We start from the raw sequence: 69,464 nt of genomic DNA on the forward strand, positions 1-69,464 counted from the left end.
CTGACAGAGGCAGAGCCCTGTTTCAGCTGCCCAGAAGCTGCTGCATCCCCAGCTCAGAGTCAAAAAGCACTTGGAGATCTTTTTTGGGTAAAGGCATGGAGTGTTTGAGCCGGAGGGGAATGGCTGAGCTTCTTCTGGAATTAATTGCAGGCCCTTGGTGTGTGGAAGCAGCAGGACAGATGGAGGCTGGGAATGACAGATCAGAGCCCAGCCTGAGCAGGACTTCTACTGAGTGACACTAAAACTGCAAATGTCCCCAACTCACTGCAGCTCCTCTCTGGGTTTTCCCAAGGCAGATGTGAACCACAATATGAAATGCCTTTAAAACACAAACATGGCCTAACACTTGTCCTGACATTTCCTACCCTACTTTTGATGAGAGAAGAACCACCAGACCAGGCTGGATGACACCAGCAACCACCAAGGAGCAAATCTGTGCTGAAGCTGTGGGGTTAAAGAGCTTCTCCTTAGTCAGCTCCCACCCACGGGCACAGAAGCTACTCAGGAATTACAGCTGAGCAACCCACCAGTGCCAGCATCCACACTCTCCTGAAATTACAAAGGTTTTTATCTTATAAAAGTATATTACAGGCACATCTATAATGAATATCTTGAGATATCTGTATATGAAAATCTATATGGGTAAATACCTATAGATAGATAGCTCTATAAATATAGTTTTTCATCTGCAGGTAGTCAGATCTGCAGATATCTTGAATATCTGCAAATGAAAAACTATACTCCTAGAATTTAAGGCTGAAAAATCCAATTCCACATGGGAAGAGAGAGAAGAGTTTGCCTGTGTGCTGAGCTGTACTCAGTGATACTTGTGGGTCTCCTCCAACTCAGAATATTCTCTGATCCTGTGTGATTCTGTGTGGCACCAGCCACCACCAAGGCTCAGTCTTGGGGTGCTCACAGCACAGGAGGTTCCCTGCAGCCCCATGGCAGGTGCTCATCCTGGATAGGATCTGAACTTTGCCTCCAAGGAAGTATGACATGGGCAGCTACCAAGAAGCTGGGGTATATATCAATGGCTTGAATAGTGGTTATCTTAAAAATATTTTTATTTTTTTCTGGTGTTCCTGGGTATTGGGAGCATGGCAGATGGGTGCTCAGGACCAGTGAGGGTGATCCAGGGTGAGGGCTCCCCCTCTCCCAGCCCAGGCCAGGCAGCAGCACAGGACAGCCACTGCCTGTGTCATGCACAAATCTGCATTTTATGCCACAGCAGATGAAGAGCTGCTGTTCTCACAGCTGTCTGACACAGAAATCATGCTTTGGGAAGTTCCTGGAGGAGGCAAAGTAAAAATCCACCCAAATAGAGGCAGAACACTGCAGAAGCCCAGTTTCCTGGGCAGCTTCCACTGCCCAGGCAGGACCTCTCTCCCTGACCCCCTTTTCCCCCCAGGATTTCAGCACCCACTCCCACCCCCACACTACTGGTTTGTAACCAAAGGCCACTGCAAACTAGACTGAGATCACCAGATCATTTTATGTTAGACACTAAACAGACGTGAGATGATCACTTCAACTTAATTATATCATAATTAAGCCTTCATATTCCTGTCATCTGGAACTGTCAGCGGCAGCCTGAGTGGAGCTGCTGCTCCTCTCCAAGAGCCATCACTCAGTGCTTCTGAGAGGTGTCAAAATAGGGGTAATTTTGCCTGCAGAGCCAGCTCGTGGCTGTAAACAAGCGGCCGTGCTTCACTTCAGAGCTCTGCAGTGCAGCAGGGGGGCTCTGGCATCCCCTTGCAAGTGGTGTGGGCTAATGATTGCCCAGGGAATGTGGCAGCCTCGGTGCCCATGTCCCAGCTCTGGCACCAGCATTGCACCCCCACATGAAATCCTCCCTGCCTTGCGTGAGCCAGCTGTGTAAAACGTGTATTTAATCACGTTATTGGGAAAAGTTAAATTTAACTCGGCATGTACGTTTCCCTCCAGGATCAGAAAATGAGGCTGGGGATATAAATGTGGGGAAGATGCCTTTCCCTGAGGTTCAGCTGAGCACAGCCCCCAGTCCAGCACATGCAGCAAGCTGGATGGGCTCTGTCTCTGCTAAGGAGAACCATGTTCCCTCCCAGCCTCTCTGCTCACCAGCCTGATCCTGCTCCCTCACAGCCTCAAGACATCCATCCACAAACCCAGGCTTTCTTCTTCTCCTTTGGATGCCTCCCCTCCAGGCCAAGTCACAGAGCTCCCTGCGCATGTAGGCACTACTGTAACTATAATTTTATTATTATTTAATCTTATAAGCACCCTGTAAAGCTTGCAAGGTTTTATTTAGGATTGTCTGTCAAAATTCCTGTCACCTTTGTGGTTTCCAAATGAGTCATTACCACTGTTCCAGCAACACCCCATCAGCTACTGGGCAGGTGGAAAAGAATGTCTCCTTCAATTGAAGCAGTGATTAATTAGAAGTATAATAACTTCTGTGGAGGGTTTCCTTCGCCCTTGGCCAGTGCACCTGCTGCTGACCTTTTCTTTCTCCATGCTTTAACAAAGTCCCAATTAATCACCCTGTGAGGTGGCTGTGACTCAGTGCCTCCTCCAAGCAAGCCATGCCTCCTTCTGGGGAGCCCTCTGACCTCCAGCCCTGCCTCCAGCCCACGTGGCTTTTGGTCCTTGTCAACACGGTCTGATTTGTTTGTGGAGCCTGGCAGGACACACATGGGAGCAAAAGGCAAGCCACAGCCAGCCACTGGAGTGTGCTTGGCACGTGGCAGCCAGGATGTGCTGAGCAGCTCGAGCAGGGGCTCACAACCTAAAATTAATGTGAGGACAGCCAGTGATGCTGGTCTTCTTCCTCCGCCTGCTCCATCCTCAGAAGGAGCTGGGGTGGGAGGCTGGAGGAGGGCTGGCTCACAGCCCTGCCCAGCCCAGGACAGCCAGTGAGATGCTGTGGCAGGTGGGGGCATCAGGGTGGAGATCCCAGCCCTGGAGATCCTGAGCAGCCTCTGGAGCAGCTAGCCCTGGGTTAGATTGTATTCCATGTGCTGCAGCAGCAGGAGCAGCCACTCTGCCCCTTGCTGTCCCTGTGTCCCCAGCATGCAGAGCTGGCCCTGCCACCCCACTGACCCAGGCAGCACCACGGCAGAGAGAGGAGAGATCCAGCTGCAGGCAGAGGCACACAGAGAAAATTAGAGCAGAGCTGCTAAAATCCACAGCACAGCTTTTTGCATCCGCGCACTTTTGCAGGGGAAAGCTGTTAACCACATTTGTCTTCCTGAGCTGCTTATCTGATGAAACTGCTGCCCTGTGCAAGGGTAGGCTGGCCCCAAACAGGCGCCTGTTTGCCCTTTCTTGCTCCCGAGTTTGACTTTCTGCTGTTTGTCTTCACAATTCAGCAATTCAGTAAACAGCTGCAAAGGACGTTTCATTCCTTGAAAAGAATCCATTCCTCTTAGCCCAGCTCTGTGCACAGCAGTTCTGGAGATGGTTGCACAACTCCCTGAGCTCTTAAAAAACATCAGTGTTGAGAGGTTAAAGATTTTAAAGCCTGCTGCCACCTATGGATGGAAGGAAAGCAGTGAGAGCAGGAATCCTCCCGGGAGCATGCCTGACTGGAAGGACACCTGGACTGTGGATGAAGTCCTTGGCACTGGGGAGATGCCAGCAGCCCACAAAGACAGGAGCTCCCTCTTTCTTCAGACAAACCCAACAAAGTGTAGGGCACAAAGGGCTCAGGAAAGCTATTGGGAAATTTGCTATCCATCATGTGATACAAATAGTACAGGGAGGAAATAAGCCTGGTTTTTGGCCTGCTGTGTTAATCTGATTATGGTGTTTTCACTGACAGACTGTAGCTTGCCTTTCCCGTTGCTTATTTGTTCTGTTGTAATTAAATCCTTAAAAAAAAGGTACATATTTGCATTCAGATTTCTAAGGTGATAATTTCTGCAATAGTACTTAAAAAACCACCTGGAATGGGTATTTTTGGGGCCATGAAAACTACAGAGCAGCATATTCTACCTTCACTGGAGGAAACAGGGATATGTCTAATACAGATAATGTTACAGATAACACATCTGTAATATGGATGTGCTGTTTTTATAGCACTGTCCCTAGCAGAGCCCTTAGCTCATGAAGAAGCTCTTTGGGCCATGGCAGGGGACATCTCCCATCCCAAGAGAATCCCACCAGACCTCACAGGGAGCCCTGCTGACCCCTGCCCAGCAGGACCAACCTTCACCTCACACTGGGCAAAGAGGAGAAGGCAGGGACTGTGGTGCAGACAAAGACCACACTTCATTGTTAAATGAGATGTTGTTTGGCACATGGTGCTCATACACTTTTTTTTTATTAATTTTTTTTTTTGCTCTGGTTATCCCCACACATGCTCTGGAAGTAGAAAATGAGCTGAAAGCAGGCACAACCTGATCTCCTGATTTCAGGCACCCACCACCTTACCCTTTAGAAACAGATTTACTTTCAGCACAGGGTTCAAGATGTCCTACTGTTTTATTAGGTTTTTGTTGGTTTTTTTTTCTTTTTTTTTTTTTTTTGTAATTTCATCAGCTTCTTAAAAAACCTGTTTTTCTTTTATCCTGAGTCATTTCACATGAAGAAACTATTGTTCTAAAGTGTGACTCATCAGTTTGCATCACCACTTTCCAAACCCCTCGGGGGCACGTGGGCTTCAAAGCAGGGAATGGGAGCCAGCCTTTATTTACCAATAAATAGGCACTTCATTTCTGCATTGACTCACGGCTGGTTAAGCCTTGGTTTGCTCCTGTTCCTCAGTGAACCTGGAGTGATCATTCTGTTTGCTTTTGTAATCGTTTTTATGAGGAGCATTCACATGCACCACATCTCACTGCCAATCTGTCTGCTGTTTAAGTACAAATGCTTGCAAGGAAAGTCAAGTATCTAAGTGACAGAGCTGAAATACCTGGAAATATCAAGTTCATAGAAACTGCCACAAGGCAGAAAACACAACTGTTGGTTAATGAGACACCTCTAATTACAAAAATTCATGGGGAAAAGGAGGCCAACATCCAAATTATCCACTTCACTGAGGCTGTTACACAGATCCTAACTATATATTTTGAAATCTGAATCAAAGGAGCTCCTTTGGAGCTAGAATCCCCTCTGTCACTCAGAGATACATCACCCCAGTCCAGCAAATGCAGCACCAGCAGCATGTGAGGGATGAACAAATTTTGCATGGGCAAAACTGAGCCTTGAGAGTTTAAAGGTGCAAAAATGAAAGGCTTGATCCTGCTTTTCCTATGCACCAAAACCTGAATAATTCTCCTCCTGTCCTTCTGCATCTAAGTACCAATAAAGAAAAGAAACTAAGACTTTTGGCAGCATTTGTCCTTCTAACCCCATAGTTGTCAAGACTGAATTACACTCAGCATCTTTTCCTAAATACCTGATGCTGCACTTCCTGTGGGACATAAATCAAATCATGGCTCAGATCTCTTGCAGCTGTAGTACTGAGTGCTCCAGCAAACCTTGCCATGGTCCACGATAAATCCCTGCCATGGGCTGGGATTCATCTCCAAGGCAGGAGGAATGCACAGGGCACAGAGCAGCCTTAACACTAATAATTGTGTGAATGGTTGCACTTGATCTTAGAGGGTTTTTCCAGCCTAAACAGTTCTATGATTCTATGTGTCCAAGACAAAGAAAAGCATGAAAATATAACTTGAAAGTGGGAATAAAATTAATATTTCAACTACAACTGAGATGATTTTTGTAGAGTACCCCAAAAGTGGGTTGCACAACATGACAAGCTTAAACTGGGGCATAAATTTCTGATTTTCCCTAACAGCAAGTAGGCAGTTAATGTGAAATTTTAACACTTTTTTTTTCTTACCATCCTACTCTTTTATGCTGTCCTTTGTACACAATTGGGAAGCTCATAGTAAAACCATTTAAAAGTAATTTCTAGTCAAAATTTTGGCAGTAGTCACCAACACCTCACTGCTGGCAGAGCTGCCTAGCCAGACAATATGGGGTATGGGTGCATTTGCAGGGGGGAATGAGCTGAATTTGGGGTTTAGGGTTTTCTTTGGCTCTTATGCAGCAGTAAGATGCCAGCCCAGGCTCCTCACTGAACCCTTCCCACCAGGCACAGCTTTCCACTGAGAACATCTCCAGTACTGGGGAAGGTTTGTGGGCTAGAAGGCCTGCTCTTTCCACTTCACCTGATTTTTTCCTCAACTCAAAAACCCCACAAACTTTCTAAAGGTCAGGACTGGGAGCAGGCTATTCCCCAGGGAGACACAGCAGCACACATGTGACAGGGGTCAGATGCAGTGCTGCAACACACGTCCCATAGGCTGCATTGCACAGGAGGGAGAGGAAGGCACATGCTGCTCCAGGAGCTTGGGGGATGTTGTGTGTGAATGGAGGGGCACCATCTGTTTCTGAAAGGACTGTGCTCAAGCATTTGCTGAAAATGAGGTGGGAGTTTGATTGCCTCTTCTGCAAAATGAGAAAATCAGAAATGGAGTAAATAAAAAGGACAGAGATTTGTTGGGGCAACTCCAGGGGAGGCCACAAAGATGCTCTGAGAGCTGGAGCATCTCTGCTCTGGAGCCAGGCTGAGAGAGCTGGGGTTGTTCATTCTGGAGCCCAGAAGGCTCCAGGGAGACCTTACAGGCCCTTCCAGCACCTAATGGGGCTCCAAGAGACTTGGAGAGGGGCTTCAGACCAGGGCCTGGAGTGACAGGGTGGGGGGAATGGCTTCACACTGACAGAGGGCAGGGTTAGACTGGATATTAGGGACAAATTTTTCCCTGTGAGGGTGGTGAAGCCCTAGCACAGGCTGGCCAGAGAAGCTGTCCAGGACAGGCTGTTCAGGGCCAGGTTGGATGGAGTTTTGCTCTCCCTCCTTGCATGATTTTTTCACCCAGTTCCCAGGGCAGGCTTTGGGTCTCCTCCCACTGGCAGGACTCCTGTGCCTGCACAGACAGGCTGCTCCTTGTCCCAGCAAGCACCTGCCCAGTGCCACCCTCCCACTCACTCCCTCTGGCAATGGGCTGGATCCCAGAAGGCTCCAGCCAGGGACTCGGGGTAGGAGCAGCTCCTTCCCCACCACAGCCTCGTACTGTGCAGGTCACCACTGGTACCATCTAACGAGTGCAAAAGCAAAGCTTCCATGACCCATTTCTCTCACATCTTTTTTCCTTCTTTTGCAATCTTGAGATTTGCACTTTTTTATATTTTGCAGAAAAGATCCAAGTCTCAGCCACACATCTGTTTATTTCAGATCTGGAACATAGAAAAATTATTGGTTTTTTTTTTTCTAGATGCTGTCTTTGTGAAGTGCTCTTATGCCCACAAGGTGTCTGAGATATTATTACAGAAACTCACAGCATTTTCCCTCTTATCTGGTAACACACAGGATGCTTTTTTTGCTTTATTGCATGAACCTGCTTCCCTTTCAATAACCATCTTCCAGCAGCACAATGTTCTGCAGCAAGTTTAAATTCCACTCTGGACTCCCAGAGAGGTGCAAGCCAAATGACAGTTGACCAGGTCAGCCAAGGACTTCACCAGCCCCATCTCCATGGTGTGCATTTCATAATTTCATGTTTACAGAGACATAAATAGACTCATCCCACAGTCACATGTGTGAGGATCTGTTACACATTCTTCACTGCAGTCAGACTTGCAGCAGCTCAGTTAACTTCAACTACCCACCGAGGAACTTTTGGGGTTTTCTTTGTTTTTCACAAAATAATAATGGCAAACAATGTGTAAACTTCATACTTCTCTCTTGCATTGTGCCTGACAATGGCTCTGAAAACACAAGCAGAATTTCCTCTGTTATAGAGGTCTCTCTTTCTCAGAATTTTAAGCATCAAAGTGTTGGAATAAAGCTCCCCCCAAAACAGCCCAGTGTGCCACTAATTTATTTTGTGAGGTATCTCCAGTAGCTTTCATGTGAGGGAGGCTTTGTCATGCTGCTACAGACATGGGCAAACAGTGCCCACATTAGGGAGGCACCACTTCCTTCAAGGCTGCTGTGAGAGCTCTTCTTGTTCAGGCAGAGACCAAGCATGACCCAATCCCTCCAGCCACCGCTGTCACCAGAGGTAAAACAAGGACAGGAGCCCTTCCACTCACCAGCATGATGAGGCAACATTAGCAGATTGAAAGCTCTGAGGCCCTGAAATGAAAGGCATCAAAGGCTCCCAAATATTACTGTGAGATTTCTTACTATGATGCAACATGTGCAATAAGAAACAGGCTCATAAGAAAAACAAGGGATATATGTTTTAATTATTATTTTACCATACTTGCTCATCAAATTTTTAATTGTGATTCAAAAGTAGACAAAAAAATAACTTGAAAAATGTAAACTAAGGAGAATGTATTCTTAGGGTTGGAAAATAGTTCTCCAAGAAGAGGTTAACACACTCTCCTGTGGGCTAGGCTCGGTTTGATGTTTGAACTCAGTGACAACCCCCAGTCCATAGTCCCACCAACAGGGCTAATCCGAGGGGGCAGCTGGAGTCTCAGGAAGTACCAGTCACCTCTAAGATCCTCTCTTTCCATCTTATTTTAGAACTGCAACAAAGGAAAGGCAATTTTTCCATGTTCAAAGAGTTTTCCAGATAGAGGATTTTTTCCATACACTCATGAACAGAAGTTGAGCAAAAATGAGACAGAGCTATTACTATACCCACCCAAGAAAACCCAAACTCACTCCTAGACCATATACTGAGCACACTTTTTTCCTGATTTTGATAATTTGTCAAGAACTATCTGTTTAAAACTCCTTCAAATTTCAAGCAAAATTTTATTTTCTATTCCCAATACTTGTATTTCCAGCGTAGGATGGGACAACATAATAACAAATGCATCGACAACACGTTAAAGAACACTTTCATCTTTAGCTTTTCTTCTGCAGTTTATTATATAAATTACGACTTCCAACATTGAGCGCACTCACATTTCAGAACAGAAGCACCAGTGCAAAGAGTGGTTTGTCCAAGTGCAAGGAAGTTACACGTCTCCACTGACCCCAGTGGATGAAGCTCAAATGTAACTCCTCAGTCCACAACTAACAATAGTGTGACCTAAATGTGAGCACGGTGTAGTCAACAGAAACAATGGACTTTGGTTGGGAACAACCAAATACTCTGACAGGACAAACAAGAGAAGAACAATTTGACCTCCAGTAAACCTGTGAATTCACTGGGATTGGAGACCACCCCCATCATTTTTCTGAACTGACATTATTATAAATAAGTGAATGCCACATGTTCTGTTTGATGCTCAGAGCCAATTATCAAACCACAATAAAGCTCCCATGCATGCAGGTACTGTACTCCAGTGAATGCCACAGGCCACCTTTGGCACATCATAGTCAGGACCTGAACACAGAAATAATCCTGATCTGGCGCAGGATAAATGAGAAAGCTTGGAGAGCTTTCCCATCTCCAATGCCAATAATTGTTGCTGAAAATGTATTAAACCAAGACTGAAATACAGCAATCACCTCTCAGTTATACAATACATACCAGACCCCAATTTTAATTACATCCAAGCAAAAGAAATCTTATTCAACCCAGAGACATTAGTAAATGGGGTCACTGCTGTGAAATACAGACCACTGTCAGAAGTAGATATTAGGATCTTAGAAATCTGCATTAATTTCTCTCAAGGAAGTGTTGCAATGTAAAAACAAAATGAGACAATTCATAAATAACATCTTTATTAATGAGTTTTCTTTTTCACATTCTTTAAAGTGATGATCAATTAAAATCTGCATAGTCAAGAGTGCAAAAAAAAATAAATCATATAAGTCAGACCCAAATGTGAACACTACTTTTTTGAAGCAAGACTGGCCACAGTAATAGGAATAAAATAGAAATAAATGGCCAGGGGGATATGGAGGGGGTGGGGATGAGAACCACCAGGAAAATTCTCATCAGTATATTTGTCTATTAATAAAGTCTTCACACAAAGACACACAACACTCATTCACATTCATGTGCACAACAGAATGTAAACTACAGAAGAAAGGTCCTTCCTCTGCTGAATGAAATGAAATAGAGCAAGATTATTTATGTATTTCACTGAGCATTGATCACCTATTCCAACAACATACCCAGCTGGATAACACAAGGTCCAGGTTTCTTCATGCCCTTGTTACAAAAACATTTCAGCCACCATCCCAGAGCCGGAACCAGGAAATCAAGAGTGTTTCCACAACACTGGGAACTATTCTTAACACACACTTTTAAGCACCATCACCTCCCTTCCTTTTTCATTTTTAATAGGATTACCCCTTTCTTTAGTGCTGTTGTTCACAGTTGGTTGGAAGAGCAGGTGAAGAGGAGCCCTCCAAGCCCATGCAATGGCTCAGCCTGTGGAAGTGCAGCACATCTCCACTTCCAGCTTCATTTCCATAAGCACGGGCAACACAGTCCCAAATCCCTCACATCAACAGCACAATGTGACTCTGCAAGTAGAACTTTTAATATTTACACCATCTAGTGATTTAGCTGTGGCTCTCTGCATTACAACCATCATCAGAAAAAGCTAGAGAAAAAACCAAGAGGCACATCCCCTACATAATGGCTGTAGGTAGTAAAGACACACACTGTCCACACAGTGGTGAGAGGCCATTCTTGCCTCCAGTTTGGATTTATGCAGCAGAGACACACTCCACAGCTGAGCATGAGTTTAATTGCAGAATTCTCTATGTTGGTCATTTGGAAAAGCCCTCCAATGCCCTTACACTGAACTGCATCACACACAAACTGGGCTTAATGTTTTGCATGTGATTCTGCAGTAATAAACTTCATTTACAATTTATATTAGTTAGGTTCTGAATTATTCAGATGCACAATCTAGGACTGTGGGGAACTGATCATCAATATTCAATCATACCAGTTCAGGTTTGGGCAAGGAATAAGTCTCATTTATTTGCTTTGTGCCTACAGCCTTTAGATCTGAGATTCAGCCCAGAGGTCAAAAGAAAGTCATTTGTGAAATCAAATCAGTCAGAAATACACTTGCTGCCATGGATATTGGAAACATAAGGCCTAAAGTATTTTAGAGAAGATATACAACAGGAAGAAAAAGGGATTCAGTACAACTGGCAGCAGTTTGTATTTGTACAAGGACAAAACAAACTACACAGTGAAACTCAAACCCATCATAGAGAAATGGTGACTCCAGGGCTGAAACCCCACATTCATTGGCAAATTAGGAGTAAAACTTGCCCAGCACAAGAAAGCACCCACCACAGCTCCCAGCCAGCATCAATGAAACGTGCTGCAACACCCTTTCTTCAAAGATAACCTGCTTTCTCCTTGGGGAGCTAACACTCAAAAGCAGGGAAAAGCATCAGAAACTGGAAAGAGGAACTGGATTTTACCCCAGAAAAAAGTACCCTGGGCAGCCAGCAGCTGCCACACTGGCCAGGTTTCAGGGCAAAACCACATAAAAGAATCCATCTTGTCCTGAAAATAAAACTGGCCAATGAGTGTGAGTGGTAAACTTGCAAAAGCAGCAATGGCAATCCCTTTTTTTACCTGGAAATTTCATGGGCAATTCTTCTGGTAAACCCAAAAAATAATTAAATTGAAAACGGGATATTTAGTGCAGTGGTATTCTTATTTCTTCAGAAAGAAACTGTATTTCTTGTGTCACATCAGGGGTTTAATTCAAGAGACCAGTAGATTAAGACCACTTTTGTCATTAATTCAAGACTTACTTTGGCACAGCTAATTTAGAGTTTTTGTATTTGTGGTAATTATAAGGGCATCACAGTAGATTTTTCCTTTACAATGGAAAATCCTAAAATAAATACAATTTAGTCTTCTGAAAAAACCCACCTTACTCTGATCTACAACAAAACTACATTGCGGCCTGCTTGTGTTTCAGGAAAATATCCCACATATTCAGATCAGCCTCACTAGTTAAGACACATTAAAATGAAACATTTCCCATTAAAGATGCCAAAAACTGGATTTAAATTTATTGCATGACGTTGCATAAGAAAGTGTATTATTGAAAACTGTAAGGCATCATGCAATTATCCATCAGCTAATTATTTATTATTCCTTGAAAGATGGTTATATACTCTAAAGTTATAAAACCAGTTTCAAAAAAGTACATAAAAAATTTAACATAAGCATTAAATATTTTTCACATGTTCATCATTTTCAGCTGTTAAAAAGTGCATTCAAACATACTGTACTGGAAAGTTGCTCTGACCAAAAATGGTGCTGGAGACTCATTAAATTAAAAGCTGCAAAAGGATGTTGCATGGAATTAGAAAGCTCACAGGTTGTGGTATTTAAACTTACAAACTTGCTTGAAATAATTTTGCAATCCTCACACTTACAATTTAGCATCAATGATATAATTAGCTAAAAATGTGTATTTTTAAAATTGAACAGTCAACTGAATTCAAGTTACGTACACTGAGTGATCAGACAAGGAGCAGCCAGGCTGAGCCGTGCTGCCGTGGCTGTGGCAGGGTCAGTTGATGTACTGGGCCATCCAGCGGAACCCCTCCCCGTAGCCTTGTCTCTTCAGCACACTGCACATGAACACCTCCAGGGGCCTGGCATTCAGCTCCTTCAGGGGTGTGCTGCCCTGCAGAGAGACACAAACATCCCTTACAGCTCCCTTATGAGCAACACCTATTCCACACGGACGTTTGCTTCTATGGAACGCCCCTCTTTAACTCGTGTTTGACACTGGAATTTGGAAAATAAATTAATCTAAAATCATAGAATGGGTTGGGTTTAAGGGACCTTAAAGCTAATCTCATTCCAAACCCCTGTCATGGGCAGGGACACCTTCCACTAGGCCAGGTTGCTCCAAGCCCTGTCCAAACTGGCACAAACACACTTCCAGGAATGGGCCATCCCCAGCTTCTCTGGGCCTGACACCTCCACAGAGAGACCTGAACATGCAACCCTCACCTCAGTAACTCGTGTACAAGAACATTATGCATCTTCTCACATGCATCCACACTGGAAAGGGGAAAGTATGTGAAACCAGAATGGTACAGCAAACATGCAAAGAGAATTTTAGAGCTTGTATTTGGTGTTCAGTCACAGTTCCCTGCTCTGTTTGCAACAGTTTTCCAACCAGATTAAAAAAACAAAACATTTGCTACAAATTTTAGGATTGACCAAAGCAAGAGTGCCATGTGCTTGCTTGCCAAAATCAGCACAGTGCAATAAAGCTGCTGTTCAACTGGAGATTCACAGTGGTGTCCATGCTTCATCAAATACATGTGGTGTAAAGACCAGAAAACAAGAGGGCAAAATGCAACAAACAAGAAAGTAAAGATTTGTTCCTGCCTGACCTAAACTATGACTGGCACTGAACTTAAAGGGAGGCACCTAAGAGTGAATAAGCCCAGAGGAATTGCAAGGCAGTGTCCTCAGCAGAGCTGGTCAGCTAATGGGAGCTGTGATTGGAAGCCACAGTGGAACGACTCTGTCAGCTGCAGGAGGTTTCTTTCCAAGGGCCAAGGACATCAAACACCATTTCCAATGCTCACAAGCAGAGCACTGTATTAACTTTACATTAACAGGAGCTGAAGTATCACGAAGACCCTTACTAGAAATCTGCCTTGTTGCTAAGAATGCCAGTAGGAACTTTCTCCTTCCCATCACATACAAACTTAAGACTTCTACAATGGTGTAAATCTATCTCTAAGCTTTAGGTAAATATGTTAGGTAGAAAATTATTAAAGCTTGCACTTGAAATGAGAAAGATTCTATTCAGTTTTCACTCATAATTCACTCTACAACTATAGCCTCTGAAAACTGTTTAAAAATAGTGCATAAGAAAGTCGAAGTACTAAAAACTTATTCCAGATACAAATACATTTTCTCTGAAAAAATGTAGCATTAAATATGACATAAGAAGTTGTAGCAGACATACATTTAACACACACAAAGAGACTCCAGGATTCATTCTATATACTGTTAGTATGGACTAAGTACTTTATAAATTAGAAAAACATTTATTTTGTATAACAGAGCAAACCAGAGTCAACACATAAATAAAGCAAACGAACTCTCTAAGCAAAAAATGTCATTAAAAAAAAAAAAAGCAATACCTTTCCTGTTGTCTGGCCATACAGACCAAAGGTCTCTCGTAACCTCTCTTCACTGATGGCTTCAGGTCTGTCAATCTTGTTACCAAGAATCAGGATAGGCACATTAGCAATAGTTTCATCTGTCATTAGTGACTGCAAAGGAATGGACAAAGGAGGACTGATTAATTTAAAACACACAAGATCAAATCACGACTACTCATTTGCAGGTGACCGTAGAGGTCTGTTGGGTATTTGAGCTTAGTTCTTAGAAATTCAAACTTTCAAAAGCTTATTTAAACTTACATCAAGTTCTTCTTTTGATTCAAGCAATCTTTCATGATCTGCACAGTCCACCAAGAACACAACACCATTAATTGCAGGCAGGTAGTTTTTCCACACTCTGCGAGCTACAGGGAAAATAAGAAATAAAAATAAAGGAAATTATCTCCAAATACAGAGCGATGCACATTGGTAATTAAAAAGCAAGCAACAGGTGTGTGTGGGTTTACTAATTTGATTTTTTTTTTAATTCTTAGCTTATGTTACCAGTCTTTGGAATCCAATTTCATGTTTTACAAAGCTTGAAATAACAGAAAAAAATTATAACTTGCTCTAATGTTATCACTGTTCTATCCCACATGAATGCTGATGTGTGGAAATGTTTTTTTCCCCCCAGGAATTATGTCAACAAAGGTAAGTTTGAAGGTAAATGCAAGGAATTCAAAGTACAGAACTCCTCCTCACAGTCAAAAGTTTCTCCTCCACTGCAGCTCTTGCTTAATCATATTTGTGATTTGTGACAAATGGTGGAGATGGGCAAAAGAGCAGTCAGTGTCTTTTCTGCTGTCCCAGAAGAGTTTGGGAAGTCAGTCTCTGCAGCAGGGCCGTGTTTCTGATTGGAAGCAAACTCCAGCCCAGTTCAGTGAGCTTAAGGGAGTCAAAACACACTCCTACCTTGAGCATGTCCACCCAGATCGAAGGTAGTGAAAGTCATGCCAGCAATTGTCAGCTCTTCTGAAGCTGGAAATACACAGAATTACTCTAGGTGAAGATTATGCAGTGCTTAAGTCTGGCCTTCTAGCACATAGATTTTACTTGCTTTTGGTTCTTTCCAGTATTTTTTATTCAAGGAGAACATAAGAGTAATACATTCTCTCAAAATCAATGGCACATTCATGTATCACCAAAATGTTATTAACCATTAAAGCATGTGTGAAATATCTACAATGCTAAGAAGAGCAGAGTATTCCTACATTATTTATCCCTACATGTTACACAAACAACAGTTGGCTCTGACATCTGGTTTGCAAAAAACATTTTGCATTTGGCATTTAGTTTTCAATACTGTTCAAGGCTTCTCCTCTTCACATCCTTTTCCAGTTTCTGACTTCCTTACTAGACTTCCCCAATTCACATTTTCAACCTGTGTTGAACTTTTTCTCCTGCAGGGTTACCAGGATAACAATTACACAGCAACCTCTGAGACACAAACACTGATTTTCTAATTACACAGAGAAGCTGTTCCCAAAAATTGCAAGCCTCTATCTCTTGCAGCTTCTATAGTACAAACTCTGTGCTTCATTGTTCTGCTTGTTATTCACCTCCTAATTTTAAATATAACACTCTGAACTATCCTACACACATTGTTTTTTTAAGATTACTTGAACTACACATGGATCGCAACCCCAAAAATCCCTTTGTATCTCCCCAGTTACACTGGTGGTCTTATAATCAGATCTGGCATGATCAGATCCTGCTTTTCTTGCAATCCCTCAAACACTTTCTAGCTAAGGAACAGCTCTGTTAACTTACTGGGGTGTAACGTGGGGACGTGTTGGCCCAGTCTGTCATCTTTGAGCATGTGCAGCAGTGTCGTTTTTCCAGCATTGTCCAGTCCAAGAAACACTAGTTTGCCTGATTTCTTGTACAGTCCTAGAAGGAAAAAGGACCTGGTGATAAAACAGTTCAACAGGAGTTCATTTCCAGCCCTAGAGATGATTTTGTTCCTAGGAACAACGTGTTACAGTCACGGTACAAAATACAGACCAGGCAAACTCCACCACACCTTTATCAGTGCCCTTTATCCACGTTGTACAAATGACATTCCCACTTAGCACAAGCCTGCTGCACCAGGTAACATGCAGCTGAGAGGATGCTTGGCAGGAGAGGCACAAATTGCTGTGAATGTGTCAATCATGGAAATGCATTCTGTTATCTTAGGAAAAGCTTATGAGAGAACAGGACTAAATGCTCCCAATGTAGTTTACTCTGCCCCAGCAAAAGGACAGTTCTGCCCACAGGTGCTGGACAGGTGGGCACAGACCCAGCACTAACAGCAGGCTCTGGACCATGGACCATTCTGAACCTGAACTCTGTTTACCTACCTCCAATTGCAGCAAAACACTCATCTGAGACAAAAAAAAGAAAATTCAGACCTCAATCACCATAATACAGAGAAACTGGATTCAACATTTGTGTATAAATTCTTTAATATTGGTTAACATATTATTTGGACAAAAAGTAACTTTCACCCACACCCCCAGGAAAACTGTTGGCTACATCCTGAATGGCATCATCAGGACACTTCTGACACACTTTGTCCCATGTGACAATGCTTTCCTAACAGGCATAAGAAATTTTATTTTCATTGGTTGTCATCTTTACAAAAATGTCTTCTGCCCTTCTTCTCCCCCTCCACTTGCAGCCCCAGAAATGCAACAGTTGCTGTGAAGGAGAGGAATGATGTTTAAAACACGAACACCATATTTTCTTAAATTGGAGATTATCAAAGGGCAATTCTCTTACAACTTGTCAACACTGAATCCTCTGCCAGAATTAGTTTTCACTGCTTTAAACTCATTGATATTCAAAGAAAAACATTAAGATAAATTAAATTTAAAACCAAAAAATCAATCCTGTTCTGTACTGAAAAAAAACCCTCTCTTTTGTAATGTGCTATCCTCGTGTGTGTGTGTTGGGATGTTCAGCCAGCCTTCTGAGGCTGCAGCACTGCAGGGGCAGAGGTGCCTCTGCCCAGCAGACCTTTACACCACTGCTGTTTGCTCACCTCTCCCTCTGCCTCTGAGCTAATCTCAGGGACCACATTCCAGCTGGACATGTTTTGTAACTTGCAGGAATGGAGAATATTCATTATATCTTATTTCATTAATGATCTTTATTACTCCAGGTCCTGCAGAGTGTCTTCACAGTTCTTTCAAATACAACTCTTACTTCCCAAACTCACCTTCTGACATGCCCAAATATATACTAACTATTAAACTATGGAGTGGAGGAGAAAGTGTTAACGTTTACAGAGAAAGAAGTGGACAAACATTGTCATAAACTAACTTACATCACAGGAGAAACTCCAGTTCACACTCACCTTATGAGTTAAATAAAACTCTATTAACTATAGGAAAACAAGAATATTTTCCCCACTCTCAGCCTGCAGATCCAGGAATCTTTGCTCCCCAGTCAGATGTTGCTGGTTGCACCACAACATTCAAGCTTCCCAGGTGTCTTTCAGAGAAACACAAGACTAACAAGCAGCCATACTTCAGCTACTGGCTACACCAAGACCTGGGTTTTTATATATACATACAAATTAAAAAATGCCTCCCAGAAGTATACTTGTGCAAAGGTGTTCTTCCTAAAGTGATCCCATTAGCCTTCTGACAGGACAGCACAGGCAACTGTGGGCAGTTTCCCAAATGTTATGATCTGCCTTCTTCAACTCTAACTATAACTGAGAATGCAAGGAGAAAGTGTTTCTTTTAGAAAAAGAGGGACATAAAAGAGGGAGCTGCTTCAAACTCCTCTGTCTTTCAGCAGAATTAGCCTTTGCTTGCACAGGAATGGAAGAGCAGGCCAGTGTGCAGTAATCACTGTGCAGCTAAGGAAGAAGAGATAAGAAAGATTAGTCAACTTAGTTAAAATTTCACTGGCTAACATTTTGATAGCGGGCCAAGGGTCTGACATTCAGTGCAAAACTTTAAACTTTCAACTGATAAAAGGTAGGTGGCACAGCTTGCTATGACTTCTTAGCTTCAAATGCTTTTTGACCACTTCAATAAAATCCTTTGAACTTGAAAATTGTGTCTTTTACCTATGTGATCTGCAACTTCTGATCCTTTTTTTAGTATCCTAACATTAATTGTATCCTAACATTAATTTTCCTCATGGTTGTGGGGTTTTTTTCACCTTGGACTAATATGGATTGCAGACTTTTTGAACAGGGAATCATTTTCTGAGGCTCTTGAGCAGATGCCAGTGAAGTTTCACATTAATTTCTGAGGCACAGAACAAAAAAATCACAGAACAACGCGCTGCTGAACATGAGAAAGGGTTTCCATATCTGACACTAATTTTTTGCAGACAGCCCCTCCTATTTGGATTCTGAAATGATAGCCTCACATGCAAAAGAACTGAATTAAAATAACTGAGTTCAGTTCTTTATAGCAGAGAAAAATCAGGAGAAGACCCATAAAAGCCAACTGAATTACTCCAGCTTAAATAGAGTATGATTAGAAAAGTTTGACTTATTATGATCATGAAATAAAATGTATTTTTTTTTTCAAGAAGGATTAATGTAAGATGGAGTGGAGAGCACATTCTGGAAATGCTCAGTATTGATAAGTGAAACTTTTGTTTGAGTATTGCTGAATATACACCAAATTAAATATTATTATTTACCCAGCAGTCTTATTTGAAGATAACAGAGGTGAACAGATATTTTACACAAGAATAGCAGAAAGGAAAAGCCTCAAACAATAATGACTTACCTAAAAACTGCAATACACTACTGAAACCACTGTAAATCCAATCAAATAGGAACATATCTGAATCTTATAGTCTGAAATAAAGAGAAAACATAATGCATTTCAGTTCTATCAGAACAGCACATTAAGCATTGTAAAATCTTTATAGGTAACAAAAATTATTTTAAATCCTGTGTTAAAAATAATAAAAAATAGTTTTGGTAAACTGTATCATAGAACAGTTAAATGACAATAGCAAAGATTTTTCCCTCCCTTGGGAAAACACTACAAGAACAGAAGTATTTGCAAGAAGTAAAAATAATTTTATTCAAAGCACAATTTGTTGAAGGTACGCGATTGATTCACTGAAGATTTTAAACAGGATTTTCAACTGGGTAAAGGTGGCACTTCAGAGAGGGCACTAGAGGGATATCAGTGCAGATTTAGGGCTCCAGCCACCCCTGGGAACTGCTGGGGTTCAAAGCAGAGGCAGTAAGAGGCAAAGAAGTTTTGCAGAGTTGAATCTAGAGAAGTTTGATACCAAATAAATCCTTGTCCACACAGAACCTGTCTGTTTGGCCTGTCATGGAAAACAATTACCTAGCACAAAGCACTGGAATTACCCTTCAAAGACAGTGACCTCCTGTATTGCCCTGCACAGGCTGCCACAATTCAAACCTTAAATGCAAAAGTTTTGTTAAAAAAAACCCACCAGACCCCCCTATTTCCCACTGAATTCCTTCAGCTTGGATTCAATAACATAAAACTGAGCTGAGAGCCCACACTAGGTTCATTAGTAGCCATGAGTGATTAATTTCCTAGCTTTCATCTTCATTTCCTCATTATCTAAAGCGAGGATAATGATAGAATCATTGGGGTTGAAAAAGACCTCTAAGACCACTGAGTCCAACTGTTAGCCCAGCACCTCTGTGTTCAACACTTAAACCAAGTCCCCAAGGCCACATCCACAGGACTTCTGAGCACTTCCAGGGGTGGTGAACCCAGCACTGCCTTGGGCAGCCTGTGCCAGGGTAGGCCATCCTTTCAGTGAAAAAATTTTTCCTAATGTATAATCTGAATCTTTGCTGGCACAACTTGAAACTGTTTCCTCTTGTCTTGTCACTTGTGACCCGGGAGAAAACACCAACCCTGACCTGGCTACAACCCGTCAGGGAGTTATAGAGTGATGAGGTTTCCCCCTGAGCCTCCCCAGCTGCTCCTCATCAAACTTGTGCTCTAAAACACACTGAAAGCACCAGTTTGATACACTGAACTGTGAGCATTTCAGTTCTCTTGGAGACTAAAGGGCAACATCCTTAGAAATCTTTAGCCAGCTAATTCCTACTGGACTACACGAGCCCTGCAGACACTGGAGTCTGACTGCCCTGGAAAAACTGGACTGCACTGCTGAACACAGCTGGCAGAGGCACCCACACTGCTACAGCTTCTCACCACACTTGTTTAGAAGCTGCAGGGCTGCCTTGGGGCATCACAAGAAGACTTCAGGGCAGCTCTGAGCCCAGAGCACAGCACACAGGAGTCAAAACACAGGTCTGAACCAGCCCAAAAATCCAAGCGTCCATCACAGCAACTGCACTCATGACAGAGTTTCTTTGCTACGCAACAACAGAGATCATACAAAGATAATGTGGGAAGAGGAGTGGATATTTAAATGACCTTTGCTTGCACTGGAACAAAATCTGTTCAGATGATGAAGCACCAGGTGTCTTGGTTTCGCCACAGCTAACCCTTAAACCTTTAACCACGTCTACATTGCTCTGAACAACACAGCAGCTGCAACAGGCACAATTTTTAAGAATACCAATCAAATATGCTTGTCAATGCATAAACACTCAGTTACACAATGTCATGACTGAAACTGTCCCTTGCATGGCTAAAAATCAAAGGTCAAGAATAAGCAAACATGGCAGAACACACACGTCAGCAGATTTATTTATTGCTTGAGCAAAATACCAATCGAGAAAAGCCTCTGTGGGGCTTAGGGAAACGATCGACTCAAATAACCTGCAAATCAGGGCAAACAGCGTGATGTAAGAGAACTGCTCAGATTACTGAGGTGAGAATAACTTCAGTGTTCAGTTGTATCAACCTGTTCCATCTATTACACTTAGGTTTATAAAAAACATCAACCAAAACAATCTTCATGAATTACAGAAAAAAGTTTAAGGGGTGAGATTCAAACGATTAATCTGAGAACAGGATTACTCTACAAACACAGCTGAAGTGGCATTAATACTGGTTCAATTTCCATCACCATAAGAAAAGTGGTGCTGGAAACAGAGCTACCCAAATCCTCCCAGAGCAACCTCCCTATCAGCTGGCAGCAGTTAAAGGAAAACATTTTCAAAATGGGAAAAAAATGGACAGCTAATTGCAAAGGCACACAGGTAATATTTGAATAGTGATATTAAATCTACTCTTATCACACAGGAAAAGTAACTTTATAATTCAGAGCTGTGTCAAATCAAAGCATTACAAAACCAGAGTGGCTCTGCTCTGGTTTCAAGAGTTGCTATGCTGAGAGCAAATTCAGGGAAGAGCTCACTCTGTTCAATATATACACACTCAAACTCTCAGGCTCATGTTAAAAACACCACAAAAGCAGAACAATGAAGACTCAGCAATCACTGTTCACAAGCCATGATGGAGAAGAAGGTACTATTTTAATGTTATTTGAAGGGCTGATTTGAAAATAATCCACTGGAAGCAGACAAAAGCTTTGAACAAAAAGCTGTGCTGGACCAAGACAGTCTTTTGATACCAGCTACTTTTACAGACATCACCAACTCACTGTGTCTCCACTGCAAAGATACCGAAGTTAACTTTCTAGTATCACTTCAGTGACACATGTCTACCACTGAAAAACATCCCCTTCAACCCTGGTCGAGGTTATTTCATCAGCCAAGCATCACCCAGTAACTCCTGTGGAGCCAGGTCCACCACTCCACAGACCAAGAACAGGGGTTCACTAACTGAGAGAGAATGAGGAATTCCCCAGCGGCTCTGCTAACGCCGAGCCAGCCTCCTGAAGGGAAAGCTGCTGACAGCATGGACTAGCAAGCAAACTCCCTCACACCTCTTTTATCTTCTGAAAACTAGGAAATTTTTTCCTCCTACACTCAACTTGCTTTTTCTCTAGCTAAAAATTTATCATTTCACTTCCAAACCTTAGGACAGTGCTCATTTCTTGCTCATTTCTGAAGACTTGTGAAGTTAAGATAAGAAACAAATATCAGGGTTTTAAAGAGCGTTTTAAATGCCTTTATGGAACAATTAGGAAACAGAAACCAGTGACACCCAAGTGAACAGCTCCTGCATGAGCTGGGAACACACTGCGCCACACCTGTGGGGGGACTGTCAGCAAGGGCAACAGAAGAAATCTCAGTCCAGCCTGAGAGCACAAACATCAGTTTCAGCCATAGTTCAGTCTGAAACCACAACCTGCAAGCAACTGCTTAAAGCCTACTGCTAACAGTGTATTTTTAGTTTTTGAAGTAGGATGGAAACATGATAACTTGAAAGTTACAATTTCACACATGATCACCATACCATTATAAAATATTACCACAGGCAACCAAAGTTAAAATCCCTAGGAAACTCACTGGATAAACTGAGATTCTACAACACAGTTTATTCTTTGATTCGAAACTGCACTTGGATGTTGTATTTTTAAGACCTAAGGAAAGGCATATCAGAAAATGAGGTAAAAGCATAGACTTTCTTAAAGTATTTTAATAATTCTTTGCCAGCAACTCAGTTTTGAGACAGTTTACCTGTGGAGGCAGCACTAGAACACCCGAGCTCCTGAGGGCACCTGACACAGGTTTAGGCAGCCCCGGCCCACAAAGCGCAGCTGTCAGAGCAGCACATCCCCGCTGCAGGGCTGCTGCACCGCGCACCCGCTCAGGAACTCAACCCTTAAAAGCAGCAACTTCTGAAGACAAAACAATACTCCACACAAGCACTGCCAGGTCGGCACAACGTGGCAGACGGCTGCCCAGGGAGGCCGCAGGGCACCTGCGGGTTACGGGGTTACCCAGCGCACCTCAGCATCGCAGACCCACGGAGGCAGCGCTGCTGGGGACCCGCGGGCACCGGGGCAGCCGCACGGAGCGGCCGCTGCCGCCAGCCCCCGGGCTGCGCGGGGGGAAAGGAGAGGGAGGGGACAGGAGGGAAGGGAGGGGAGCGGCCGCCGGGAGCCCCTCGCTGCCCGCGGCCCCGCGCAGGCCGCGGCTGGTCGGGGCGCGCAGGGACCCCCGGCCCGGCCGGGGAGGACAGACCCCTCACCGCCCGCCCCGCTCACCCACCGCCGAGCCGAGGTGCTCCGGGGCTCGGGCAGCACCGACACCGAGGACACCGACCGACACCGGCCCACAGCTGCACTCACCCGCGGCTGCGCCCGCTCCGCCCCCCGCGGCTGCTTCCGCCACCGGCACCGCGCCGCACACGCTCGGGTGGGCTCGTCCGCGTTCGGCTGGACTCGGCTCCGTTCGGATGGGCGGGCGTGGTCCCGACCGGGCTGCCTTCGGCTGGGTTCGGCTGGGCTCGCCCCGGTTCGGCGCGACTCGGCTGTGTTCGCCTGGGTTCGGTTCGGCTTCGCTCGGCTCCGCCCCTCCGCGTGCCCGCCCAGCCCCGCCCCCGGCCCCGCCCCCTTAATCCGCAGCGCCGCTCCCGGAAGTGCCACGTGTCCGCAGTGCGGCTGCGCGGGCCGCCCGGCAGTTCCGGTGGGTCCGTCCCCCCCGCCCGGGCCGGCGCCGCCACACGGGCGGCTCCGAGCGCTCCCGGCCGCAGCATGGCCCAGCCCGGCGCTTCCCCCGGGCCCAGGCCGCCCTTCGCCCCGGGGCGGCGGGGCCGGGGCGGCGGGCAGAGCGCGGGGAGGGGGTGCCGGGGACGGCCCGTTCGCTGGGTCACAGCCGGCCGGGCTCGGTAGGGCCCTCCCCGCGGGCCGGGGCTGGGCTGGGGAGCAGAGGAGCGGCTCTGCCGGGACCGGGGGCGGCGGGCGAGGGGCTGTCGGAGCGGGCCCGGCCCCGAGTGCGCTGAGGAGGGCACAGAGCGGCGCGTCAGGCACCGTAAATCTCCGTTCTGATTTATCCCGATGGCAGAAGTAGCGCACGGGGTGTTATTTGTCTGTCGGTATGAATGAGAGTCAGAGCTGCCGGGCCGTCCCTCAGCCCGGGGGGTGACACGGGTGACACGGCCAGGTCTGGCCCTTTGAACCGGGCTGTACATGTGGCACTGTGGTTATCGCTGAGCTCAGCCCGCGGCGCTGCGGGCCTTTCTTATCTTGTCATTCTCGTAAAGCCGGCATTATCTGGTTCTGTGTGCTGCCAACTGGGAAAGCCTTGATTGCTTTATTCCCCTCAAAACGTATTTCTTTACAACGAGATGGTGAAGGTGAAACTGAGCTTACCAGCCAGTGTTTTAATATAGGAATAAAAAATTCAGGGCCAGCCTTGTCTGTGTGTCTGTTTTCGTTGCATGTGTGCAAATCTGTGCTGATGGAAGTGTCTCCTGATTTCACATACACATCCTCTGCACTTGCTTCCTTAATTATACACTTGTGTGTTTCAGTAGCTGTGCTGCATCATAAGCAGTTCAGTTGTAATGAGATCTTTTGATTTTTCTTCCCCCTCCTCCTGCACAGTGTGTTTATTGCTTTTCTTCAAAGTCATCAGCAAAACGACAATTTGCAATTAACTGTGTAGTTGCTTCTAGGGTCAGGAGAGTGGGAAGAGTATGAATATAATGTGGAGAGAGAGGCTGTGTCCTGGAGAGCTTATGGTCTGAGCAGAGCCTGTGCAAAGAGAATGTTAGCTAATGGAGTGAGTGAGTGGGATGATTTACAGACTGGCATTGCTGTATGTTTGCTCATTTCCCTCGTGTCAGACTAAGCACATAATGGAAGTCATGGAGAGGCAGCCGAGAAAGAGGAATTTCAGGCTGTTCAGCTGTCAGGTGTATGAAAAATAAAGAACTGAAATGTAGAGTTATGCAAATCAAACAGTTGTTACGGTATGTTAGAGATAAAGTTTGGGTTGCTGGCCTTTGAAATAAATCTAATTGTTCAAGCATGGACTGTTCGTAGTGTTGTTTAAAATGTATCTTGAGGGGATGCTGTGATCCTTGACCTTTATACAAACACCACAGCTTTATAAAACAGTTTTGGGGGTAGTGAGTGCTGTAGTGGTGCTTACAGTGGTCTGTGAGGAAAGAAAACAGTCAGCAGGATGATAAATTGCTCTACAGCTGTCAGCCCTTCCTTGCAGCTTGTTGCTTGCTGAAGTGTTTGCAGGTAACTCCCTGAGCTTGCATGTCCACTAAGGCAGTAAATTGTCACAGCAGCACCGTGTGCTGCTCGGGAAATTGTTTAGCACAGAGCTTTGGGTTGCTTGGCAACAACCTTCCTCTCCTTCATTTCTGTTTGTCTTCTAATAGGACCAGTATTCTGTACTCATTTAATTGCAGGTGTCTAATTTGCTTTCCAGTTGAGAGATCTGAAGTGCACGCAAGAAGGAGAAACAATTCTTTTAGGTTGTTTCACTCTTCTCATGTGATACCTTTGCAAGGTACTTTGATGTCGTGGGGTTTGGAACCCAGTGTGTCAGACTCAGATGAAGTGGGCACTGGTGGTGACTGATTCCACAGCATCTCTTGGGATGTAACTTTTCAGAGTGTTTATCTTTGCATCTCCCTGGAGCTGGGAGAGCTCGTGGCTGGCAAAAGTGATGTGCTGAGTGACTGGCTTGGAGCAGGGGACAGTGAAATTCTGTGTGGTAGAAAATATTACTTCGATCCTGGCCGTCCACATTAGTACTTTGACTGTTTTATAAAACCATCCAGCGACCTTCATACATATTCTGGAGCCATTCCTGATCTCTCAGAGCCTTAAATGGCCTTGTGTTGTTGCAGAGGAGACTTTTGCTGTTAAATAGGTGGCCTTTCTTCTATTACTAATTTCTTTCAGTGGTCTCCAAGTGTTGGCTGTTTTGCTGCTGTGTGGGTGAAGTGGCTCTTAAGTCCACACAGAATTTCTTGTTTGTTTCTGGTTTCACAGAAAACCAGCAGCATTTGGGAAAAGCTGGGCAGCCTGGATACTCCTTGATGGGTCTCAGTGGAGAGGTCATGTCAAGATGAGTATCTGGCTGCAGCCAACCAGCGAGTCCTGGAAAGTTTTTGTGCACTGTGAAACTCTTTGTAAAGGGGTTTTGTCCCTTAGTGCTATTTCTATGGCTTTTTCTGGCAGCTTAGTGCAGACTTGTCTTGGAAACATGAACTATTACATGAGGATGTCAAGATTTTTCATTGTGCTTCTGACTTTAAAAATAAAAATTGAAGTTGGACCGTTTATATTTCTGCATAAAGTGACATAGAAAATATCAAGTAGGTCAGTTTTTGGCATCACCTCACTCCCACTGTTTTATCCTTAAGCAGGGAAAACAGTGCATAAGAGAGCAATCCAAATACTCTGATTTCTGCCTGGGATAGAGTCATGCCATAAGGTGACAAAACAAGTTATTAAATCAATTTGTATTTGTTCCGTATTTTTCCTACAGTTTGTAGTGATGATGTTATATCAGTGTTTGTGTGGATGCAGTCAGAAGATTTGATAAGAATTCATAATTTTTAAAGTTAGCAAGTTTAATTGCCAGTAGGAAACCCATCTGATAAACTGCAGGGTAATTTTTGAAGGTTACTCATAACTGTAAGCATTTCCATCTCAGTGAGCTTTTTCTTTAAACACCCTTGATTTTAGAGAATTATTAATTACAAATATCTATGAGCAGCATTGTAAGGACAGTAGGGTATAACTGGATTTCCTAACTGAATGATAAATTGCATGTTGAAATTAATGGTTTGAGAATAATATGGTGTGTACCTTTCATGCACAAAGAAGAGGCAGTGAGGATGAGATCACTCATTGTAGTAGTTATATGGACCTGCAGTATTCAGTGAATTAACAGTTGTGTGACAAAGAGCCTAAGGTTTTCTAAGGAGTGAGGAGCTGAATGATCAGTGCAGTGTTTGTTCTAACTAAGAATTTCAATGTATTCTGCATTTAGCTTAATTTATTGTCAGAAATGTGTGAATTACTTTAACTTGGAAATGTGAACTTGCTTGCCTTTCAGAATTTAGCCATTATGTTCTAATAGGAAACCAGCCATCTTTTTTTTTTTTAATGTGTAACTGTGTGTGTGGAATGTCTCTAGTATCTAAGTTGTGTTTTTAGGGATGAGGAGAGCCACAATGTGACTGGCTGAACTGAATGATACAACACTGGAGAGTGTTTTGGTAGCTGTGGAGGAGTCATAGCTGGCTGTGGCCTGCAGCATCTAGTGTGTTCTGCTCAGAAGAATTCCACTCAAAAATTGATAGTCTCTCTTCAGCATGTCCATTTTGTGGCAATGATATGAACAATCTCTAGTAGTACCTTTCTTGATGGAGCTCTTATTGCACTGGAAATCCCATGGGATTCTGTCAACCTGTTCCTCTGTAAAGCAGAAATCTGATGTTCTTGCTCGCGTTGTTTACTCTTTGGAGAGGTATTAACTCATTTTTCAATTTTTTTCTTCTTCAAATGAGTAAACCTTACTTCATGTATACCAACCAACATATGCATAAAGAGCATCATCAACCTGTCAAGTGTTTTTTTTCCTGATTGAATTACTTTATGATGAACTTACCCTTCATTCTGTGCTGGTGACCAGCTGGCCACTCACATGAGCCGTATGTGTACGAATAGTTCTCATACTAAAATTAACTGCAGAAACTTTCATAGATTAACTCAGTCACTTGAGAAGAAGCGTGGTGACCTATGCTGGCACTTGGCTGGGGGTGTCATTGTGGTAAGCTGACGTGTAGGTTGGTGTCAGCCATGGTGTGAAGTGGAGCTCTTACGCAATGGATCTTCCGCTTTCAGTCTGCTCGTGTGTCAGTGCTGTGGCACAGTGCTCCTCTGTGGGCAGCTTGCTTTTGGGGGCTTCTGAAGACTGGATGGGATCCTGTGTGAGTTTCAATGCAGGAACATTTATGGTACTGGAATGCTTAGTGGTTTCAAGGTTACTGTAAAACAAAACAAAGATATAAGTGTCAATAGGAAAATACTGCTGAATTAATGTCCCTTGCAGTAGTACTTCTGTCACACCTAATGGTTTAAATAAAAAATGGCTTGGAGACTAATAAAATCCTGAGGAAAGACATTCACGAGAACAATCTTTTATTTTCAAAAGTGATACACAGCGCTGACTTCCTAAATAGTGTAGTTTTTTTTTCATTCCAGGCCCTGTTCAAAATCAGCTGATGCATTCCCCAGATGGCCAGGGATACAGCCCTGCAGTTCCAGGATCGTACTCCCATCAGGTGCCAGCAAAGGTTCCTCCACATCAGTCTTCTGGACAGTACAGCTATAGTGGCTCTCAGAATGTTTCTCAATTAAACAACTACCAAGGACCTGGCCAGACTCTCAACAGACCACCAGTGGCAGCTTTCTCTGGGTCACCAGTACAACAGCCAGGTCCTGTTCCACAAGTGCTGCCGCCTGCATTACAGAACTCCGCTGCTGCATTCTGTGCTGGGAGCTTTCCCCCTGGAGCCAGCCCCCCGGTGCTTTCAAACTGGCAGTACAGCCAGACTCCTGTCAGCCAGCCACCTGGGGCTCAAAGCAGCCATTTGGCTCACGTGCCTGGGACAGGGTCAGCTCAGCCACCATCGTCATTGCCAGGAAGTACAAATCCTGCAGGGAGTTATCAATATGCTGCTTCTCCAGGGGCTCCTCCTCTGCAGAACAGCTACATGAAGCCAGGTAATCAGAACTTTGTGATATTCTACCGATGTCCATTTTTCAACAACCTTTTAATATAATGAGTGTAGAACTGACTCTGCAGTGACATTTTGCTTGTGGAAGATTGTTAAAGCAGGTACACCCATCAGAAATACCTGGATGCTTTCTTTGGGTTAGAAATGAAAGTTCTGTGCCCAGGGTGGGTGTTTCAGCTGGCTGGAGCAGGTAACTCCTGAATGGTGTCCCCTTGTTTTGGGATGCTGTGTGTGGGTGATGCTGTTTCTGTGACTGTCACCATTTCCTGGAGTAGCTGTTGGAGCATTAGTATGTTTCAGACCAGGACTTCACCATTGCAAACTAGCTCTATTTAGTGAGCATGGTCAGCAACCACTTGATTCAGGTAATTTTCTGAATAGCCTGTCAGGTTGATGCAAATAACTGGAGCACAGCCTGGAAACTGAAAAGCATTCTGTGCTGTTGAAATAGAGGTCAGTTCAGTGGAAAGGTTCCTTCCCCCAAACTTGTAATTTTCACATTTAATGATAATTGTAAGTCTTCAGAAAGTACTCTAAAAGTAGGAGACTCTGCTCCTGCTGCTTTACTGCTGGTATATGCAATGGTAAAAGCTTTTCTAATACAAAATAGCTCTATTGTGCAACTTGTGATTATTGTGGAAACAGTTAATACTCAAGTTTCTCTTTGCCAAACTGCTGTATGCTGTTAGTTTTTTGCTCACTAAGCATGCAAAGAGGACTTGGGTACAGAAATATTTTCCATGTTAAAGCAAATAATTTTTCTTGTTAAGCGCTTTTAGTCTCATTAGAGATTTTTATTGATGCTAGTTTTTTTGCTATATGCCTGCCTAATTTTCTTATGCTGTTCAAAATGTCTTAAGCTTGCAGAATTTATTAAACTGTTTCTGGCACTTAATTGGAATAAACGGTTAGTAGTTTGGAATTAGTGAGGAAAATGCAGAGAAATTTTGGAAAGTGGCATATAAAATCAGAGCAAGTGTTTGGGATGAGTAATTTTTATATCCATTCAATCCTCCTGAGCCATTTCCCTGGTATTTTTTTTTTTAATAACAATGATCACTTTAATTAAACTTGTTTAGTGATTATTCCAGGCTTGGTTATAGAGTTGGGATATTTTCTGTACATCTTGAAATTCTTGCCAACAATAGCAAGAAAAGGCTGAAAGAGATCAGTAAATGCAGGAACCCAGAATGAGAAATCAACTTGAAGTTGAGATCCTCTACCCAATGTTAGGATTTATGTATGTCATGCTGTTCATCCTCTGAATAACAAGAATATTTAGAATTTGATCTGTGCATTTTTGTAACAAAACTTTTGTGATTTTTTCAGCTGGGCTAAACTCCTTCTAAAAGTTAATCTCTTTATAGGATCTGCACCTCCACCAGTGACTCAGCCTTTAACTCCTCTCCACCCTCCAAGGCCACCTTTAGGACCTCCACCAGTTGGTGGTCCACCTAGGCCACCAGCAGCAGCAGCAGGACCACCCAGTGCACAGTCTATGCTAAAATCAGCTCCAAACCAAGAAGGTAAGAAACAATTTGCTCTTTACGTTGAATTCAAGCACTACAACTTGCTGTAATATGCAACTTTTAAAGTCAAGCATGTTGTTCTATTAGAAACTCAAATTGTAAAATTTATACTAATACATTTAATAATTGAATCTGAAAAGAGTAGGCAAGGACCTGTAAAGAAGAAAAAATGTTGTAAACATGTATTATAAAATTTAAGAAATTTAACAGTTGAAAATAGATTTCCAAGTGCTGTTTGACATGGCCGTGTCTGCTGTAGTTGGCATGTAGTTGGCTTTTTTCCTTTTGTGTATTGGAAAGTGATAGGGATCTCATTTCTCTGCATTCCTGACTGCTGTTAGGACAGAAGTCCATGCATGACTCCTGTATTGTTCATTCTACAGGGAGAGATAAAATGTGGACCTTGCAATTCCTTGCTATTTACGTAGCTGTACCTTATTCTTCTCTGTGTAAAATCACTGCAATACACATCTTGCATTTGTTAGCTTGCTGAAGGAAGTTACTAGAGGCTGTGAAGTGCCAGCTGTTGAAGACAGATACCTGACTGAGTGTCTCCTGTGGGCCCTGCACAAATATGCTATTGTTTAAGAGCTCCTCAGGGCTCTGTGTCAGACAGACTCCAGTTGTTTGGCATTTAGTGCCCATGCTGGATGGGGCCATGTGCGAGTCGGCAGCTTTATTTTTACAAACAGAGTTCTGTCAAAGCTGTTGGTTCCTTGCATGTTCAGATTGACAGTTTCTTATGTGTGGTAGCTCTGTGAGCACAAGAATAGTATATTCAGATTTAACTTTGTTTGGAGTGTATTAAATGCATTAGAAACAGCTTTTGCTTAGAAAATATTTTTTTCATCATGAAAAGAAACATTTCCAGAGCCCTGGAGAGATAAAAATGTTTAGTCTATGTGGCAGGTTGATTGCTGCTAGGAAGATTCAGTGTGTAATGTAAGTTCCTTTTTTTGGGTCATCTTTGGAGATTTTAATAAAAAATGGTAATAAAAATAGAGTACCTACTTGTCCCTAGCAATATATAGTTGTGTTAGTATATTTAGACATAGTTGGCTTACCAAAAACTGTCCTTTGGGAGCACTCTCTGAGTCTCAAGGTTTTTCTTATCTTAGATTGAATTTCTTGGCTGGTGTGTGACTGTGTCAGAGCTGTTGCTGTTTGGTGAGCAGTAGTGAACTAAATGTGTATGTGTAGGGAATTTGGTGTTTCTGTGAATTGTCAGGGGAAAAAGTTCTTCAGGGTTAAGCTGAGGGTTACTAAGGAAACCTAAGCTACAGATGACTTGGAAAACTACAGCTAGCCTAAAGAGACTTCCTCTGCTGAGGAGGGAGCATCCCCTGACCCTTTACTGCATGTTGGCTTGGAAGCTATGGCAAATCCCTAATTGGAAGGAGTCATAAATGACTATTCAACCAGAAGTATAGGGACTTCTGTTTTCCTTAAAAAAAAAAAAAAAGATTGTGATGTTTTATGAATGTTCTTTGTTGAGGTCATGTCTGCCAGGGGCATGTGTGTGAGAAAGAGGACAAAGTGTATATTTAATTCAGTTTCATCCTGGGTCAAAACCAAAGTAGATTCAAGCTATGCTTACCTTAATATTCATCCAGCAAGTAGGATATTTTTTGCAGTTACCTCATTAAAACTTCTTCATAACTTGTGCAAATGTTTCCTTTGGTTGTTTTTCTTTAAAGGTGATGCCAGATCTGCTGCCAGTGATGGGTCTGTAGTGCAAAACAGCTACGATGCAATTGAAGGTGGTGGCCTCATGGGTAAGGCTTTGGGAGTAAAAGTGGTTGTTATTATGGAACTTTTAAGAGTCTGGGAAAGATAGAAGTTTAAGCATTTGTGTACAAACATATGTACTTGGTTCAATGCCTGTCTTGAAGCTAAATGCAAAATTTGAAGCCTTGACAATTAGCATGTGTTTGCCTGTGATATGTAAAGTAGGTGAGAGCCCTTTACAAAGTTGACAGCAGCTGTATTTTTTAGACTTAGAAACTGAACAGGCAGCTCTCCTGTTGTACTAATGCCTCAAGTAAGACACAGTTCTTCAGCAATTAAGTATCTGTCTACTCTGCTTCCAGCAACTCCACATCATTCTCCTGCAGCCCCGAATCTTAAGATGAATAGAAGTGTTGGGTATTCTTACCCTGCCTTACCTCCAGGCTACCAACATACTTCTGCACCTGGAGCACCAGGAGTGAATGCATCTGCTTTGCAGTATCCAGATGGATCAAAACATTTCCACCAGGTAAAGGTTGTCTGGTTTCTATCTCAGTACTGCCTCTGCTGGGGGCGTGTGGATAAAGAAAAGTGATGTTGGTAGGTGTTGTGCATCCCTAGGATGCTGCTTAGTTTGTTCCCTGTTTGGACACCTTTTGTTCAACAGGAAAGACATAGCCCAGAATTACTGCTTTTGCCTGTGCCTTGGTACCAGTTTGGAAAAGCTGTGTGCCAGCTCTTTGTGAAGTGTTCCACCCTCAAATCTATTCAGGATGTTTCTTTTGAAACTTTCAGCTGCTTTTGGCATGTTTCTCTTCCATGGCTTTGTTATTGTTAGCTGAAGTGTTTGGGTTTTTTTCCCTGAACTTTCAAAGTGAACTGACCAACACTTTCACCAGATGAGCCTCTGTATTTCAAGAGTTTTATTAGCAATTTATGCTTTTTTCCTCTGTTATGTTACATGCATAAGTTCATGTGACAACCAGCATTTCTAAATATATTGATACTATGACAGTTAGTACATGAGCAAAACAGACTGAAAGGGATATAGATGTGATTTCAAACAGACTATGGGTTTCATCCAAGTAGCTGGTGCTAATTTGTGAAATTTGATTTGACTCTAGCCTGCCCTGGGCACTAATCACTTAACTGCATCAATGGCTGGCCTGAGTCTACAGCAGGAAGGGTTAAGACCTGTGAATCTTCTTCAAGAAAGAAATATTCTGCCTACCACCCTTTTGAAGGCTCCTGTCCCTAACTTGCATGAAGACATCCAGAAGCTCAACTGCAATCCTGAGTAAGATTATGCATTTGCTATAATACATCAAAATAGATAGAAATATAAATTCCTGCTTATAAATATAATTTCACAAAGTATTTTCTTAATTTTATGAGTAGAAGATATTGAAAATGGGCTTCACTGTTACAATAAAGGCAGTAAGTGGGTTTAACTTTGAAGGGGGAAAATCATCTTTGTAGAAAGTATAAGGAAAAATATGTTAACAAGGCAGCTATAGATAGGTATAATATAAAAGCTTTAGGCCTGGCAGTGAGTATGGATGAGAAGATATAAAATAGCAGTTAATTCAGTCAGATGAGGTACACCAGAGTGATTGTGTCTGAAGAAACATGGGTGGCCTCTATATTGAAAAGTAACCATTTAAAACAATGGAGTAAAAGAAATTTCAAACAAGAGACTGGCAGTTGGTTAATCAATTATTCTCTCTGAGGAGACAAACCAAACTGTGTATAGTCAGGGACTTCTGCTTTGCAAATATTTTTATGGTAGATAAAGGAAATAACAGCGCCTTTGTGACGTTGTTCATGCAAACAAGCTGGACAGGATTTGCAAAACTGCCACATACATCTGCACCTTGTGGAAGCTGCTGAGTGCTCAAGACTCAGAACATGATTGTAGGATTGTTTATAGTTACTGTGTTTTTAAAACCACCTTTTAAACATTGCTGATTCTGATTTATTCCAAAATAATATTTAGTATATAAAGATTTGGTGCAAATTTGAATATTGTCGGGGTTAACTTTTACTTGAGTGACTAAAATGACACTCAGTTCTGTGTAAAGAGCATTTGTATAAAATAAAAACTCAAAATAGGTACTGTGGGTCAAGCTCAGACAGAAACAAAATGATTTGAGAGAGGTAGAGATGTTTCATCTGGAAGTGGAAATTCACCATTAAGAGCTCTAGAAAAATGTACTACTGAAATCATAATTTATTTGAAAGCCTCTGAAAATAACCCTTTGTCATCCATGTAGGTTGTTCCGCTGTACCCTGACTAACATTCCTCAAACTCAGGCCTTATTGAATAAAGCCAAACTTCCTTTGGGGCTCCTGCTTCATCCTTTCAAAGACTTATCGGTATGAGAAATATTCAAAATTTACATGCTGAAATATCAACTATGCCTTTACAGAGTCCAGACAATGAATTTTAAAACAAGGGCAGGTATCTTGGCCCAGAAGAATTGCCATAGTAACTGACATTTCCATACAGATTGCTGTATTTTTTCTGAATTATTTCTCCCTACCATATTTAAACCTTCAGGTTTCACTTCTTAACAAAAAAGAAAGCTTCCCAAACCTCAAAAACCCAAAAGCTTAAAGGCAGCACAGAATTTGGACTGTGATAGAGGACAACACCTAAATTCCAGGTTGTCACGTATCAGTTGTAGTTATTAATTTCAAACCTAGTACTAGTTCTGAATTCAGGACTTGACAAAGTTGAAGGCATTTGGATGTCATGAAATAGCCAGAAGACTTTGAATTTAGCAATGTCTTTCTTAAATATTGGGTTTTTTTCTCAGTTTAACTGATTTTTCAAAGTGTGGGCTTTTTTCCCCCCTGCTTTTTGATGTGTATTGGGTGCAGGACTTGATCTTAAACCAGTGTAAAGTTCAAGAATTTAGAGGCTTGGAAAGGGAATCCACAGAGTCAAATATGTTAGAGTTCAGTTCCTACCTGTCTTACTAAGGAATTGCAGTGATCCTGTGAGGATGCAGAAGTACTCCTTTCAACAAGGATGCTTTGCTTCACTAGGCAGCACAGTGTGGGTGGAGTTGTTACCAGAGATGAGCAGCTGCAGGGTGAGGATGCTCTAAAACAGGAAGCTTTTCTTTTCCAGCAATTGCCAGTGGTCACTTCCAGTATTATTGTGAGATGCCGCTCCTGCCGGACGTACATCAACCCTTTTGTCAGCTTCCTAGACCAAAGGAGGTGGAAATGCAATTTGTGCTACAGAGTCAATGATGGTGAGTTTGAGATGTGCTTCAGAGTGCTGCAGTTAACCTTCCCCACCTTGGCCTTTGAGACTGGACTGCTGTTGGCCACATCAGTAGGGGGATTGTTGTCAGTCGTGCTGGGAGTCATGAGAAATGTTTCCCAGTGACAGTGGTGTCCCTAAAGAAACAGGATGAGCCCCAGTAGTCCTCACAGTACCCTTGCACAAGTGTAAGAACTCCACTGCCTGGTGTAGTTGTCCATGTGTTGCCCAACAGCCACAAAAGGGTTGATATATTTGTTTTAAAATGCAGCACAGCCAATACTAGTGTGAAATACTAATATATAAACTTATCTGCATAGTTCCTGAAGAATTCCTGTATAATCCTGTGACAAGAGTTTATGGAGAACCTCATAAAAGACCTGAAGTCCAGAATGCTACTATTGAGTTTATGGCTCCATCTGAATACATGGTAAGTCTTTATTTACTTTTACTTATTCTCTCCCTTTGTTTTATTTTCAGAGGGAAGTCAGAGAAAGCTTTGTTTCAGAGGGTGCTTTCCAGTTCAGTGGAACAGCTGTTGCCTTAAGGAGTGTATCTGAGGACTCATGGGGAGGACCTCGGAGAGTTCACTTCTAAACATTTATGATGTTAAAGTTGTTCTGTATTTGGAATATTTAGGTGTCTTTGGAAGAAAACTAGAATTCTGGTATTGCCAAATAATAGGCAAATGCATTCAGAAATTTTAGCTATCTGTGTGCTGTTTTAGCAGTTTAAACTTGCAATAGAATGAATAAACCCAGTGTATTTGAAAATTAAAGGTTATCTTTTCTTTGCTCAGCTGCGTCCACCTCAGCCACCCGTGTACCTCTTTGTGTTTGATGTCTCTCACAATGCCATAGAGACAGGATACTTGAATACAGTCTGCCAGACCTTGTTAGACAATCTTGACTTGTAAGTACTTTTTTCTTAAAATCTCCAATTTTCATTTGTCTTAAGAAACTTGTGGTAGACACCAACATGCCAGTCCTTTACTGCTACACCAGTACAAAAGGTAATTTTGAGGCTTGATTTTTAGACTGACTCTTTCCTATATGCTTCATCAGTCCCCCAAAAAAATGTAAACATCATGTTTATCTTTTGAATTGTATTTTTTAGAAGCTGAAATTTGTATAAGTATTTGCTGAAAAGAGTCATATGTCTAATAAACTTCTCATAAAATGCATACTATTTGAACTTACAGAAACACTACTTGGAATTTTGCGTTTGTTTATTCCTTTTCTTCCATTCCTGATTACCCTTAAAAGGTTTTCACCTGTCAGCTAGGTGACTCTACCATGAGCCCCTTTTTTGTTGTGGTTTTTGTTCTTTCCAGAATGACTTAGTGAAGCTTTTGGGGTCTAGCTGTTAAACTCACTGCTTGGTAACAACCACAGAGAGATGCAGTGGATGTTTTAAAAAAAAAAAAAAGCCTGCAGAAATGAAATTTCATCTTGTTGAACACCATATGTCTCATTTTCAGGCTTCCTGGGAACACTAGAACAAAAATAGGCTTCATAACATTTGACAGCACAATCCATTTCTACAGTCTTCAGGAAGGTCTGTCTCAGCCTCAGATGCTTATAGTTTCAGATATTGAAGGTATGCAAAAATAATTTCTGTGATCAGTGCCTATTAATGACTTCTGGTTATGACAGCCTTTAAAAATATATATCTGGTGGGAGTTTCTGGATCACACCATTAGTCTCTCTAGTAATGACTTTAGAAGTACCATATGTGTGAGTTTGTTTATGAAGACATCTCCCTGATGTCTGAGCAATGCTGTGGCTGCTCATGACTTCAAACATGAAGACAGCTTTCCTAACTTCTGGTTTAATTTGTACAAATCTCTAGATTCCTCTTGAAATCCCAAATATGGATGCTAGATACCTTTATGTAGATTTTCTTGTAGCTAGTGCTTAGTGCTTGTCCTTCTGCCTTTTGTTTCAAATCACCTTTTGCTGGATATTATTGGGCAGGGTAGAATGAACACTGGAAATATTTGCTATGTTATTTTATTTAATAGTCTTGATTATCCCTCAGCCCTGTTGATTTCTGTTGTAACATGGGATTCTAGCCACAGGAATGCTTATGATAAAAACAAATCCACATAATTATATTTACATGGGTTAATACACTGATACTGTATATTTTTTTCCAATAAGTATGATGGTTGGCAAATAAAGGCAGGGAAAGCTTGGTGTGTTTTTGAAAGATAACTCAAATATTTTTTCCTTTTCAGATGTATTTATACCAATGCCAGAAAACTTATTAGTAAATTTGAATGAAAATAAAGAGGTAAGAAGCAAGGACTTCCTTACATAACTAGAGACATTTACATAATTGGGGATATGTTTGGTAATTTTTTGATTAATTAATGCTCATTAACACCAGCTGTTCAAATGCCAGGTTTGAGGTGAAAATAGGTCTTTTATTTATGTTCCCAACCTGATACAAGACAGTACTTCAGTTTTTTTAGGACTTTTTCTTTACTCCTTTAATATTAGAAGTGCTAATACTTGGTTATGTTCAGCTGTTGGGTCTATATAAAATAGAAAACCTTGAAGACTCATAGGTCTAATCCTGTTTTTTTATTTGTAGCTAATTCAAGATCTGCTGAAGACATTGCCACAGATGTTTACCAAGTCCCTGGAAACTCAGAGTGCTCTGGGGCCTGCATTACAGGCTGCCTTTAAGCTGATGTCCCCCACTGGAGGTAGAATCACTGTCTTCCAGACACAGCTCCCATCTCTGGGGATGGGAGCACTGAAGTCACGAGAGGAGCCAAACCAAAGAGCAACAGCAAAGGTTAGGAAGGCAGAAAGGCTGAGAGTATTAACATCTCTGTTCTGTGCATGTAGGTGGTTCTGGGATTTCCTCTTCTGGGTTGGTTTATTTTGTGCCTGTCTTGCTCCTTTTAAAGTAGCAGAAAAAAACAGAATACAAACCAAGCAATATAAACACAAATTAATTAGCTTATTTTTAAAAATAAAATATTTTTAATCAATGATGAAGAATTGATTGTGTCCCTGAAAACAGGCAATAAATGTATGAATCAATTTGAATTTCCTTTGTATTTTGTAATACTCCACTGTGTTAACAGGATATACATTTGACACCATCGACTGATTTTTACAAGAAGTTGGCCTTGGACTGCTCAGGGCAACAGGTTGCAGTGGATTTATTCCTTCTTAGTGGGCAATATTCTGACTTGGCTTCTCTAGGTAAGTCATTAAAGCTCTTTTGGGGCATGTAACTCTTGTATTTTGAGCAAGTGCATAGAATCTACAGTAATATTTACTAGATGTACCTGATTTGAATTAATCCAGTGTGTCAAGATACAAACTTGTCCTTGCTGAGCAGTGATAGTGAATAGAATGTCATCTTTAAGTCCTGATTTAACCTACTTGTTTTCATATCCTCCCTTAGTGAGTCAGGATCCTTGTGCTACTGATACAAGTAGTGTAAATAGTTTCTTCCTTTTTTATGCCTTTTTAACCATCAGTGTCATTGCCTTTAGAGCAAGTTTTATTAGCATTTTAATTATTTTTTTCTATTGAACCAAACTTTCAAGTGACAGCAATTTCAGGTCAATGGAAAATGATTTCACACCTGAAATTTATCACATATTAGAATATAGAGTTGTAGCTACATTTGTCTCTGTATTTGAGTGATTTGCAGGTGTGAACAATTTAATACTTTAAAGACTGCAGCAGCAGCTGTTTGCACTCTCCAATGTATACTGGTTTTGTTTCAGGTTGTATATCAAGGTATTCTGCAGGTAGTGTCTACTACTACCAGTCTTACCATCATAAACACAACCCTGTCCAGGTGGAGAAATTGCAAAAGGAACTGAAGCGATATTTAACTAGAAAAATTGGGTTTGAGGCTGTCATGAGGATAAGATGCACCAAAGGTATGAATTCACCTTCTTAGATTTTTGTGGGGTGGAGAAGAGGGAAGTGGGTGTTTGCTGCTCTTTGGGAATGTTTCCATTGGTATTCTAGCTATTTTGTCACCTCAAATAATTAAAAGGCAAAAATTAGAAAAGTAAAATTCAGTACCAGAGATAAGACAATTTTTTAAGACTTGTTTGCAGTGTGTTTTCTGGCATCCAGGTTCCAGTTTATAATGGCCAAAACTGGAAATGTTCCTGAACTATTTCAACAAGGGACTGGTTTTATAATCTAGATATTTTCTACTACCATAAAAATATCTAAAGGGGATTTGCCTTGCTAATTCCTACTTTCTGCTAGACTTTGGGGATTCTTTGGATGAGTTGTCAGTTTGCAGTATTTACCTTTTCTGAAGAGAATGTATTTCACTGAGAGGGAACATTCCAGTAGAGTCATACATTGATGGCAGATCTGTATATGGTACCTGTACTTCACAGCTGTAAAACCCAAACTGATTCATGATTATCTTGTAGGTCTTTCCATTCATACTTTCCACGGGAACTTCTTTGTACGATCTACAGACTTGTTGTCATTACCCAACGTAAACCCAGATGCCGGCTACGCTGTGCAGATGTCAGTGGAAGAGAGTCTTACTGATATGCAAGTTGTTTCTTTCCAGTCAGCTCTCCTGTACACCTCCAGCAAAGGTAAGGTTAGATTGAGTGGCATTTGTAGTATTGCTTCATGGAACAAGTGTGGAGGTTACAGCTGTCTTTCCTTGCAGGTGAAAGGCGAATTCGTGTCCACACGATGTGCTTGCCTGTTGTCACAACGCTGAGTGAAGTGTACCTAGGGGCAGATGTGCAGGCCATCACAGGGCTCTTAGCCAATATGGGTGAGTGTGCTAAGAGCTTGTTTGGATATGTGTGGATTGTATCCTTAAAGGTCTGAGCTTATCCTTAAAGGTCTAATCCTCTGGATTAGAAGAAAAGATTCTCCCTCATTCTAAGACTGCTTTCGAATTTGCAGTCCTAAGAGAGTTTTGGTTTTAATGCTTGGCTTAGGTGAAGGATCAGTACAGCTGTGTGTAATCGCCTGGGCTTAGGCTTAGTCTGGTGCATCATCATGGGTCCTCAGCTTTTTTCCAAAGCACTTCCCCTAGAATGTAATAAAAGCTTAAGCTGCATCGACATGTATGATAAAGTGGGAGAAGTTAATGTGTGTGGCTGTATTCCTGCCGAGGGAGGAGCCCCTCTCACTGAGCCTGGCTCTGTTTTCAGCTGTGGACCGCTCGGTTTCCGCCACGCTGAGCGACGCTCGGGACGCCTTGGTCAACGCGGTGATCGACTCCTTGGCTGCCTACCGCTCCTCCGTGCTGAGCATCCAGCAGCCCGGGCTCACTGCTCCCTTCTCCCTGCGCCTCTTCCCGCTGTACATACTGGCACTCTTGAAACAGGTAAGAGGGGAAAGGAAGCCAGGCAAGAGGGTGATTGTTTGGCAGGTCAGCCTGAAGTAAAAGGACAGTTCTTTGGTGGAGAATGATTTAGTTCAAAAGCAGGAATTCAGAAGTGTGCATAAAACCACAAGTATAAATGTTTTAAGCAATGGAATGGCAAAATAAAAAAGACACTGACTAGTGAAGAGAATGTGTCAGGGTGCTGATAGTGGTTTCTCAGGAATCTCAATTTTATGTGTCTCTGGAAATGTAGAGCCACACAGCAGTTCAGTGTGGATGTGAGCTGGGTGTGGCACAGGGGGGACTTGGCTGGCTGTTCTTGCAACAGGTTTAAAGCGTTTCACAGTATTTGCTCAGTGTAAGTATTTTTAAATTGAATTTCAATTTCAAGAAGTCATTTAAGTGTTGGACAGACTGGTTTCTTGGTTCAAAAAGAAGTTTTGGATTTATACATCTTGGTTAGGAATTAACCAGCATGTTCATATTGAGCTTTTTCATGTGAAAGGTTTGATAAGGATTTGATCCAGTCAGGTGGGAGGAGTGAGCCCTGCTTTGACTTACAGCTTTTTTTTTTTTTGTCCCAACAAACCAGGACTATATCTTTCTTGTTAATACAGACCTAAGATTCTGTACATTGAAGCCAGTTGTAAAGTGCTCCAATATTTATGGTTTTAAATTTCATCAAGTAGCATTTTTGAGGTGTATGTTAGTATTTCAGGGTGCTTTCATTTCAGCTGTAAGAGGATTGATGGTGCCAGGTCAAGGTTAATTCTAAAATCCAGAAATGGGAATGAGACTTGTATGATTTCTATGTGAAACACCGAAGAGAACTGTGGAGAAGTAAAATACAATGAGAAAAGATTTAGGATACATCTTTAAAACTTAAGACACATCACCTACTGTTTATTTCTAATTTATCTTGCAACTTACCTTGCCTTGCTTTAATGGTTAAACTAAATGCCTGATTGTTTGCAGAAAGCATTTCAAACTGGGACAAACACACGTTTGGATGAACGCATCTTTACCATGTGTCAGGTGAAAAACCAGCCCCTTGTTTACCTCATGCTCATGACACATCCCAGTCTGTACAGAGTCGATACTCTCACAGATGAGGTGAGTCTTGGCCTTGCTACATAATCTCTTTGATTCCAAAGATCTATGTGATGTGAAAGTAAATGTGTTAGCAATCTCCCAAGTTTTCAATATTAAAGCTGCACAGCTAAAATGTAATGTTTCATATTCTCCCACTTGTTGCATTTATGCATTTGTAATTTGGAACTGGATTGATGAATTCTGGAGAGAAGCTGTGCTTTGCTATGGATGGATGGGGAAAGTTTTTTCCTAACTTATTTCACCTTTGCCTTGTGTCATCATCTTGTGCTATAAAACCACATACACATAAAGACATCATAATGTGGTTATTGTCCCTTTGTAGCCTCCTTTATTTTAAAATATCAAGCAGTTTTGAGAACAGGGAATGTTCTTAAAACATGTAAAACCCTGAACAGTTTTAGAAATCACATCTTTGGTACATAAGAAATCAGATATTCCAGTTCTAGAACTAATTAACTACTATATCTTTCTTGTTAATACAGACCTAAGATTCTGTACATTGAAGCCAGTTGTAAAGTGCTCCAATATTTATGGTTTTAAATTTCATCAAGTAGCATTTTTGAGGTGTATGTTAGTATTTCAGGGTGCTTTCATTTCAGCTGTAAGAGGATTGATGGTGCCAGGTCAAGGTTAATTCTAAAATCCAGAAATGGGAATGAGACTTGTATGATTTCTATGTGAAACACCGAAGAGAACTGTGGAGAAGTAAAATACAATGAGAAAAGATTTAGGATACATCTTTAAAACTTAAGACACATCACCTACTGTTTATTTCTAATTTATCTTGCAACTTACCTTGCCTTGCTTTAATGGTTAAACTAAATGCCTGATTGTTTGCAGAAAGCATTTCAAACTGGGACAAACACACGTTTGGATGAACGCATCTTTACCATGTGTCAGGTGAAAAACCAGCCCCTTGTTTACCTCATGCTCATGACACATCCCAGTCTGTACAGAGTCGATACTCTCACAGATGAGGTGAGTCTTGGCCTTGCTACATAATCTCTTTGATTCCAAAGATCTATGTGATGTGAAAGTAAATGTGTTAGCAATCTCCCAAGTTTTCAATATTAAAGCTGCACAGCTAAAATGTAATGTTTCATATTCTCCCACTTGTTGCATTTATGCATTTGTAATTTGGAACTGGATTGATGAATTCTGGAGAGAAGCTGTGCTTTGCTATGGATGGATGGGAAAAGATTTTTCCTAACTTATTTCACCTTTGCCTTGTGTCATTATCTTGTGCTATAAAATCACACATAAAGACATCATAATGTGGTTTTTGTCCCTTTGTAGCTTCCTTTATTTTAAAATATCAAGTAGTTTTGAGAACAGGGAATGTTCTCAAAACATGTAAAACCCTGAACAATTTTAGAAATCACATCTTTGGTACATAACAAATCAGATATTCCAGTTCTAGAACTAATTAACTAAGATACATTTGATGACATCCACCCTAAATAAAACATTAAGATTTATTAGTAAATTACTAGTTAATAAAGTAAATTATCACTTTAAGTATGGCTTGAGCTAAACTGAGAAAAATGATCCAGCTCCAGTGTTCAGTGTAATAGATCCTCCTCTTATTTAGCATTCTGTTCTGGTTTTTTGCATCAAGATGTAAACCACTGTTTTTCGTTCTTGTTTTAGGGAGCCCTTAACATAAATGACAGAACTATACCTCAGCCACCCCTTCTCCAGCTGTCAGTGGAGAAGTTGAGTAGGGATGGTGCTTATCTTATGGATGCTGGCTCTGTAAGTTGTGTGATGGGGGGGGGAGTTAAAAAAGTATCCAAATTTACTTGGTGTGTTCTTTCTGAGAACCCAAAATATGTACGAGACTGCTGAGTGTGGTTTGGGTTGGGTTAATGTTGTTATTGATGGGTGTCTTTCAGGTGATGTTTCTGTGGATCGGGAAGAACTGTGGGCAGGGTTTTATCAGCCAAGTCCTTGGAGTTCCAAATTACGGCTCAATACCACAGAATATGGTATGTGCTTGCTCTGCTCATCACTCATACATACAGTGCTGCCAGAATATCATTTGCATGAGAATTAAAATACACTACTCAGCTATTAGCCCTCTAGTGGTATAGATCCAGATCCAAGGAAAGAAATAATTGCTGTTACCTCTTGGAGTTTGTTCTCATGAAGACTCAGTAGGAAGAGGCTGACAGTGATTGAGTTTCTCAGACCTGTGGGAGCAGACTAAGAATGCTTGCAAATAGTGAGCACAGTGAGTTAGTGGGAAATCCTTTAGTTTCTGCAACAAAACAGGAATCAATCACAGCTCAGTCATCACCGTTCTGACAGCCAATTGCTGATAGGAGTTTAGTGCTCTTGACTATTTCAAGCCCCTTCAAAGAAGACAAGACTGAAACTGTACATCACAAAATGTCTGGGTTTTCTTTATACCTAATGAGTTGGGCTAGTTGAAGTGTTCCTTTTAGTGTTTTTCTGGAGAAGACTGAAACTGTACATCACAAAATGTATCTGTCTGGGTTTTCTTTATACCTAATGAGTTGGGCTAGTTGAAGTGTTCCTTTTAGTGTTTTTCTGGAAATTTTCTATTAATGAAACCCTTTGGCTTTTAGACACATCTCCCAGAACTCGAAACAGCAGAATCCATCAGAACACGAAATTTCATTTCTTGGCTGAGAGAACAGAGACCTTTCTTTCCTATACTATATATAATAAAGTAAGTGGTTTTTAACAGTCTTTTTGCTTCTGTAGCAACCTGTTAACAATACATACTTGGATATCATATACTGAACTTTCTTAATGGAATTCTTAACAATAGTGTGTGCAGTGCCTGACAGATGTGACTACAGATATGACTTATGAGTTGTCTCCAATTAGAATTTCAAAAGACTAAAAAAGACTAAATGTCACAGAAGAATCTTTAGGTCATGTCAGATAAATGAAATAAATGCTGGTAAGAGCACTTATTAGGATTAATCACTACTAAAGGCTATTTGAGATCCTCTTTTCATATGTCCTTAAGCTTTTGAAATGTCTTGCCACTTGACCTGTAACTTTATTAATGCAGGGTAGGTAGCCCATGGCAAAAGTTAATTCCACTCAAACACTTATATTTTTGTTTTTAAGGGATGAGAGTCCATTGAAATCAAGTTTTCTGCAAAATATGATTGAAGACAGAACAGAATCAGCCTTATCATACTATGAATTCCTCCTTCATATACAGCAGCAAGTGAATAAATGAAACACTAGCCTTTGGCTTCTTTAAGGAAAGATTTTGCAGTAAGGAATGATTGTGCTTGTAATATCTTCATTAAATCTGTGGCCTGAGGCAGTTGATGAGAAGTTCTCACTGTGATTTCAACGAACTAAAGCAAATAAAGGACCACATCTGAGAATCAAATGTGCAACTACATAATATTGTACCTTAAAAAAAAAATCAAACTGTTGGAACTGGTTGAGCACCTTTAATTTGCTGCAAATCGTGTTTTTACTGTAAGTAGTTGCAGCATGAAGTACATTTACAAAGGCAATACTGAAAAGGTGAAATACATTTTGTAAAATAAAGAGTTCTTTGTTGTTCAAAATGTATATTTCTGTAACTTTTTTGTTTGTTTTGTTTTTGTTTTTTTGGTTTTTTTTGTTGCTGCTAGATATAAAACCTCACAATACTGATCATGATTGGCAGGGAAATTCTAAGTGTATCCAGTGATTACAGACAGAGCATCTCAATGTTCAACTTAATGCTTAAAGTAGCAATGAAAGAAGTGTTCATTGTGAAATGAACAAATGCTTGTGAAGTGTAGAAGCCAGTGCTTGGATTGGATTATGGCTAATAGGACTAAAGGTGAGCTTAACCTGGATAAGGTGGCTGAATTTGTTGAAGCTTTTAATAAGTCAGTATTCTAATTTTAAAAACAGTGGGGAAGAGTGGGCCCTACATGAGACTGATTTGAAAAAGTTTCTGGCTGAGTTGGCAGCAGAAGTAGATTCAGGTAGATTGTAAGCTTTGCTTTTTTCAGTGAAAGGAGTAGTTTTAATTTCTCTTTATGAATGGTGTGGGAGGGGAAGAGCAAGGAAGGTTATCTCAGATTTTGCTTGGTTTATGTTCAGTAGACTTCTGGCTCTTGTTTACTCTAAGTGAATGTTGGGCACCTCAGATCTGGTGTGTTTCTGAAGCAAGTTTGTTGGCAGCACTTCAGACCAAATGTTGGTCTGCAACACTGAATATTCTGACATTAAAATTGGAAATTATTTTTCCAAGAACAAAATTATTATACTGAATTTGGAGATATGTGTATGGTTGCAGACATGCCTGAAGTTTTAGGAAAAAAAAGGTTTTGCTGCAGCTGTGTAATGAGCCCAGGTCCAAGGCCAGTGTGCACCAAATAAAAGCTTTAAATATCTGAGATTCTGCAGAGCTACAGATTGAAGCTGGCATCGGACTTGAAGTTAAAAACTATGTACAAAAATATTTAAATAATTTTATGGAGGTGTATTGATAATTACTCTGTTTTCAAGATTAAGCTGTCATTGATAGCTACCAATGTAAAAAGTATTTAAGTTACAGTATTCCAATGGCCGTGGAAGTGTTGCATATGGAAAAATCTTGGTTTGCTTTTTTATTTAATAGTGGTAAATGTAAAGGTCTTTCAAAACCTACTTTCTGGGGCAGGTGATTTGAAGAGGTAAAACACTTGAGTGGTCAAATGTACTGTGCTTAGGATGTCTGGAGATCCAAATGTCAGTAGGGTCAACATTTGGGTAAACATTTGCTCCCATTTCAGGCTGTAGCTGCTTGTGATTGTCAGGATTTGCCTCACTTCAGGGGAGGAGTTCCTTGGGAGAAATTGTTCTTGAGCACAAGAAGCTAAAGTTCAGAACAATGGCCAAAAGAGCATGAAAAGATTATTATAGAACCAATTTAAGCTTCCCTGTCTGCTGCTTCTGTAGCAAACAGGAATATATTTACTTGAACTGCTTTTCAGAGAATTGCACAGTTTCTAGTCATAGTGAAGAGGTGTCTTTTAAGTTTTGACAGTCTGATTTTTTTTTTTCTCCCAGGGAGGGGGAAAGGGGTCTCTTCATTTAAAACATAAATGGAACCTCTGCACTTGCATAGGTTCTGCCCCAAACCTTGTGTTTTGGGTATATTATCACTCAGATGTTGGATTGAAAACCATCCTTGCATCAAATAGCCCACCCAAAGTCTATTTCTTCCTATGACTGTATTTTGCTACTATATTCCTTTTTTAAAGAAACAGAAATACTGGAGATGGCCTCATTGCTTTATGTCCACCAGACTAATGGCTGAAGATGTCAGTCTTTGTGGCACTTAACAAGTTTGAAGTTGAGTCCCTGAGTTTTACAGAGCAAAACATGACAAATGAGTCAGATGAACTCTCTGGGAGTTCTCTTCACTTTGGAAGAAATTCTCTCTTGAACTTTGTTTGTTTATTCCCTTGCAGTGGGGGAGGCATTACTGCTGTAATGGCAATGCAGGGAACAGGAACACACACACCTGTGATTGCTTTTTTACATGCCATTAAAAAATGAGGACACTAAAGATGGACTGCAGGAGTGGTTCTGGTACTTAGATCTCAGCACCACAACTCCACCACCGTAAAGTGTGGTAAAGGTGTCTCTTTGTAGGCAAACACTTTTTAAAAAACTGTTTCTTATTTTGACACATTAGTGTTCAGCCAACATTGTTACCATCCATTTTACTTTGCTTTCATTATTGTTTTTAAATTAATATATTTGAGTTTAAGTCCACATAGACTATGTTGCAATAACTAGAATGATTTTATTTAGAATTAATTTCTTAACAATTTAATCAAAGATGCAGAATGGCTGTTAAGTTAAGGGACCATTAAATGTGATTTTAAGGTTCTGTTTACTATTATGGATGTAATCCTTATAGTAAATTTAATTTTGTAAAGTAGTGTATAATATTGTAATATTAAATCTTTGTTCTCTGAACTCAAAGACTTGATCTTCAGTATGAAGTTATAAATCTTCCCCCTTCTGAATTTGAGACAGGATTTACTTGTCCTCCTTTTTACAGTTTGTAATTTTCACTGTTTTATTCCTGTAAAAAGTCATTTATAACACATGCAAATGCTTATTTTATCTGTGCTAATTTATCAGATTTGGCTACTCAATAAAATTAATTGAAAGAACTCATGCCAGTCCATCACTCTTTTCTTATAAATAAAAGTAGAACAGTGTATTTAATTGAGATAAATACCACGTTGGTCACAGGAGCTAGCTGACAGTGATGGTTGGAATTTAGCCTTCAGCAGCATTCCAAGATGCTGATCAATTTTATTTTAGGTAATCCTGTATCTTCATTTAACATCCCATTATTTCAGCAGCTTTTTTTAAAAGCCATTCCATCCTTAACGCTTGCAAATTTTTTTGAGATGTTGTCACTGCTGCCTCTGGCCCATTACAGACGAGTTAATGCATGAGCTTGGAACTCTGTATTTAGTTAAATACAGAATTCTCTCATTCAGGGCGGTAGAAATATTAATTGGATTTGCCAGCTGTTCTTTTCCCAGTGCACATAACCCCGTGCTGCTGCAGCAGTGCCGGGCTCGGGGCTCTCCGGGCAGGGCCCTCAGCTGCTCGAACCCCTCGGCTGAGGGAAGAGCAGCGTGGCCCTTCCACCACCCGGCACATGGCAGGGGTTTAGTGCCCATAAAGAGAACACTGTGCCAAGTGGCTCGTTCTGGAAAGAAGTCACCACGCTCCCTGTTCCGTAACGCCGTGGCTCCGGCGGCCTGGAGCGGTGCTGTGTTGGTGTTTCCTCATTGTGCAGCGCCAGGCTCGCAGGCTGTCCCGGTGTGCAGCGGGCCAGCCCCGCGCTGCCTCGGGGCGTCCCCGCCACCCGGCTCCCCTCAGCGCCACCATCGCCCCTTCCCGCCCTCGCGCAGTGACGTCACTTCTGAGGCCGGCGCGGCCATCTTTAGTGCGGGCGCCGCGCCGTCTGAGAGGGGCGTGCGGAGAGCTCTCCCAGCGCGTCCCGCCCTTCTGCTGCCCCTACGCAAAATGGCGGCGCCAGCTTCAGCGGCTGGAGGCGGGCGGTGCCGGCGCCTGCGCGCTGGGCGGGGCGGGCCCGCGGCGCCGGGCCTGCGGTGCCGGGGATGGCGGACGGCGGCGCGGGAGCGGAGCCCACCCCGCCGGGGCCCCCCGCGGGGCTCTCGGCGTCCCAGCGCCGCGCTGAGCTGCGCCGCAGGAAGCTGCTCATGAACTCGGAGGAGCGGATCAACCGCATCATGGGCTTCCACCGGCCCGCGGCGGGCAAGGGTGAGCCCCGTGGCGGGTGCGGCGGGGCTGTGTGAGGGCTCCGGTGACGGCTCGGCCTCTCCGGCCGTGACCGCTGCCCGCGGTCCCCTGGCGAGCAGGAGCGGCTGGCTCCCCGGTCCCTCAGTGCCGCCTTCGTTCGCAGGGATGCCTCAGGCAGCACGACCTGCCCTGCTCCGCCAGGGACCCGCCCGTAAAATAAATCCCTGTGCCGTCAGAAGGGTCGGGGCTCGGGCTCGACACGGTCCCTAGACAGCGAGCGTACAAGCTCATTTCACTGCAAGCAGGTTTTGTTAGATGAAGAAACGATGAGCCTCCCCCACGTTTTTAGTCAGTATATGCTGGCTTTCATAGCTGGCTTTTTATAGCAAAGTTGTCTCACATTTGGATAGTGCCATAGATGTTTGTGGTTGTTATGCAGAATTTTCTTGCGGAACCATATCTAGGTAGCTCGGTTATATCTCTGTGCATTCTTCAAATGGGCTGTCTTGTCAGGAAGGAGTTCTCAGATTTCGGTTTACAAGGATGCCCATGAGCTGTGAATCAGTCTGCTGTAACACTGAAAAGCACTCCTGAAGTGTTAGATCTTGCTCTGTGGTAGGTCCAGACGTGTTCTTGATTTGCCTTTTGTTCTCTGCCATCACCTTCTCTGTAAGATGGGTCTTCAGGCCTGATACAGAGCAGGTTAACACTGCCCTGCCTCTGACAGTAGACAGCAAGCTAAAGTGCTTCTGTTTGCTTATTTGTCAGGTATTTGTGCTCTCCTGGTTGATTCACTTTCTGCAAATCTTTGTTTGTTTTTTTTTTAATGTCCATCCATGTATTTGGATCTTTCTGCTTGTGTGTGCAGTGCTGTTGCTTAAGGAAGTTCAGTGTGTTAATATATCCATTGCTTCAACTGCTGACCTGCATTGCACAGCTTTATGTCTTGTGTCTGCTCCATGAAGAGTGCCCTCTTTAATCACAAATCTGTCTTTTCTCTTGGGAAGCAGAGACCCCGGATCCTGACCCAGTACAGCTGAAGTGTTGCTCCATGACAAACTGTTTTTATTTTTCTTCCTTAGATGATGAAAGCCACGCAGAATTAAAGCTTCAGCACGAGCAAGATAAATCAAACTCCCTTCCCCTTCCCTCAGTTTCCAAGCGGATTGTGCTTGGTGATGCTGTGTGCAGCGTGGCGGGCCCGGCCGAGCACGCGGGCAGCGTGGCAGAGCTCCGAGGGGACAAGGACCTGTTTGGCAAAGCCCCGGAGCTGCTGGCCGAGGGCACGGGCGAGCTGCGGCAGCGCCACCGGGCAGAGCTGCCCTCCGAGGCTGCGGCACGGCCGCCCCGGCACGGCTTGGAGCAGTACCTGTCGCGGTTCGATGAAGCTCTCAAGCTGAGGAACCAGCTGATGAGTGAGAAGCCAAGCCAGGAGAACGGGAGCGCGGCGGAGGAGTTTGACTCCTTCCGCATTTTCCGCCTGGTGGGGTGTGCTCTGCTCGCCATCGCCGTCAGGGCCTTTGTGTGCAAGTACCTGGTGAGTTCAGGGACACAGCCCTAGTCCTGCTGGGGTGTCTGCTGGCTGCAGATTACTGGGAAATATCTGAAGTCTATTGTAGTGACCAAGTTGGGAACTTCAGGCACTCTTTACATTTCCAAAAATTGTATAAAACCTAAAAAATCGCTGAATTCTATGAATCTGCTACCAGCACAGCCACTCTGTAACCACTGAGAGCAGCACATTTGGTCGTGGTTCAGGAGCAGATGCACTGGAATAGTTGTTGCAGCTTAAATCCCCTGCAAGTTTATTCCTATCTTGGTGAGCATACGAGTCAGCTGCTCAGAGGAGTTCAGGGTCTGCAAAAGAATAATAGAGCAATAATAGAGTTCTCATCTGTGGAAGTGTCCAGGGCCAGGCTGGATGGAGCTTGAAGCAACCTGGTCTCATGGAAAGTATCCCTGCCCATGGGTTTGGAATGAGGTGGCTTTTCAGGTCATTTTCAACCCAAATAATTCTGTGATTCTATACATCTTGTACATCTTGTGATTCTACCTATCTTGTACCAAGATAAGTAGATCCTGCTCATTTATCAGCCTGGGAAAAGTAATTCCTCAGTATTGCCAGTGCCAGCCAGAAGAACAGCACAGAGGTGTGATGCAGGTACAGCCATCCAGCTCCTGCCTCCCTGGGCTCAGTTTTACACTCTGCATTTCAGTTCTTTAGGCTCAAAGAATATAGGGCAGGACCTTATTTTTGGCATGTAACTTGTCTACTTAGATTTGTAGTGTTCGAGAACAACTTTGCTGTGTTCCACAAATTAATTTTTACCTACTAATTTTCTTTTATGCTTTGTAAGCATTAAATCTTTGTGAACTTGGTATTCTGACCAAGTTAATTTTTATATATTCTTTTCTCTTCCTTCAGTCAATATTTGCACCATTTCTTACTCTACAACTTGCTTACATGGGACTGTCCAAGTACTTTCCAAAGGTAAATTTTTTTTTCAGAATTAGATTAATTTGAAGCATTTTCAATTTAAACTTGTGTTTAGATTGTATTGTTTTAGGACCAATGCATGTGAAGTATTCTTCCCTTGTTTTAAACTGTAGAGTTGATTGACCAATGCTGATAGTTTATACTCGTTTTTAATCTTTCCAGATTCAATCCAGGATCTTTTTTAAAGCTGCAGTGAAAACATGGACTAGCAGCTTGTGTAGCTGTAGCCTAATTAAAAGTGTTTGACCAGGAAATCCAGGTAGTTCTTTCATGTCTTCAGGAAACTTGTTTTTCTTCTAGACCATGCCCTTCCCTGGTTATTATTTGCTTTGCTAAGCAGTTGTTCTGCATATAATACCTGGATGACATCTGGGTGAGTGTTTGCTAAAAAAATGAGGCAGAATGTTGAGTTTTAAGGGTTCTGCATTCCAGAATGGCAGCTTGAAATGAGACATTTATCTGTGTGTGAAACTTGATGCTTATTAGCAAGATTTGCTATACCACTTGCTTTGTATATTTACAACAGGTAATTGTTCCTGAAGCATTTGTTAGGTTGATGATTTTGTCAGGTCTGTGGTGCAGAGTGGAACTGAATGATGTTCAATCCATAGTTAAAAGGGAAAATTTACATTTTAAAAGGAATAATAGATTACTTGTAGAAAATCAGAATAAATCAGCAGTTGTTTTGTAGTAAGTATATCATAATAGTCATTCTAAGCTGATGTGTCACATCACAAAACAGTAACATTAGCCTTAGATTTGCACCAGCTCATCTGCTAAGTAATTTTGATTTTTTTCCTGGTATACTTAAAATCCACTCTTCAATTTCAGAATTCAAGAAGTGTCTCCTTTCCACAACTTGCTTTTGCTGCAGTTAGACGTGGGTGGGTGAGGTCAATCCCTTTGTTAACCTTCATTTTTCTCCCATGAAACAGAGAAGTATTCTCGATAGCCTAATTCAGATTGGATTAAATTAAAATATCCAGCAAGGATAATCAAATTATTAGAATTTTCATCCACTATCACCTTTTCCTGCCTGCCAGACTTGCATCCTTGGGATTCCTCATCTTAAGGATGGAACAGCTTTCAAAAGGTTTTGGGACATTTCTGAGTTCAGAGGATAAAACTGCCAAAGTAAGTTGTTCTAAAACAGAAACAGTTGGTTTTCAACTCTAAATATTTTTTCTGTTAGAAAACTTAACAGTATTTATGGGGTTTTGAGCAACCTGGGCTAATGGAAGGTGTCGCTACCCATAACAGGGGGTTGGAATGAGATGAGCATTAAGGTCTCTACCAACTCAGACTGTTCTGGGATTCCATTTTTTGCTGAATAGTGTGATGAGATTAATCCAGTTCTGACAGTGGAGAAGCCGGGCTTGGCTTCTTGCACCTGGATTTCCCTTGTCTGGGAATGTTCCCACTCATGCAGGAGCAGCTGCCCAGCCTCACACCTCAGCCTGCTGGGAGGAGTAGTGTGAAGGAGGCAGAATATCCGGGGTGAATTTTGCCTCTCCCTGGTAGATCCATCTCTCTGGTAGATCCATCACAGCAGGAATCTGTGTCTAGGATAAGGGCTGTGACTCCTGGAGCATGTCTGGACAGAATCCATCCAAACCTGCTCCTACCAATGGATTTGGGTTGTGTCAAATTGGCACAACATTGGTGACATGTAAAGCAGAATGGGATTAGTAGAACTAAAGTGATACTGGTTTTTCTTTCCCTTCTAGTGTGAGAAGAAGGTGAAAACAACAGTACTGACTGCTGCTCTTCTCCTCTCTGGAATCCCTGCAGAAGTGATCAGTCGCTCCATGGACACCTACAGCAAAATGGGAGATGTTTTCACAGACCTTTGTGTCTATTTCTTTACTTTTATCTTTTGCCATGAACTTACTTTGGTTTTTGGCTCTGAAGCACCATGATGGCTGTAGAATTCCACACAGTAGCTACACTAAAGCTTTCTGGACTGGCTTCCTTTTAACATTTGACTGTGCAGGCAGGTCTAAACCTTCATTAAAATTCTTACCTGTGGGAATGCTTGAAAGGGGCCTTAAATCCAGTAATTTTGGGAAAGGGAGAGCAGGGTCCCTGACTGCCAGTTGTGTTGGTTCAGTTTATTTAAATACTGTGTCTGCGTGTTACAAATGTGAAGGTTAGGATACAAGTGCCAGTGGATGATTTATTTGTTTTAGTTAGATGATGCCCTTCTCAGCCTCCTTCATAAACATTTACAAAGCTGCCTTTGTTTTTTTAGTGAGAACAAGACGAGAATTCCCTTCAGCAGAACCATATGAATGTGTGTATCCTGTATGACTATAGCTAACAAGACCTGCTCATTTTGTGGTGTTCCCATTTTTTAAAGAAAGCTCTAAAGAAAAGAAATCCCTGTATTCTCTTCAAACGTTCAGGTTCAGAATGTTAAACTAAGTAGCTGCTTCTGGAGAATGTTGGTGAAACTTGCCACTTTGTTGTCCTTATCCTTGCCTTGCCATACATTACTTGTTGTGATTGTGATTAATTTAATTTGATTATTGTTGTGGAAAAGAGCTAGGCATAACCAACAAGAAGGTGGTCCTGGTGCTTATAAAGGTCATTAATCAAAAAGTAAGAAGAAAGAGAACTAATCAGATCTGTTAATGAGTTTCCAGCAACCTAATCCTAGTGCAGTTCACATCTGTTCTTTCTGATACTTTTTTTTTATATTAACACTTATCTCATATGTTCTCAGTAGGAGAATTTTACATATTGGCACCCAACCTGCAGGATCGAATCTTTGCTCCTGTGTTTGTAAAACTTACAAGGGAAACAGTTTTGTTTGCAATCTCTTAGGAATTTTGCACAGTGAGAGGAAGTGTCATTCCAAATAGTCGTTTAAACACAATCTCTGAAAATCTATTGAAGCTAAATTTGGTAGTTTTTCAGGTTGTAGTTTTCTGTTTAAAATCTGGACTTGCAGGTAGTATAGGCTGTTGCCTATTTTTAGCATGATAAACCACATACTTACCTTGGTATTTGTCTGCAGAGTTTTTTTTTAGGGAGCAGATGTGTTTAATTGTACCTCTCTAAATGGCCCAGCTTTCAGCTGATTATTCTCTGTCAAAGCTTCCTCCTGTAATTTTAGTGATGCATTTCTGACTTTTAAATTAGATACATGTTTGTGGCTTCAATACAAGAACCTTATGTTTGGATTTGACCATTTAATGGGGTTTTTTTAACTGGTTGTTATTACAGATGTACAGGGCTGGGTTGCAGCTGGGTTGCAGAAAATTCTGACTTAGGTCTTCATGGGTTTTTTTTAACTGGTTGTTATTACAGAGATATTACAGATGTACAGGGCTGGGTTGCAGAAAATTCTGACTTAGGTCTATTAGCACAGACATTGATTCAGCAGCTTTAAGTTTATTTATATTAGTTAGTCATTTCAGAAAATTGAAATGACAACAATTTAAGATAAGGTTGAGATATGTAAATAATGAGTTTGCTCAAAAATTACCTGTTCTGATTCTCTATTTATATGCCCAAATGTAATACAAATAAATTGGAAAAAATCCCTCTACCAGTACCTGCAAAAAACGATGAATTTTTAATCCTCACCATTAATCAGGTAAATACCCTTGCATGGGCAGAGCACCAGGAGGGGCTTGTGCTGAATTAAGAAATCTCGATGAAGAAATGGCGACCAAGAAACGACCTTTGACCAAGAAACCAATCTCTTCTTTTATTCCGTTTTTTAACGTACCTCTGTTGGTGTACATAACTCTGTTTCACGTTTATTCCGGTTGTTTTCTATTAAAAGCCTCTTTGTTCCCCGCTCCCTCGGCGCTGTGTGGGCCGGGCCGGGGCGGCGCTGCGCCCTCCGCCCGCCGGGGGGCGCTGGAGCGGCCGCGGGCCGGAAGGGGCGGCGCTCCCGACCGGGGTCGCGGCGCGCTCGGGGGTGGTGGCGCGGTGAGGCGGCCTGAGCGGGACAAAGCGTGGCGCGGGCTCTCCCGGCCGGCGGGCAGGCTGAGGCCGCCACGGCAGGGCCCGGGCCTGGAGCCGGCCCTGAGCGCAGGGCCGGGCGCTCGGGGCTCCCGCCGGGGCTCGGCTCCCCACGCTGGGTGCGTCCGAGTTGCGGGGCTCACCGGCACCGCCCCCGCGGCTCCCGGAGCGCCTCCGGCCTCCTCGGGCTTGTTCCAAAATGTCGCAATTAGCCACGTAGGGGGCTTAGCTTGGTTTAGATGTTTTTGCTCGTGCCTTTTGTATTTATGGATCACGTACATTTTGCCTTCTCCCAGCTGATGTAAAGGCCTGATGAGGGTTGTAACCCGCTCGGCAGTAATGTGCCCGTGTGCTGCGTGTGCCTCGGGCCAAACCCGTGCTCCAGGTGATACGGAGCAGCTCACACCTATCAGGCTTTAAACTGCTGCCACAGTTTGCTGGTGCTGTCGGGCATATGCCTCTGTCTCGTAGTTTAATCAGATTTTTATACTAAAGCTGACACGACAGGCCTCACATCAAGTTGTACTACACTGTAACCTGTAACTTCCAGGACCATAACGGAGATTTACACCGAGAGACACGACTTGAAATTTTAACAGCCACCTTAGGCTCAAAGTAGTGGTCTGGTGCAGAGCTGGGCACTCCCACAGATCTCTCTAAATGAGTTCCAGATGAGCTGGGGCAGCAGTGGGTGCTGCGGGGCACCCTCAGAGCCTCCACCCAGCGGGACTCAGTTGCTTGTCACAGTATAGCTTCTCTGCTGAAAATGACAGGGCTCTTCTCTACGGGGCACCCTTAGAGCCTCCACCCGGCGGGACTCAAGTTGCTTGTCACAGTATAGCTTCTCTGCTGAAAATGACAGGGTTCTTCTCTTTGGGCTAAAAATAATGTTCAAAGTCGGTTTAAACTTGTATTAATTTTCTGTTTAACATACGAAAAGTTTTAAAAGCGAGGATATGGTAAGAGGGTGAGAGTGAGTGGTGGGTGGAGATGGGTGGGGGCTGCATGTGCTTGGTGTGAGGAAACGTTCCTCACTCTGGGGCTTCTGAAACCTGAAATCGCCTTTTTGGCTTTATTGCACACTATAGAGGAAATAAAATTAAAATATTAGAAAGAGAGGAAGTATAGAGCAGATCCCATGGCATTTTGTGATGGAGATGGAAAGAAATGAAAGATCTCAATGCTGACAGATGTTCTTTGCACTCAGTTACCCTGCTGATAGGCAGGATGTGGGTATGTGCAACTGTACTAACTCCAAGTGCATGTGCTGCCTAAATATACAACACAACATAGACCAGATGTAAATATACTGCTATTTTTAGAGCTGAACTATTTTAATACTACCATGGAAGTGAAACAAGGAGTGGGGGACTTAAAGTCTTGCATTCTCTGTTTCTTCCTTCTTCTCAAGCATGACTGCTGGGCTTGTCAGGAGAAAGGGTCTGTGGGTTGTGAGCCACAGGAGAGTGAACAAAGGAATTATTTTGGCATGGTGTCTGAAAATCTGGGATTGGAGGAAGAGGAAATGGTCACAGTCAAGATCCACAGTGACTTCTACACTCAGCTGAAGAGTTTCCTAGAAAATTCCTAGCCCTGCTCTGCCCCACAGTGTGTTGGGATAAGAGCATTAATGAGGGGAGGAAAGGAGACACCCATCTCCATCACACCCCTCAGGCCTTGCTGACTTCTGACAGCTTCTGCTGTGATGTTTGAAACTAAAGGATTTCTGTTGATGTCAGTGTGGTAAAGGCATTGACCACAGCTGTGTCACTTCCTCAGGGGTTCATGTTTCTTTAATTCCAGCCTGACAGCTTTCCCATTGAGCAGAGCTATAGTTCACCTACCTTACGTGGGTAAACATTTATTGTGTAAAAAGCAACAAAGAGCAGTTTTGTTTGCCTGACAGATTTTGGGATAGCGTCAAAGAGCCTTCAGCTTTTCCTGTATATAAAATAGAAATCAGTGGATTTCTGAAAAGGAAATTGTTCTTGATGTTCTGGTGTTTTCATGATGTGCTTATAATAGTACTCTAAAACTAAAAGAAAATCATGATCCAATAATCCTTCTAATTTCAGTGTCATTAAGAGTGCATATGCATATTGTGTATAGTGTACATATAGTGTGTATATTAATCAGTTGGGCAAGATGATTGCAAGAGTTTAGCCATGTAAAAAGTCTGGGAATTCAGATAATTTTTGTTGCTTGCTGTGCATGGTTCTGATGCCCACGCTGTGACCGTGCAGGCATTACCGGAAGCGCTCAGCGTCGCGGGGGCGCTCCGGGAGCCGCTCCAGGAGCCGCTCCCCGTCGGACAAGAGGAAGCGCGAGGACAGGCGCTCCCGGAGCCGCGACCGCGACCGCCGGCGCGAGAGGTCGCGCAGCAGGGACAAGAGGAGGTCTCGCTCGCGGGACAGAAAGCGTCAAAGGTATGACATCAGCTCGGCCAAAGTGCCTGAAATGCCTGTCTGCTGATGTTCCCCCACTGCAGTTAGTTACTTTGCTGATGTCTGTGGTGGATTTCACTGTGCTTAAGGATTTTGCTTATTAAATGCTTGCTGGTGCTGGAGTTTTTAAGTTCTTAGTGGTCTTGATGGTTGGTGGGTTCCTTTTACAAGCTGTTCCTCAATGGAAGGCTAAAGTTGTGCTATGAGCATGTCCTAAGTAAAGACAATTTTGTTGCCTGTCAGACGTTCAAGGAGTAGAGAACGGGAACGGAGCCGAGAGAGACGACGATCCCGGAGCCGAGAGAGGAGGCGCTCCAGGAGCAGGAGCAGGGGGAGACGGTCTCGGTCCTCCAGTCCAAGCAAGAACAGGAAAGCAGAAAACAGGTATTCTTGTGTTCTTAGCTTTAGAAATGTGCAAAAGCTTACTGCAGTCATTGTCTTTTAAGTATATCTTAATGAGGTTTTCAGATATAATTGAAGGCAGCATGTAGTCAGGCTGTGCTGTAAAATGAGTGGGAAGTCTGTCAATGATAACAACGGCTTGTGTACAGCATGAGTAGTGGTGGCACTCTAGAAATCATGACAAGCTAGAATCACAAAAGCTTTGGGAATAAGTGTATGTTTTGTATCAGAATAGTCCAAAGAAAAAAGCCTAATGATATTTAATTAGCTAAAGGGAATTTTATATTTATTCTCATAAGCTAGCAAAAATTAGGTTTAGATGCTTTCTTTTAAATTAGAAGTAAGTAAGTACAATAAAACCTGTTATAAATAGTTTTTATATTCAGTGCAAGTCTGGCTGTTATGTTTGCTTTACATGAGTAGCTTTTCGTAGGGAGAAGAGCTTTTGTCTGTCAGCCAGGACAGTGTGTTTAGGGGGATGCTCACACTTCCATGGCAAGATGCTAGATCACTTGACCTTTCTCTAGAAATTCCACAAAGAGGAAATTTGTTTTCTTTTCTAAATGCTGAATTCAAGGAGGTGTAAAATAAAGTGCAGAACAACTGGAGTATCAATTGTAAGAGCTCTGAAAAGGAAGTCTGCAAAGAAATGACAAAAGCACGTGAATTGCTGGATTGAGTTAGAGTCTACTGGTAGTTAGAGGAAGTAGTTCCATGACATGGAAGGATTGTCTGGGAAGCATTGTGTTTTGTGAGGTGTTTGAAAACATAACAGGGTGATTATAATTCCGTTTCTGTCCATCATATATGTATCCTCCCCCTGAGAAAAGCTGTAATGTTCTAAGAAACCTTTGATCTTACCTTTCAGATCCAGATCTAAAGAAAAGACAGAAGGTGTGGAAATTTCCAAAGAAAAGAAAAAAGACAAAGATGACAAAGAGGAAGAGAAAGATAAAGATGCTACCACAAATGCTGTGGCCACTGAGGTAGGGACACTTCTAACACTTGTAAATTTAAAAGACAAAGAATTTAAACCAGGAAGTTTGTGGATATCCAGTCTTCTACAGCTTGCTCTCTCAATGGTTACATTTGTTTCAGGAAGCATGAGCTAAAGCCAGTGGCCATTAATTTCCACTTTTTGGTTGGTTTTTGCCATAGAATTTTGATCAGAACAAACTAGAAGAAGAAATGAGAAAACGAAAAGAAAGAGTGGAGAAATGGAGGGAAGAGCAACGCAAGAAGGCAATGGAAAACATAGGAGAGCTAAAAAAAGAAATTGAAGAGATGAAACAGGGGAAGAAATGGAGTTTAGAAGATGATGATGGTATTTAACCTCTTTATATATAACAGAATACTTTTGTTCCTAGTAATATTTTTATTACAGTATCTTTAAAGCATCTAATTACTCTTCAGAATGTGAACCATAAAATAAAAAAGCCCAGATCTAGTCATGGTATCAGATGGTTTAAGATGCATTTTTGATAAAACAACTGGAGAGATTTTTATGAGGAAAAATTATAATAATATAATGGGCTGTATTTACTTGGGTGGACAATAATTTGACACATGTAAGGACTTCTGTCTTTCCCTGTGTTTTATCCCCATCTTTTTCACTCTTATTAGATGATGAAGAGGAAACTGCAGAAGGAGAAAAAGAAGGCAATGAGGTTGAAGATGAGGAGTTAGATCCTTTAGATGCTTATATGGAAGAAGTAAAAGAAGAGGTCAAGAAGTTCAATATGAGAAGTGTGAAAGGTGGAGGTGGGAGTGAAAAGGTAAAATCACTTGTTAAAGATTTCTTGCTTTTAAAAGATGGAGATAACTTTGAGTTTTAGTAGCAAAATGGCTTGGGGAAAATGGGGGAAATGCAACAAAGCAACAAGTTACATGCACTTATGCATGTTTGGTTTAACTATAATTTCCTGATGTTTTTGTGAAACTGTTCATCAAGCATTATTCTGATAAAATTTCACTAAGGGAAGTAGGAAATAAATTGCTCAGCATAATGTATCCAGAAGTAGAAATATCCTGTATGTTTTTTACAGGATGGGCTGTGTTTTATACAGTAATGCATTCATTTTTTTAAACATTTTTTACAGAAAACTGGACCAACTGTTACCAAGGTGGTAACTGTGGTGACAACCAAAAAGGCAGCTGTTGAGTCAGAAAAGAAGAAAGGGGAGCTCATGGAGAATGACCAAGATGCAATGGAGGTAATGGAAATGTTTTGTATTTCTCTTGTGGACAGGCAAAGTGCCTGTTCTTGCTTCCTGTGGGTGTGTGTGGTGTTTGGCCTGAAGAGCTGTGAAGGGTGTGGGTATTTTGCTGCTCAGGAGGCTGTGGAGGGTCAGCCTTGCCCGAGTCACAGACTGAATGCCCTGCAGGCTCTGGGGCTCAGCCACTTCAGGCCATCTCTGTGGCTGCAGTTCCAGTGTTCGTGGTGCCCCTTCAAAGCTGAGCTGGGGACATCTGTCAGAGCTGTGACTGCAGTGTGACACCAGTCTGCTGGCTGATTTCTCTTTATTTCCTCTTACTGTTTCTTTCGCGTGGCAGTGGTTATTTCTGAATGACAGGGCTGGTAGTCTGCATTGGTAAAGCTGTGAAAGTGACACAGAACAATAGTGAGAGTTAAGGTTTGGGAGAAACATGAAAGCATTAGGGGAAAGAACAATTGGGACTCATAAGTTAAGAGCATGTCTTCAGTTTCATGTCTAATACAGTAGGAAGTACCTGTTGCTTCTGAATAGTTTTGCTAGAAATGAGAAAAGCCAAACACCTTAATAATTCATTAATCCTAATGTACACAAAAATTGTGATCTCTGCAGTATTCTTCAGAAGAGGAGGAGGTTGACCTTCAGACTGCCCTGACTGGCTATCAGACCAAGCAGAGAAAGCTGCTAGAACCAGTGGATCATGGAAAAATAGAATATGAACCTTTCAGGAAAAACTTCTATGTTGAAGTACCAGAACTAGCTAAAATGACTCAAGAAGGTAAAGACAAATACAACCAGAACACCTTGGGTACTATTGAAGGAAAAAATGTGAATTTCAGTGTGCTAAGGAACAGCAAATGCTTTGCAATGTAAAAAGCATTTGGAGCAACTTCTATAGAAAAATGTTAAATCAGGTGCATCTCTATTGTTGATAACTTACTATAATTATACATGAGGCTTTGATTGGAAAATTAACCTGAGTCCTTTCAACCTAACTCCTGTGTTTATGTGTAACAAGCAAAAAGCTGTTTTTCTGGTAGTAATAAAAATAGTATTTCATGTTAAGGGACAAAGCAAGAATTTTGATCAGGGTAGTAGAGAAGTGTCAAGTTTGACTCTGCTAAAAGATAAACTCTATTTCAGAGGTCAATGTGTACAGGCTGGAGCTGGAGGGAATTACAGTCAAGGGAAAAGGCTGTCCCAAACCAATAAAAACCTGGGTACAATGTGGTATTTCCATGAAGATTCTCACTGCCCTCAAAAAGTAAGCAAGCACTTTATGAACTGTATCATCCTTGATTTTGCTCACTATGTTCTGTCCTGTGTCTACAAGAAGGACCTTTTACTTTGCTGCATAATGAATGCTACATGTCCGTGTCTGTAAATGCTACATATATAGTCATCAGAGTGTTTATCACTCTGTGTTGAATTATTGTTATTAACCATTTGTTATGTCTGCCATTGGTATCATGCTTTTCCTGCTCATTTTAATCTGTATTTTTTGCAGGGCACTGATATGTATATGTAAAAAAACTTCAGCATAACTTCATGATTCACATCTGTCAAATTCTATTTTGTTGTTAAAATGTTTTTTTCCTTCTTTAAGACATGGCTATGAAAAGCCCACTCCGATTCAAACCCAGGCTATCCCAGCAATTATGAACGGACGCGATTTGATCGGCATTGCTAAAACAGGAAGTGGAAAAACTATTGCATTTCTGTTGCCCATGTTCAGACACATTATGGATCAGAGAGCATTAGAAGAAGGAGAAGGCCCCATAGGTAAAAAGATTTTATTTCCAAAGTTACTATTTAAATAAATATAACATCAAGTATGTGCTTTAGATGGGATTTCAGTTCTTTGTGTGATTATAGGGAGAAGTGCTTACTAATGTCCATTGATCAGTAAGTGAGGTTTTTTTTAGTTAAAGATCACAGTGCTCTTTATTGTTGTTTTGTGATTACTGTGCTATATCATGTTGTTTCAGTAACACTCCATGTCCACATATCTGGGAGACCTTCCTCCCTTGATTGTTACACTTGGACCAGATTTCCACTCCTGCCTCATAATGTCTCAATTATCTTTTCCTTGAAATGACATGCTTAAAAAATAGGAAGTAAATTGCTGTAAACATCATTACAAAAGATTAATTTCTATTGTGGAAGTTACAAGATCTCTTATATTGCAATATATGAGGAAAATGTTTTGCTTTTCAGCTGTCATTATGACACCTACACGTGAGTTGGCTTTGCAGATTACCAAGGAGTGCAAGAAATTCTCAAAGACTCTTGGGCTTCGAGTTGTCTGTGTTTATGGAGGAACAGGAATCAGTGAACAGGTATGCGAAACACATGCCTGGCTTGTCAAAGAGTGCTTGGGCTTCATTAGTCAATGTTTCTTCTGTAGCAAAGTTAGTTGCTTTTTCTTTTCCATTAATCCAGTACATTTGCAGTCTTCATTATGGATTTTCTCGGTGGAAATGGTAGTAATGCAAAAAGCTTTGCATGGAACTTAGCCTTAAACAATAATGATCCTGGAAAGTCTCAGATATGATCCTTAAAAATTACAAACTGTTTCTCTTTATGTATGTACTGAGCATTAAATTAAAATTGCCTTATTAGTGGGATATAATAGTTTAAAAGTTACTAGGAAGCTGTGTTTTTCTGAGCGTTCCCCTAAAATAACAAAAGCCAGAAGATGATAACTTTGGTTTATTGCATTATCAAATATTGCATCTTGAAGTAACTTAGAGATTAATTTCAAGGTTTTCCACACCTCCACCCTACCCATTTATGGAAACAACAGGAGTGACCATCTGTGGTGGAAGGTGGTGTGTCTGCTATCACTTGTTCCTGATATGTAACACTGACATTTCTTACAGGCTCTTAAGTGTATTGAAGTCATGTCCTCATTACAACTGCTTCAGGTGGTGGTAACTCAGATTGTCAGGGGTTACTCTTTTTGGCAGCAAAGTTCTCCAAAGACTTGAAGAAGTTGCTAAGTAAAATCTTTTTCATGTTAGTAGAACAGATGTATTACAGTGCAGGTGGTTTTCTTTTTTTCAAGGTGACATATGTCTAAAAAAATCTGAAAGAAATCACAAAGCAAAAACTAATAGATTGTTTACTGTGTTTTGAAATCAGATAGCTGAACTCAAAAGAGGTGCTGAAATTATTGTTTGCACACCTGGACGTATGATTGACATGTTAGCAGCTAACAATGGTGAGTAGAAAACCTTTTCCTTTGGAGATTTTTTTTACATTTTTTGTGTAATTCTAACAGATTCAAAAGATCATGTATTTTGATAAATGGTCTTATGGAATTTTCTTATATCTCTTCAGGCTGCACTGCATAGCTATTGAGAATATATAGCACTAATAATAGGTTTAAGCATATATTGATTTGACATTTTTGGGGAGGACAGGAAATACTACATTCTTGAAGAGTTTTTGAGAATGTTTATCATTGTTAAACTTGAAATGTGCTGGTCCAAATTTTTTAAGTTGGAGTCATTTAGATCAAGGTTATGTAACAGTTGCTTATTTTGTCTGCCCGTTGATCCGTGCTAGAGTAGCTCAGCAGTTCTCTGCTTTACAAGAGCATCTGACTCTGCCTTTATCTGTTGGCTTTAAAAGACAGACAAAGAAGCCCTCCCTAAATACCTGCTCAGGAGTAAAAGAACTGGCCTTATATCAGATATTCAGATTGATTAAACTGAGCCACTGCAGCTTTAAGAGGTTTTGTCCTAGTGTAACCATTGCATGCTTATTAGATAAAGTTTTATTATTAAATTATTCCACATCAAAACCTCTACTAAACTGTTGACATTATTTAACTTCTGTGAAAAAAGTACCTTCAAGACATATAGAACTGGGCTTCCAAGACTTAAATCGTCAAAGGTAGGTACATTAATGCTGTTCCCAAGTAATTTTACAAAGTTATTATTTGGGGATGAAAGTGTTAAGATGTTAAATATATAGTAAGGAATACTTGTTTGTTCCTTAATATTGAACTCCATATCTTAAAAAATGCAGCGCGTAATGTCTTAAATAATTTGAGGATTCAGCTACAATTTGCTGAAGCTGAGAGGACCAAATTCTTCTGTAGTTTGATAGGCACAAGTCTGAGTGATAGTTGCAGAAAATGTGACAAGTCTTTTTTCATTCAGAAAGCATTTGGCAGTGTCACTCCACAGCTATGTGGAACTGAATGTATTTATATTGTTTGAGAGTATGATTCTAAAACCCTTGAGTTAAATCCTTCTCACGAAAGGGAATCTCTTCACTGTTTGGGAAGGGTGCTAGTTATCCTGTCCATTATAATTTCAAAATGTTCACAGAAACACAACTTGCTTATTTTATTTCAACCTGTCCCAGAGTTTGGGGTGGTTCTAGATTTTAAGTTCAGTAGCGTTACTGGGTAGGTTTTAATCTTTATATAATAGTTATTTTTAAAAGACTGCTTACTCTGTTTTATGCCTATTATTAGCAGTGATCTAGAGCTAGTATGGTTATCCTCATATAGTTATTCTTAATTCCAAGGAAGCATTACAGATTGTGTATAAAGGAATTTTCTGAGGCTGCAGCAGTTAGCACTGGGCTTTGCCTTCCACACATGCGCTGTAATCTCTAATATGTTCTTTTCTAGGTGCCGCTGTCAGATACTGGCTGATGTGGCTCCTTGCTTCAGCTCAGTCTTAGTTTTATGATGTGTTTTGGCGAGGGCAGTTTTCTGAATTTTACAGGTTCTTCTGGCCCTATGATGGTATGCAAGAGAAGAGTTTGACAAACTAAAAGGGCCTTGTGCATACTTACACATTTCCCAGAATGTATGTGTGATTAAAGTGTGAACATTAAAATTCACATTTAGTGAATTTTTAAAAAAATTAATTAATGTCTTTGTTAGAAGATAGTGAGACTATATAACATTTTTTAAAAATATTCCTAAGGGAAACTAGATTTCCATTTGATTTTGTTTCCCATGTGTTTTTTCCTCTCCTTTCACAGGTCGGGTGACAAACCTCCGTAGAGTCACGTACGTTGTACTTGATGAAGCTGACAGAATGTTTGACATGGGGTTTGAGCCTCAGGTAATTCATGACATGAGGGGTGGTGCCAAAAGAGACTGTTTTTCACATCAAGTGTTTTGCAATGCTACATTATCATTACACTGTCGTGGATGTTCAAAAGGATGTGCTGCATATGGACAGTGATTTAAGCTGACTGTAATATTTCTATTACTTTCCTATCTATTATCACATTATTATAACATCACATTATCCTCACATCTAGTGGAAGGTATCCTGACCATGGCAAGGGCTTGGAACTGGAAGATCTGTAGAGTCCTTCCAGCCCAAACCATTGTGTTATTCTCTTGGTTTGCTTTCAATAAATTCCTATATAGCTTAGATTTTTCTCTGATACACTGAGTGTTTTACACACTCCTTTTGAATACTTGTGGCCATATGGTATCCCTGTGTAATTCCTTTATACAGGTGTTGTGTTAGTAGTTGTAGTCTGTTTATAAAGTCTTTGATGTCTCTTGGCAAGAGATAAGAACAAAATGTTGGAAATGCTGCTGACTTGCTGAGAGCTTTGGATATCCAGGGCTCTTCCAGTTGTCATGGGCCGTACTGTACTCCAAAACTAGGAAAATTCCTTTTATTTGTCTCTCGAGCTGTAGGCTTTCTGATGCATTTCCTAGGATTTCTGCTGAGCTGCTGCCACATTGCATATTGCCATGCAACTTCCTTCTGAATCCAGCCATCTTGCAATGCCAGCAGCTTCGTGCCTAGAGAAAATCTGCAAAGAATGTTTTGTAGTCTGGGAGTTGCAGATAGCCCCTGACTTTAAAGATGACAGCTTTGTGTGAGTGTGAGATGGAGTTAGAGCAGCTGGACGTTAACAGGGAACGCTCTCTCCGCAGGTCATGCGCATTGTAGACAACGTCAGGCCTGACCGGCAGACTGTCATGTTCTCTGCCACTTTCCCCAGAGCTATGGAGGCCCTGGCCCGCAGGATCCTCAGTAAGCCTATAGAGGTGCAGGTTGGAGGCAGAAGTGTGGTCTGTTCTGATGTGGAGCAGCACGTGGTGAGTGGGATACATCTGCCTGGCATATCTTCTCATTTGCTTGCAAACAATTGTTCCCAGCAATGTTGAATATAAACCAATTTACCCACAGAGTTTTTATTGTCAGAAGTTTAGTGGCCTTATTAGAAATGAACTTAGAATAAATTAACATCCTAATCTGAAATGCAGTGTGATTTTTTAAAGTTGGTCTGTAGCACTAAGCTGAACAGCTGTTTTACCACTAGCTGTTGGAACAGCCTGAAAAAGTCATCTCCTGTTCCTGATTTTTACTTTTATATACTCTGGATTTGTTTAATGACTCAAGATACAAATTATACTCTTTTGTATGTCTTTTTCCAGATTGTCATAGAAGAGGAGAACAAATTTCTGAAGTTACTGGAGCTACTGGGACATTATCAGGAGAAAGGATCTGTTATCATATTTGTAGATAAGCAAGAACATGCTGATGGGTTGTTGAAAGATTTAATGAGGGCCTCTTATCCTTGCTTGTCTCTCCATGGAGGTAATCTGCAAATTTAAGGATTTGTATTAACTACTCACAACTAGGATGTTGGTATCCAGTAGTTAAAAATCACTTTGTTCCTGTATAGTACCAATTTTATTACTTCTTCAAAACCTTCAAAAAGCAGGTTTTGCTTTGTAACTGGGGAGGATAATTGTCTCTTAATTTGAAATAGACACGATAGTTTTGTGTAATTATTCTTCATTATTCTCTCTGAGATGTCATCAGATGCCAAATCTTGTGTCTGTGCAAGAAGACTTAGTTAACCCCTCTCAGGGAATATTGCTAACTACTTGTTATTGCAGAGTAGTGTGATAGTTTTGTGTAATTACTCTTCATTGTTCTCTCTTGAGATGTCATCAGATGCCAAATTTTGAGTCTGTGCAAAAAGACTTAACCCCTCTCAGGGAATATTGCTAACTACTTGTTATTGCAGAGTAGTGAGTGCCATTGGGGAGTATCACATGATATTTTTATTTGAGATTGCACAGTAACAGCAGTTGTCACTTTACTTTTCTTCTATCAAGTAGTAATAGAATGGATGTAGCAAGAGGAGAAAAATCTCTTTACAATGCTGTCCATCCCAGTGTATCTTAAAACTTACAGTATTTTTAGAGTGTTTTCTATAAAATCAGTAAGTACAAAATCACTGTTCAGCAGGAATGCAGCAATGGAAGAGGGAAAAATATTCTAGTTCTTCTGAGATTTCTGTTGCCTTTAGACAATGGACAAAGCCTCCAGATGAGGGCTCAGCTGAAGTACAAAATAGAAAATAGTATTAAAAAATGTTTTGAGGATCTTGACATGGGAAAAACATCTTATAGTAGTTAAAAAATTAACAGTTATTCTAAATAATAGAGGTTATTTTGGCTAATGTATTTTGCCTTCAAAAGTGTGCAAGTACTGAAGTTTTATTTGCTTGTGGTTTTGGTTGTTTGAAGTTCAAGGGCACCTTGACCTGTGTACAAATTCTCATGACTTAAAGCAGAGCTTTATAATTAACTGATTTGCCTTGCAGGTATTGATCAGTATGACAGGGACAGCATCATTAATGACTTCAAGAATGGAACCTGCAAACTTCTGGTGGCCACATCTGTAGCAGCGAGGGGCTTGGATGTGAAGCAGCTGATGCTGGTGGTCAATTACAGCTGTCCCAACCACTACGAGGACTATGTGCACCGAGCAGGCCGCACGGGGCGGGCTGGCAACAAGGTATGTACTCTCACTTGTCAGGTTTGGTTACACTGGCATTTTCCCCTTCTTTGTTCTTTGAGGAAGTTGTTCCAAGGGATAGCTACAGAGGGAGTAGTTTGTATTGTTGCTGGGAAGAGTGTTTTTAGTATGTTCTGAGCTTCAGCAATCTGAAATTTGGAAGTTACTTGTTCTTCTGATGTGTGAGTGTTGTTCTAAATCCCATTTGTGGCTGAAAGTTTGGGTGTTTTTCACTGCTGGAAATGTGCCCTACTAAATTGATAAAATTTTAATTTTTCAAACTTTTAACCATGACAGCACTGCTTGGAAGGAGAGGTTTCAGTGTTTACTGTCTTTGGATGATTACCTCTGTATCAGCTTCCTGGGAAATCACATTATTCATTGTACACTTCCACTAAAAAACAGTTATTGCAATGATTGTTGTGGTTACTTTCATTGACCAAAAACCAGCATCTGTGCAAGGGTGCTTCAGTAAATTTACAGATAGTATCTTTAGAGCTTTTCCCTAATTGTCTCTTAAATGCCTTTTCACCAGGGGTATGCATATACATTCATTACTGAGGATCAGGCACGTTATGCTGGTGACATCATTAAGGCTTTGGAATTGTCTGGGAATCCAATTCCTTCTGATTTGGAGAAGCTCTGGGCTGACTTCAAAGACCAACAGAAGGCTGTAAGTAATTCTTTCTTCTGTAGGGGGCTTGATCCAGGTTTAATGCCTGGGCATGCATGTGTCCACTTGTCCAGTGTACATCCATGGGTCACCTCTCTGGGAACACAAGTGTGCTTGGCTGAGTGTGTCAGTGACCAAGAGATTGGCATCTTGATTGTCATTTAAAGAACTGTTCTTCAGCATTTAAATATTGTCACCAGGTATGTAATAAATACCTATGGTATGAGAGACACTTTGGATTTTAACAACATTCACATACAAGATAATGAAGCCCTTTTACAGAATTTGTATGATTATTTCTTGAGCTCTCACTGTCAGGGATCTCACTCATGCTGAAAAGAGTGACTTTGGAGTTTTTCTGATATAAAAAAATTGAGGGTTTTTTTACTGCATTTGAAAAGCATTTAAAATGTATACTTACAGAAAATTCCAGTAGGGTACTGAATTATTATTAACTGAATATGTTAATTCTCTGCTGAATTAACATAGTTTTTTTAATTACATTTCATTTTGAAATGCAGCTTTTAAATTTGAAGTACTTTACAAATGTGCTAGGATTTCCTTTTT

The 69,464-nt window shown here is 41.7% G+C and overlaps 4 protein-coding genes across 12 annotated transcripts in view; 3 read left to right on the forward strand and 1 right to left on the reverse strand.

Moving 5' to 3' along the window:
- Window positions 1-8,853: 8,853 nt before the first annotated feature.
- SAR1B (secretion associated Ras related GTPase 1B) lies at window positions 8,854-23,431 on the reverse strand. 4 transcript variants are annotated; one of them, XM_039701333.1, is made up of 7 exons: window positions 23,204-23,431; window positions 18,820-18,890; window positions 15,851-15,970; window positions 14,993-15,058; window positions 14,342-14,445; window positions 14,060-14,191; window positions 8,854-12,576 (listed from the first exon to the last, which is right to left on the reverse strand). In XM_039701333.1, the coding sequence occupies exons 2-7, from the start codon at window positions 18,872-18,874 to the stop codon at window positions 12,460-12,462; spliced, it is 594 nt and encodes a 197-aa protein (XP_039557267.1). In that variant the 5' UTR covers window positions 18,875-18,890; window positions 23,204-23,431; the 3' UTR covers window positions 8,854-12,459. The 4 variants fall into 4 exon arrangements, with proteins under 4 accessions (XP_039557267.1, XP_039557268.1, XP_039557269.1 ...); XM_039701334.1 differs by having other exon boundaries at window positions 23,124-23,431; XM_039701335.1 differs by lacking the exon at window positions 23,204-23,431 and adding an exon at window positions 23,120-23,201.
- A 4,182-nt stretch (window positions 23,432-27,613) lies between these two features.
- On the forward strand, window positions 27,614-45,189 carry SEC24A (SEC24 homolog A, COPII coat complex component). 2 transcript variants are annotated; one of them, XM_039701331.1, is made up of 23 exons: window positions 27,614-27,659; window positions 28,094-28,615; window positions 29,997-30,155; window positions 31,856-31,933; window positions 32,249-32,415; window positions 33,011-33,183; window positions 34,160-34,262; window positions 35,023-35,149; window positions 35,481-35,590; window positions 35,960-36,072; window positions 36,641-36,759; window positions 37,400-37,455; window positions 37,759-37,965; window positions 38,261-38,381; window positions 38,915-39,073; window positions 39,587-39,760; window positions 39,838-39,948; window positions 40,334-40,509; window positions 41,485-41,622; window positions 43,273-43,377; window positions 43,518-43,610; window positions 44,214-44,317; window positions 44,728-45,189. In XM_039701331.1, exons 1-23 carry the CDS (start codon window positions 27,629-27,631, stop codon window positions 44,840-44,842), a joined length of 3,261 nt encoding a protein of 1,086 aa, XP_039557265.1. In that variant the 5' UTR covers window positions 27,614-27,628; the 3' UTR covers window positions 44,843-45,189. The 2 variants fall into 2 exon arrangements, with proteins under 2 accessions (XP_039557265.1, XP_039557266.1); XM_039701332.1 differs by lacking the exon at window positions 27,614-27,659 and adding an exon at window positions 27,855-27,872.
- A 3,526-nt stretch (window positions 45,190-48,715) lies between these two features.
- On the forward strand, window positions 48,716-54,575 carry CAMLG (calcium modulating ligand). Of its 5 annotated transcripts, XM_039701647.1 has the most exons (5): window positions 48,716-48,909; window positions 49,971-50,425; window positions 51,314-51,379; window positions 52,429-52,519; window positions 53,113-53,251. In XM_039701647.1, the coding sequence occupies exons 1-4, from the start codon at window positions 48,747-48,749 to the stop codon at window positions 52,507-52,509; spliced, it is 765 nt and encodes a 254-aa protein (XP_039557581.1). In that variant the 5' UTR covers window positions 48,716-48,746; the 3' UTR covers window positions 52,510-52,519; window positions 53,113-53,251. The 5 variants fall into 5 exon arrangements, with proteins under 5 accessions (XP_039557581.1, XP_039557578.1, XP_039557582.1 ...); XM_039701644.1 differs by lacking the exon at window positions 52,429-52,519 and having other exon boundaries at window positions 53,113-54,575; XM_039701648.1 differs by lacking the exons at window positions 52,429-52,519; window positions 53,113-53,251 and adding an exon at window positions 51,686-52,422.
- Window positions 54,576-56,316: 1,741 nt separating this feature from the next.
- The window catches only part of DDX46 (DEAD-box helicase 46), an 18,788-nt gene continuing 5,640 nt past the window's right edge, over window positions 56,317-69,464 (forward strand). The window contains exons 1-17 of the mRNA XM_039701603.1: window positions 56,317-56,327; window positions 57,604-57,786; window positions 58,048-58,188; window positions 59,075-59,192; window positions 59,365-59,530; window positions 59,830-59,981; window positions 60,306-60,419; window positions 61,032-61,197; window positions 61,563-61,683; window positions 62,026-62,201; window positions 62,637-62,758; window positions 63,564-63,642; window positions 65,427-65,509; window positions 66,346-66,510; window positions 66,850-67,012; window positions 68,031-68,224; window positions 68,760-68,897. Of these exons, the coding sequence (XP_039557537.1) occupies window positions 56,317-56,327; window positions 57,604-57,786; window positions 58,048-58,188; window positions 59,075-59,192; window positions 59,365-59,530; window positions 59,830-59,981; window positions 60,306-60,419; window positions 61,032-61,197; window positions 61,563-61,683; window positions 62,026-62,201; window positions 62,637-62,758; window positions 63,564-63,642; window positions 65,427-65,509; window positions 66,346-66,510; window positions 66,850-67,012; window positions 68,031-68,224; window positions 68,760-68,897 (2,292 nt within the window). The remainder of the gene's footprint in view (window positions 56,328-57,603; window positions 57,787-58,047; window positions 58,189-59,074; window positions 59,193-59,364; window positions 59,531-59,829; window positions 59,982-60,305; window positions 60,420-61,031; window positions 61,198-61,562; window positions 61,684-62,025; window positions 62,202-62,636; window positions 62,759-63,563; window positions 63,643-65,426; window positions 65,510-66,345; window positions 66,511-66,849; window positions 67,013-68,030; window positions 68,225-68,759; window positions 68,898-69,464) is intronic.

The sequence above is a fragment of the Passer montanus genome, unplaced genomic scaffold (genome assembly GCF_014805655.1).
Source record: "Passer montanus isolate IOZ18808 unplaced genomic scaffold, ASM1480565v1 scaffold15, whole genome shotgun sequence".
Lineage (NCBI taxonomy): Eukaryota > Metazoa > Chordata > Aves > Passeriformes > Passeridae > Passer > Passer montanus.

Coding starts and splice junctions, on each gene's coding strand:
- SAR1B (XM_039701333.1), bottom strand. CDS start 18,874: ATGTTCCTATTTGATTGGATTTACAGTGGTTTCAGTAGTGTATTGCAG. Junction 15,059..15,850: donor CGTCCCCACGTTACACCCCA/GTAAGTTAACAG, acceptor GTGTATTTCCAG/CTTCAGAAGAGCTGACAATT. Junction 12,577..14,059: donor ATGGCCAGACAACAGGAAAG/GTATTGCTTTTT, acceptor GTCTCTCTGCAG/GGCAGCACACCCCTGAAGGA.
- SEC24A (XM_039701331.1), top strand. CDS start 27,629: ATGCTGGCACTTGGCTGGGGGTGTCATTGTG. Junction 28,616..29,996: donor GAACAGCTACATGAAGCCAG/GTAATCAGAACT, acceptor ATCTCTTTATAG/GATCTGCACCTCCACCAGTG. Junction 34,263..35,022: donor ATCCTTTCAAAGACTTATCG/GTATGAGAAATA, acceptor TTTCTTTTCCAG/CAATTGCCAGTGGTCACTTC.
- CAMLG (XM_039701644.1), top strand. CDS start 48,747: ATGGCGGACGGCGGCGCGGGAGCGGAGCCCACCCCGCCGGGGCCCCCC. Junction 48,910..49,970: donor CCGGCCCGCGGCGGGCAAGG/GTGAGCCCCGTG, acceptor TTTCTTCCTTAG/ATGATGAAAGCCACGCAGAA. Junction 51,380..53,112: donor TGTCCAAGTACTTTCCAAAG/GTAAATTTTTTT, acceptor TTTCCCTTCTAG/TGTGAGAAGAAGGTGAAAAC.